We start from the raw sequence: 72,089 nt of genomic DNA on the forward strand, positions 1-72,089 counted from the left end.
ACTATTCACTATTTTTTTCCAATCAACTGGAGAAAGAATTATTCACAAATAATTTTGTCACCACTATTCAACCAGTCCTAGAAACAAACCTTAGCTCAAAAATCTCTTTGGTTGCTTTCAAGAGTCTATTGGTACACTCAGGAAATGAATTAATACATACTGGTTTCCTGTTTGCTTAAGTAGTATAAAAATACATGCCAACTAGAAGTCATACTCTCTGTGCTTTAACTCTCCTTATAGAAAACAGAAGCAAAAACAAATCTATTAGGAGTCCTTTTCCCATCACAAATAATATGGATGAAGGTCATTAACTGGCTTAAAAATCACAATGTGAAGAGAAACACAGTCAGTGTAAGTTCATACCTGTAGGAAATACATCCATGGGAGTGTATTGGTTTGAATAAATCTGTGTTCTATTTTAATTAATTGGTGAAAGGTGAAGTTTAAAAAGATAGCAATTTTCAGCGTGGGAATTTCCAAAATGAATATTTTTGCTATAAATGTTAACAAAATCATAGGTTGTTTATATCAGCATCTTATTAATTTAATTATACCCTGTGGCCAGCATTTTTGAATGTATTGATTTCAAAGGCTGAAAGCGCCCATAAAATTAAATGGAATTTGTGGAGTGCTAGGCATTTCTGTAAGCCAGGCCATTTTTATTTAGGTCCTTAAATATGGGTTAAGGAGCTAAACTTCATGTACCTAGCTATGGAAACATTAGCCTATATGCACATGTCCTTTGAAATACTAAGGACAGGCACGAAATGCTATTATAAATAACTGTAATAAATAAAAACAACGAGGAGTCCTTGTGGCACTTTAGAGACTAGCAAATGTATTTGGGCATAAGCTTTCGTGGGCTACAACCCACTTCATCAGATGCATGGAGTGGAACATAGAGTAGGGAGGTATAAATACACAGCATATGAAAAGATAGGAGTTGCCTTACCAAGTGGGGTCAGTGCTAATGAGCCAATTCAATTTAAGTTGGAAGTAGGCAATTCTCAACAGTTGACAAGAAGGAGTGGAAATCACTACAGAAACTAAATCAAGAACTCCTCGTTGTTTTTACAAACACTAATTTCCCATTGCTAAATACTCACACCTTCTTGTCAACTGTTTGAAATGGGCCACCTTGTTTACATTGGCCTCATTAACACTGCAAAAGTGATTTCCACCCCTTCTTGTCAACAGTTGAGAATTGCCTACTTCCCACTTAAATTGAATTGGCTTGTTAGCACTGACCCCCCCCCCACTTGGTAAGGCAACTCCCATCATTTCATATGCTGTGTATTTATACCTCCCTACTGTATGTTCCACTCCATGCATCTGTTGAAGTGGGTTTTAGCCCACGAAAGTTTATGCCCAAATACATTTGTTAGTCTCTAAAGTGCCACAAGGACTCCTCGTTGTTTTTGCTGATACAGATTAACACGGCTATCACTCTGAAACCTGTAATAAATAACTAAACACATGAGTCACTTTGGGGTGTTATAATATTGTACTGAGATGGTTGGTTTGAATTAACTGTTCTAACAAAAAACATGGCTTAAAAAAATGTCCCTGTGACGGGTTGGATCACAGAAACCCCCTTGGGAGCCGCCACCCAATGTGCAAAGACTACCCCTGCTTCTGTTTTCCCTGCCAGCTCAGGGCTCCAGCACCCCGTCTCGCTGAGCCAGACACTCCAGTCTGCTCTAACAAAGACTCAGGGTCTGAATCACTTGTCCCAAAGCTGCAAGTTTACCCAAAAACAGCATACAGTAGTGTGCTTGTCTTTAGCACTCAGATGCCCAACTCCCAATGGGGTCTAAACCCAGATAAATCCGTTTTACCCTGCATAAAGCTTATGCCAGGCAAACTCATAAATTGTTCGCCCTCTATAACACTGATAGAGAGATATGCACAGCTGTTTGCTCCCCCAGGTATTAATACATACTCTGAGTAAGTTACTAAATAAAAAGTGATTTTATTAAATACAGACAGTAGGATTTAAGTAGTTCCAAGTAGTAACAGACAGAACAAAATAAGTTACAAGCAAAATAAAATAAAATGCGCAAATCTATGCCTAATCAAACTAAATACAGATAATCTCACCCTCAGAGATGCTTCAGTAAGCTTTTCTCAGACTGGACACCTTCCAGGCCTGGGCACAATTCTTTCCCCTGGTACAGCTTTTGTTCCAGCTTAGGTGTTATCTAGGGGATTCTCCATGATGGCTCCTCTCCCCTTCCCTTCTGTTCCACCCCTTTATATATCTTTTGCATAAGGCGGGAACCCTTTGTCCCTCTGGGTTTCCACCCCCCCTCACTGGAAAAGCACCAGGTTAAAGATGGATTCCAGTTCAGGTGACATGATCACATGTCACTGCAAGACTTCATTACTCACTTGCCAGCACACACATATACAGGGAGACTCACAGGTAAACAGCCATCTGCAGACAATGGTCCTGGTTAATGGGAGTCATCAAGATTCCAAACCATCATTAATGGCCCACACTTTACATAATTACAATAGGCCCTCAGAGTTACATTTTATATTTCTAGTTTTAGATACAAGAGTGGTACATTTATACAAATCAGATGATCATACTCAGTAGATTATAAGCTTTGTAATGATACCTTACAAGAGACCTTTTGCATGAAGCATATCCCAGTTACGTTACATTCACTTATTGTCAAATTTTTCTAAAACTATCCCAGTTACATTATATTGACTTATTATCAAGTTTTTATAAAACCATATAGACTGCACAACGTCACAGTCCCAATATCATTGGAAATAACTACTGGGACTCATTGTTTGTAAAGAAACTCAAACATGAACTGTGAAGTCACGCATTGATGTCATAGCCTACTAATCTACTCTCTCTTCCTCCATGAAGAGGATTTTGAACACAATACTTTAGAACACATGCTATGTAGCTGTATTCTTTTCTGGAGTCTTGTATAGCATATTAGACATGAGGGGAATTAGAGTTTGTATCATGCAATGCCTCCTACCTACTCCTCTTCTGACTTACGCCAGAAGAATGAACATTGAAACCTCATATACCTTGCATTATCCATCGATACATAAATGCTCATTTTAAACAGGAGATAACTAACACTTATCTAGGACTCTGGGGTAGGTTTTATCCTTTGAGGAACAAAACATTTTGCAAGCAGAGCCTCTAGTGTTTTATTTTGCATAACCCAAATTAACCACAACCTGCAGAAACTGTTACTTGGTTCATGGTGTTCTATTTGCAATTCAATGTACTTCCATGTTATGACAGAGAATTATGTTCTAATACAAACTGGTAAGAGGGGAAATAGAGAAACAAGCCATGTCATAAATTTCAGATCTGATCATCCACAGAATTCAGGAGATTGAGTGATGTCATATACTTTGTTCCATTTAGGCAGTTTGAGTCCATCTCTAAGGCACATAAATTAGTTTTTGGTCTGATTCCTTCAAGGGCTGGAAACTTGTTCAGACCTCCAACACTACAGAGCAGAAAGTTCTAATACCTTCCTCAGAAAGAAAGTTGATGCTGCTTATGATTGTAAAAGTAGAGTGCCCTGTTACTCTTCTTTATGTGAGGCATTTTACAGCCAACACACACAGAACTCTGCTCCACTTGCCTGAAGGCCGAGGCAACTTCATTTCCAGGGAGGGAAAATCCCTTCTTAACCAGCAGGAACTTCTGAGGAGGATTCTAGAAGGGCCTTCAAGAAGAGTCAACTCATTGTCCCAACCTGATGTTGTACTGGATCTAAGAAATAAACCCAATCTTCCCAACCTCTTTATTATTTATATTCCTTTATTGTTAATTAGTATTCTCATAGCACCCACAATGGTAATAAATATAGAGAAACAGGGCCTGCCCTGAAGAACTGACAATCTAAGAAAATAATTGACTCCCATTTTTGTTAAATAGACATATATTGTTCATATCTAACTAACAGTTATAGCAATAAAAGTCTTCCTAACAAACGGAATTTGACTCAAAACTGCCTCTCCAACCTTTATTGTGAATGCTGAGCAGTACTTCATTTTTCACAAATTATGGCCCTGACCCTACAAACACCTATGCCCATGTTTAACTTTACTCATATGAACAGTCCCATTGACTTCAATGTGGATTGAGATCAGACCCTAAGTTAAGAGATGGAAAGAAATTCCCAATCTTACCATTCCAGGCTAGGGGATTTCTTCTGTTTCAGATGGCTAGGAGTGAGTAGAACATATGTCAATCTAGTAAAAAAAATAAATAAGCAACTTTTTTCTTTTTCTAAAAGATGAAGCGATAACATTTTAGAAACAAATTCTAGTGTGCAGCAAATGGCCTTGCATGTCAGTTAGCCCCATTCTGCAATATAATGTGTCCCCTCAGCTCCCATTGAAAGGAGTTGAGGTTACTTTTTTTTTTCTTATGTGATCAAACACCTTAGCCTTTCCCATTTATAAATTAAGATCCTGAATACAGCCCTGGCAGTGCTGTTGAAAGCAGAGAATGATTTGATTGTGACAATGTATAACTGTGAATGTGTAGCCTTCACATCCTTCATGCCATGTGAAAAATAAGCAGAAAAAATATATATATGTGATGCTTTGGGGTTCAACCCAGACCAGTAAGGGGCTGTGTCACCACCTGCCTTGCAACTCTGGGTGCCTTAAATGCTATGCTACTGTGGCTTATAGCTCTGACACCAAAAGCCAGCCTACAAGTATGCAGGTCACACCCTGGCTTCCACTACCCAGTTACTTTTTGCAGGATGACTCCAACATCCCCCAGTCCTGAATTTCTCCAAGACCATCTGACTTGTGTTCAGCCCTCTCCCTGAACACGTACAGAAGTAATTAAGTTTGCTGCTCCCTTAAACCGGCAGCACCCCGCAGCTTATTACCTTCACTGGGGTTAATTTTAATCAAAGCACTGAACCAATTTATTAAAAATAGTGATAGGTTTAAGTGCTATCAAGTATAAGGAATAAAGATAGAAAGGGTTACAAGCAAACACAAGTAAAAATATGTTTTTGAGACTCTCGAGGTCCCTTCCAGTCCTAGAATCTATGAATCTATGAAAAAAAAAAAAACCTGACTTAAACTAGAGTCTCTTGTTCAAAGAAGTGTTTCTCACCAAGTCTCTTTTCCAGCATGGCTGACCAGGCTCTCTGGCCAGGACCCTTCACAGAATATAAAGTGCTTGGTTCCTGTGTCTGTTCAGAAGGATGACAAAATGGCCTTTTCTGTCTCTCTCTCTCTCTCTCTCTCTTCTCAAAGTTCATTGACCCTGTTTCAAGAGGAAGGAAGGCTTCCTGAGGGTGCAGTCTCCATTCCCCACTGAGATTAAGTATTCATCTGTCCCCACTTGCTCTCCTGATGGCTTTGGTTACCTTGCATGTAAATGTGCTTTTCTTTGTCTTTGGCCACGCCTTGTTTAATGTGCATCAAAGACACTTTCAGGCAGACAGACCCACATTTATTTTTCTGGAACGGGCATGGCTTAGGCTTAGGCATTCCCAGCAAATATCTATACAGTCCTTTGTGGGTTTACTGGACATACATCGCTCAAGAATATAAATGTTCAGTGAGTTATCAGTTTTCCAATTATATATTACATGCTATCTTTTGGGTATATGTACCAATAACAGTGTGCCAACTGGCACGGGGGGGGGGGTCAAAATACAATATGAATGTTATGTGCACATATCAGAAACCTATGCAGTAAGAAAGCAAATATTAATTAAAACTGCATCAAAAGATCAGCTATTTGAAAATTACATTGTTTTATTCATAATTCATTTATTTACAGAGAAGTTTGAAACAAATTTAAGCTTGGAGAACAGTGGATGAAAATAATGTACAAGAAAGGTGAATTGATATTATTCTTCCACCCGAGAGGAATCTTATTGTATGTCCAACTGTGACAGTTTCTTCTGCAGACAACAGCATAATTGTTCTGCCTAAAGGACATCAGCTGTTTGTTTAGTTCCTTTTCACTGAGTCTCATTTTAGAGGATGAGACAACTAAATTTCTTTCTCAGAACAAGTTTCTGACTTGATAATGAACTAAAGAACAATTCTGATTCACATCCTTCCCTGTCTACTAAACATTTACCAACATCCACATTATAGGAAAACAATGAAAAAATAATCACAGGAAACAAATGTTTTCATCCGAAAAGTGCAGAAGAGGATAAGGAAGTAAAGATGCCACATTGGAGAGGGAGGGGATCAATATTTCAAGAATGATTGCCAATTAAAATGTGCATGAAAACACACTAAAAAGATCAATTCATAGTGACACTTCATCTCTTTGCTTTGTTTACATTTGAGCTGAAAGCAGCTATGCCAAAAATACAGATGTGTTTAACTGAAATTGATCCTCTTGAATTCTAGACACTGTCACTATTTGAACATGTCCCCTTTTTCTATTTACAAAGACCCAGCCATTCAGATAATAAAAAGAACCATCACGTGGGCCCATCTTTCTTTAAAATAAAGGCAAAATAAGGAATTAAACAACTTATATAACACATCAGTGGACACAAGTTGAAAATTAAATAAATAATTTTCAAACATCTTAAGGAATTTACCCTAAGCTTGAATTTCTTAGAATGGCAGTAACCTGATGAGGAAAACACACCCTATCCGAAATGTTTAGCTCCTTTTTACTTCTATTACTAGGGCTGAGAGATAAAAAGAGCATCTTTTTGTGGGTCCACATTCTGTTCTCTTTGCTGATTCTATAGCAACTGTTAAATATGATTCTGTGCTGACATCAATTAGTGATGCTGCTGCACATTAGCAAACAGATGTTTTGGCATGATAGACTGTAGAAACTGAAGCCGTTGACAGTCAAAAACTGCCATGTTAATTTCAAACTCATTCAAAACTCATATACACAATCAATATTTGCCAAATGGAAATGGTATTAGTACTCTTAAACAAATGAATGATTTTGGGGGTCTTTTTTTAACCCAAGAATATATAGCAGAGCAGCTGTAGAGCTTCAGCAGATACTGTTTAAAAAAAAAAAAAAAAACACTAAATATTCTAACTAAAAATAACCATCAACACCAGAGCCAAAACCTATGTGTAAAACCACAAAATTAACCCACAAGGATCTAGTGTTAATTTTCACATACCTGTTCCTTTCTTTTTACTTTGACTTTGCTATCCTCAGTCTTTCAATTAAAAGCTTTCATTGTAAATTTCACTGAGCAGTATGATAACATAACAGAACAATTTAATCTGTAAGACCCATTAGTATACTAAGCACCAGTGCATAGGAAAAGCTATCTTGAAATGTCCCCTTTTTTATTGGATAAAAGGGTGTTCCAATACATATAACAACAAAACCACCTGTTTCATTTGGCAACTGATTATTAATGCAGTTTCTCTAGCAAAAATATCAATTTTGTAAATCTCTAGTAGCCACTGATCTCTGGTCCAAATTCATCCCTGGTATAACTCCATTGTGCATGACTTCACCCTTAAATTCACATCTATCTGCAGCTCAGGTGGTTTTCCTTGTTCCTTTGGCAGTAGCATTCCTTTGATTATGACAGCAATTGATTAATTGATATGACTCCTGCCAGCATTAGTTTACCAGCTTGGATTTGCTTTGCAATTAGCTTCAGTACAATTTATTATTATTTATTTGAATTATTGCACCTAGGAGCCCTGTCACAGACAAGGCCCTCATTGTGCTACGCACTGTACAAAACACAGAACAAAAATATGGTATTGCTGTTCCTGAATTTGGGTGGGGTATTCTGCAAGTTCCATATACCTTTGCTTGGACTGCTGATTTGACCTTAATATTAGACTGACCTATGACCATACTAAATTGAGTTTATATGCTGGGGAAAACTCCAGAATGATTAAACTCATCACATGTGGGTTGTGGACTGTTACCAGTCACCACTATATTGGGTGACTACACTATTTTTGTAAAAAACTGTAATTATAGCAGTGGCTGTTAAATGGATTGGCCTCCTAGAAATCAGTGCTAATAATCTCCTGTTAAATGGTTTTGCCTTTTCTTTAGAAATAAGTGCATACCAGAGTGGGGGACCGGACTACGTGGGTAGTCAGCACGTAAAGCAGCTCCTTTAATTGGTTGCAAAAACATTCAATCACTTGGCTAGCATGTCTAAAGCACCTCCTTGTACATGGTAGAGCTGCTGAAATTTTTCAACCAAAACTTTTTGGGGGGAGGACGGGAGGGGGGAAGGAAATGCATATTCTGGCCCTCTAAAACACTTTGTAAATTTGAGTTGATATGCTGAAATTATTAGAAATTAGAAATTCTATTATTAGAAAAAGTTTTAAATGTCATCAAAATATTTCTTTTGAGGTCAAACAAAATGTTTTGTTTGCCCTGAAATTATTGGGGCTTTTTTACTTTCTGATTTGCTGAAAAATTGAACACATTTTGGTTTTGGAACAAGCTGAAAGAAAATCACCCAGAAGAATGAAACAAGTATTTTAATACAAAATTCTGCAGAAAATCTGTCATTAGTTTCACATATCTCTAGTAGATGGCTAGATTACATGCAAAACCACTGCTCATTTGGCATAGTGCTTGTCACTTTCAGATGCAGTATTAAGAAGCATTGTTTTATCATGATTTTCACTGCCGCTACATGATGCATAATACCGAATGAATGTAGATTCACTGGATATACTTAGCTGTGTGACTTCAGATTTAAAATAACTCATTTTGCTGTTTTTTCTTCCTCTAGGCTTATGCAAAAAGAATGTTTAAAACATCTTTATTTTCTACAAACTATTCCTAGACATTCTGTCTATAGCATGCCTAATACCATGCTAATGGTCCACTTTAGTCTGTGCTGGACTGCCTTTGTGCCACATATTCTCTCTCTTCTATTCTTTACTCCAAATAACTTCCTGTTCCTTCCTCTGAATTATCAACACTTACCCTTCACAGTTGCATTTCTGCAATTTCACCATCTCTGACACGACTGTAACATAGCAAATCTGCTTCGGGTTTTCTCAGCATCCTCATCTGGAACCTGCATCTTAGTGAATAACTTTGCCAACAAAGTTGGGGGAGAGGGTTACCCCCATAATACCACCACTACCAGGCATAAGTTGCCTCCTACTCTGCCAATAAAACTCTAAACAACTGCCAGCCGCAAATATTCTCCCCTTCCAGATTTCTAGTTTGTCCTCCCTCTCCCATCAACCACACGTCATTTCCCCCTCACCAAGGCTCCCACAAGCATATATCCCTCCCAAGGCACTCTCTCTCTCTCTCTCTCCTTGACCTTGTTTCCCATCACCACACATGAATCTACTTGCTGTGGAGCAGAAAGGTGATTTCTCCTCTGGACCCTGCTCAGCAGCCTCTATCCACTCCTTTGCATTCCACCTATTCTCCAAAGAGTGCAGTGAGGTACCTGAGCAGACTCCGGAGAGCTGCCTCCTGCCTGTGCAGTAGTGAGACAGTGATCCCTAGTGGCAGGAAATTGCAATGCAGCCGCCTCCTCCTTGCCCAACCAATCAACCCAACAGCTGATCAGCATTGGAAGGGCCTTAGTGCTATTGCACTAAAGAGCTTTATTTTGCTCCCTATGTCCTTCACTTTGCTTTACGTGTGGGGAGAGGAGAACATTGTCTCATGGGCTGAAAGTTAGGGGTAAATGTCTACCTTAAAATTATACCCATGCCCATGTGCTTCTTGTGCCCTGAATTTTTCAGGCACTTATTTAATACTTCAGAGTCCCAAATTCACAGGTGGCATCGAATGCTTTCATTTAATGCAAAAGTGATCCATGGGAATCTGACTGTCCTTGGTCTACAGTGATAAACACATATAGAAATAAATTGTTCCTACAACACTCGGGGATGGCTGGAAGTGTTTAGCAGTGTAGTCTGTGTGTCCTCCTGCTTTTCTGCATCTGATTGTATGAGATGCTGATTTATGCATGAGCTGGCTTTTTCTGGTATGAACATGCAGAAACAATACTCACATCAGGATATTTCTGTTTCACTTTGTAGTCTTCCAGTGAGACCATAGGTAAGAGTTTTATCAGTAGTGAATCACCCATGTCTTTATTCAGGGAATGAGATAGAAAGTTGGTAGCAAGATTTTTTTTTCTTTTTTTAAACAATCAAGTTTTCCTCTTTTTGTACAAGTGTCATTTGCATTTCTCTTTGATGTTTCTTTGAAATTCTAGCTTGAAATTGATTAATTTTATAATTGTTATATTTATTCTCTTAAAAGTACTTTGCATTTTTACAGTTCTAAAGAGAGGATCTTCAAGCACTTTCCAAATAATGAATGAAGGCTGTCAAACTTCATGAAATGGATATTGTTCTCATCTTTCATGATGGGGAAAATTGAGGCATAGGGAGGCTGTCATTTGCCCAAAGTTGAGCAGTGAGTCACTGATGGAGTCAAATGCAGAACCCACAGATCTTTCAACATCAAGTTTTGTGCTTTAACTGCTATGATGCTTGTCCCTTAAAAAAGAAATCAAAAATTCACTGAGTAGTTCTAAAACCATGGCTTAACAGTCTATGGAACAAAAAATATCTTGAGTCATGCAGTAACAACACTAATCTCACGTATCACTGCAATAGAGATACAATGCTGAAGCCTAAATCAAAATCTTGCACCAAAACACCCCTCAGTTCAGACTTAGATCAAATTTTGCAGTTTGGGATTCATCTCTAAGTTTAAAGGGAGTGGATATGCATGATGTTCAATTCTGTTCAATTAATAAATGTAAGGCAGCAATACAGGGCCTTCTTAGGGACATCGCTAGCTGTTTGAAATTTACGTACACCAGCTGATCATTGTTCTTTCCCTTCCTCATTCTGTAGTCTATTCCTAATCTCCCCAAGCAGACCAAACATTACACACAAGATAATTGCCAACATAAAGGTTGCTGATAGAGATATCTAGTAAAATGTTAACACAAGAGCTGGTGAGGAGGGGAGGAAGCTGATATATCCTGAATACAAAATATTGCCTCCATTGCATTAAAAATAACAAACAAAAGTCAGGCTGGTGTAAACAGATGCCAGTCTGACTGAAGTCAGTGGGAATTGGGCTGCATGTTGATGAGAGGGCCTAATGTGCCCCTATCACTGCAGCTCTTTTCTCAGATGATTCAGACGGTATAAAAGGCACAGAGTTCAGGTGACCCATGAGTATTTCTTGTAGGTCACTTTCTAGTGGTAGGGCAGTTTAAAAAAAAAGGATGTTTCGATTTGAGCCCTCATCTAGAGAACCTGATTTACTGAGCTCAGACCCTAACTGGTACTTTCCAGCTCAGTTAGGACAGAGTCAAACGTGGCTTTGTAGTTTTACAAAGAAAACAATCAGAGGAGTTCACTTTTCTTCAAAACTGTAATGAAACTGAAAAAGCAGAACTGTTACTAAAACCAGTAAGGAATAGTGCACCCAAATATCCAGAATAAAAAAGCAGGAGAACTTACATTTAACAGTGCCCTTGTGGTGAAGAAGAGAGAGAGCCCACCAGCACAGAAGGGGTTAAAGAGAGCTTTTTGGCCCAGCTTGTCCCGCCCTGTTAAACCTGCAAACAATGCCAGGCCTGGAAGGGAGAGAAAAGGAGGGAGCCTAGTTCAGTTCGGGCCTGACTACCAAAGAGGCAGGAGTTAGCTGCTTCCCTACCTGAGGGGAAGGATCAGTAGTCTGCCAGCTGAGACAGCCAGCAGGAGCCAAGCATTGTCTCCCTGGCCAAAGGAGATTGAGAAAAAGGCCTGGAAGCACCCAGCCCAGGAGGAGCCTGGGGGCCCAAAGCACAGGGACCTTGTGGGGTACCAACTCCACCAAACTCATGGCTGGTCTGCCTGGAGGAACCTGGGGCTGCAACAGGATGTTGCCCAGAGTCCTCAAGGGGGCACTATTCAAGACAAGATGCCACAGCATCTATAGGGGCCATGCTCCAAACTGAAGGGAGAGCAGTAGATAATAGCCCAGTGCAGTAGATGTAGACTCATTGCTAGGAGGTGACCTACACAGGAGGTGACTTACACAGGCCCCTGGGCTGGGGCACAGTGAAGTGGGAGGGCCTGGGTCCCTCACTGCCCCCTCTATCTTAAAGACTGAAGCACCTCAATCAGAGAAGAAGGGGGCCGGAAGTCAAATACTCCAATCACTAGGCCGCCTGGCCCTCAAAGCCCCCATTACAGTTTTGGTGGAGAATGCTGACAGATGCCCTACTCCCTGCCTAAGGGAATAAAAAACAAAACAAAAAAATCCCTCAAGCAACCACCACACCTAACCCTCCCCTCTCACTGAATTGAAATGGAACAGCGGCGAACATAGATGGCCGAACTAAACCCTCATCAACAGCAGCAGCAACTACTTCAGCAGATGGCCAATCAGCAGCAGCAGTTGATCTGCAAGCTAGCAGCCTAGCAGCAGCAGGTCCAGCAAGTGGCCACAATACTACAGCTACGTGCTCCAGCAGAGCCAGCAAACCCACCCCAGCTGTAATAAAAGGGCTCACCTGTGGGAGCTCCAGCCCAGTGAGTAGTTTCTCTTCTTATGACCATGTCTTAGTCGAAGCTCCTAGACCACTGGTAGAGGCCATATGAAATGATCCAATGGGTGGGGCACGTGAATGACAAAATCTGACAATCAGACAAGTGAAAGTGTGACAAATCTACCACGTGGTTCTTTTAAAACCATAGAAAACCCAGGAAAGCCAGTTTCCTACCCTCTGGCACCTGAACTGGGCCTGCAGACTGCAAAGGCCTCAGATCAGGGGATGGTCAAGATTGGGAACAACCTTACCCCAGAACAGAAAGTCAAGGCTCAGCAACTGATCATCACCTACTCCTCAGTATTTTCTATCCAAGGTGGGTGGACCCATCTAATGACTCATAACATTCAGATGGAACCAGGAGTTAAGGTCAAAGAAAACCCTCTACCCCTTCCCAGAATTTGAGGGAAACTACGACGCAAGAACTACATCAATTAATGCTAGAGCTGGGAGTGATTGAAGAATCATTTAGTGACTGCAAAAGCCACTCTAGTGGCTGGGACCACTCAATTTTGCCTCAATTTCCAAAAGGTCAGTGCAGTATTAAAATGTGATGTGTACCCAATGCCTTGTGTTGATGAACTATTTGGCCAGCTACAGGAGGCTGAGTACATTAGCACTCTGGATCTAACAAAGGGATATTGGCAGATCCCCACACACCAGAATCCAGACAAAAGACAGCTTTCTCCTTTGTGCTCTTCCAGTTCCGAACAATGCCCTTCAGATTGCATGGAGCCCCACCCACATTCCAGTGACTAATGGACATGGCCCTGCAACCCCATAGACAGCATGACACCACGTAGACAAAGTTGTGGTCTACAGTCAAGACTTGGCAGGACCACCGAAAACATGTGATGGCTGTGTTACAATCCCTCAAGGAGGCTGGCCTAACAGTGAACGCTGCTAAGTGTCACCTGGGCAAGGATGAGACAACCCACCTTGGGTCCACTTTAGGAAAAGGCACAGTGCGACCACTGGTCAATAAGGTCCAGGCCCTCCAGTCATGCCACACACTTTCCTACAGGAAACAGGTACGCCAGTGTTTAGGACTGGCTAGGTACTACTGTCGATTTATTCCAGGGTTCTCAAACATTGTGGCCCCTCTTACTGATCTTCTGCAGAATGGTAGCCCAAAGAGGATCCAGTGGAATCCTGTTAGGAGGTTTTTCAAATCTTGAAATCCCAGCCCTGCCGAGAACCTGCCTTATACAGCTCCAACTTCATGAAAGAGTTCCTGCTACAGACCAATGCTTTGGATGCGGGCATAGGAACCATTTTATCCCAGGTAGTGGGAAGTGATGAGCACTCCATCCTGAGAGAGGGCTTACTCTGTGATTGAATAAGAAGCGTTGTCAGTAAAATGGGCTATGGACTCACTCCACTACTACCTCAGGGCGCTCACTTTGTATTAGTCACCGACGATGCCCCTCTTCAATGGCTACATGCCATGCCTGAACCCCAAATTATGAGGTGGCACCTCTTCCTCCAGCCCTTCTCTTTCTGCATCCAATACTGGGTTGGAAGACCCCAACCGAATGCTGACTTCTTTTTATAGGATGGAGGAGAGCAGATTTGGGGAGGGGGCGGGAGGGTCTGAATAATGATGGAGGGATGTGTAACGAAGCAGAGAAATCATCCACCAGTACAGAAGGGGTTAAAGAGAGCCTTTAGACCTAACTAGCCCCCGCCCCCACCCCTGTTATACCCACTGCCAATGCCACGCCTGGAAGGGAGAGAAAAAGAGGGACCCTGGTTCAGTTCAAGCGTGACTGGAAAAGAGCAGGAGCTAGTTACTTCCCAACCTGGTGGGAAGGATCACAAGCCTGCCAGTGAGGTAACCAGCAGGAACCCGGGCCAAAGGAGACTGAGAAAAAAGCCTAGGAGCTCCCAGCCTGGGAGGAATGCAGGGGACCAAAGCATGGAAACCTTGTGGCATTCCAACCCTGCCAAAATCATGTGTCTGCCTCACCTGGAGGAACCAGGGACCGCAACAGTATGCCCAGGTTCCACAAGGGGCACTACTAAAGACAGGCTACCACAGCACCGTGGGCTATAGGGGCCACACCCCAAACTGAACAGACAGCAGTAGTACATAGCTCAGGGCAGTGGACATAGACTCTCCAGCTGGGAGGTCCCCTACTCCGGGGTTGACTTACACAGGGCCCTGGGATGGGACCCAGTGGAGTGGGAAGGCCTGCCCCCCCCCCCACACACACACACCTTAAAGACAAAGGCCAGACAAGCAGGGGGCCAGAAGTCAAGTACTCCAATCACTAGGCCACCTGGGCCTCCAAGCCCCCTGTTACAGCCCACAAACCAGATATGTATTTTAGATGGTCTGTGTAATGGGATTGTCAGATTCTAGGGCTATGGATAAAGATGTAGAAAATTTCTTCTCACCCTCACTGGTGTCATGTGCTAAAACCCTATGCAAAGATGCAGAGCTATATCTCTGACTCACCTTAGCAGCCAGAATAGTGGTGTCCTGTTATTTTCCACCAACTGCAGGCAGAAATAGAGGAGTGCTGCAGGGATAAACCCCAAGAACAGAAAAACTAAAAAGAACGTCTAGGCCAGGGGTCGGCAACCTTTCAGAAGTGGTGTGCCGAGTCTTAATTTATTCACTCTAATTTAAGGTTTCGCGTGCCAGTAATACATTTTAACGTTTTTAGAAGGTCTCTCTCTATAAGTCTATAAACTATTGTTGTATGTAAAGTAAAGAAGTTTTTTAAAATGTTTAAGAACCTTCATTTAAAATTAAATTAAAATGCAGATCTTATCAGTTTAGTGCACTGGTTCTTAAGCTGGGGTGCACGCATACCCTGGGGCAGGGCCGGTGCAAGGATATTTTGCGCCCTAGGCGAAACTTCCACCTCCCCTCCCCCCTTGCACGTCGATTCATTGAGGGGCAAATCCCAACAAGCCTTTACAGACCCCAGGGGCCAGCCGTGCCCAGGTGCTGCTCCCCAGACCAGATTCCCCCCCTCCCCGCCCCCTGAACTCCCCTCGAGGGTGCACAGCACCCCCGCAAGCCCTCCCCACCCGACCCCGGCGGCCCCCGCCCCGAGTCCACTCACTGGCTTTGCCGGGCTTGGGCCGCTGCAGCAGCTCGGCAGGGAGAAGCCGCCTTCCGGAGGCACCGGAGAGTCAGAGCGTCCCGCTTGCAGCGGCAGTGAGCCCCAGCCATGGAGGAGCCGGTGCAGTGCAGAGGGACAGCAGCCCTGCAAAGGCAGCGGCGCCGCTAGCGGGGAGCAGCCGCCCCCCCGCCCTTCCTGCCCAGGCTGCGCTGGGGGGCGTGCCTGCCGCCAGTCTGGGGTCCCGGCCACCAGCCCCGCTCAGCCTCCTGCTGGCCTGGGCTGAGCGGGGCTGGCAGCCGGGACCCTGGCTGGCAGCCACGTGCCAGGCAAAATCGGCTTGCGTGCCATCTTTGGCAAGCATGCCGTAGGTTGCCGACCCCTGGTCTAGGCTGAGGTATTATATTTTGTTTAACAAAATAAGAAGCCAAATTTTTCAAGAGTGACTAGTTATTCTGTGTGATCAATGTGACACCAGAAAAGTGCCTGTTTTTCAGAAAATGTGGGTTCCTCCACTCTGCATTCAAAAATCACCTTTTGAAAATCTTTGCCTAAAGGCAAACCCCAAGAATGGGGTAAGTTTGGACCCTGTTCACTGTGTCTGTGTTGGTGGGGAGAGGCTCTCCCACTGCTTACAGGCTGCTTCCTGGAAACAAGGAAAATAGCATTAGCAGTGTAAGTGGCAATGCACTGTTTCCTTTACCTATGTTATGAATAACACTGCTCTACAGCCAAAATGCTTCTGAAATAAATGTAGTCAAACTTTACTAACTCTGGGTCACTGAGAACGAAAATGATGCTTAAAATTGTTGATTGGCTCTAGTTTTCAAGATATGCTATTGGGTCAGTATATACGACCCTTGACTTGGGAATGGTGGAGGATAAGTGAGTTATAAAGGGAAGGGATCTCAATTTAAACCAGAAATGACTAAAATACATCTTTGACTGGATCTATGAATAAATCTATGACTGGGTTTGGACAGTACTTGCTTTTTAGGCAAAACAATGAATGATACAATCTGAAGCTGGTATTGCGTCATACATGATATGAATTGCATCATGTTATTCCTAGAAGTCATGGATGATGCAATCCTAACGAAGCTTACATCACTCTGCTGAACAAATTGCCCTATATCAGCTCTAGAAATCATACAGTGTCGTGCTCTCTTATTTGTCAGTGTTTGATTTTGCAAAGGGACACATTTCTGTTTAGCCAAAGTGAGCAGAGATGCCTCATACTTGTGTGAGCAATGCAGCTAACTTCTGCTATGTTTGTGGTGAAGTGACTTTTGCATCACAAAAGCGCAGTATAACCACTATGGTTAAGAAAGCCTATCACCTTTATTTTGGCTGCAAAATTGGAGATCAGGACAAGAGGTGGGCCCCACACATATGCTGCAACACTTGTGCAACAAATCTTCGCCAGTGGTTGAACAGGAAAAGGAAATCTATGCCTTTTGCAGTGCCAATGATTTGGAGAGAGCCAACAGATCATACCAGCAATTGTTACTTCTGCATGGTGCCTCCAGTTGGGAAAGGTGTGTCAAAGAAGAAAAAGTGGACTGTGCATTATCCAAACATTCCATCAGCTATACGTCCAGTACCCCATGGAGAAGGACTGCCGGTTCCTGATGCACCAGAATCATTCTCACTTGAGTCAGACGAGGAAGAGGAAGATGATGAAACTTCTGGTCCTGAACCATCAATGTCACAGGACCCACATTTTCTCCCATCCTCCTCCTCTGAACCACACCTCATAACACAAGGTGAACTGAATGACCTTGTCAGGGATTTGGAACTACCCAAGAGTAAGGCAGAGCTGTTGGGCTCCAGACTACAGCAGTGGAATCTCCTGGCAGGTGATGTTAGGGTTTCCATGTTCCGTGACCGTCAAAAGGATCTTGTCCCATTCTTCTTCATGGAAGGTGATCTTGTAGCCTGCAACAACATCGATGGTGTGATGGCAGCCCTCAACATCGTTCACGATCCAGATGAGTGGAGACTGTTCATTGATTCATCCAAGACGAGTCTTAAAGCTGTTTTACTGCCTAATGGCAATGTTTTGCCATCAATTGCAGTCCATATGAAGGAAACCTATGACAACATGAAACAACTTTTGAGGTGCATAAACTATGACCAACATCAGTGGCAGCTTTGTGGTGATTTGAAGGTTGTTGCTCTCTTGCTTGGTCTGCAGACTGGATACACAAAGTACTGCTGTTTTCTCTGTGAATGGGATAGTCATGCAAGAGATTCCCACTACATCAAGAAAGATTGGCCACTCCAACAGTCATTGGAGCCTGGGAGGAAAAGTGTTCAGCATCCACCACTTGTTGAATCAAGGAAGATTTTGTTACCACCCTTACACATCAAGCTGGGTCTGATGAAGAACTTTGTCAAGGCCATTGACAAAACACAAGCAGCTTCCAAGTACCTCTGTGGAAAATTTCCAAGGTTAAGTGAAACTAAGATAAAGGAAGGTGTCTTTGTTGGTCCTCAGATTCGTGACCTTCTTCAAGATGATGCATTTGACCATGCACTGCATGGCAAGGAAAAGACGGCCTGGAAAGCCTTCCAGTTAGTGGCAATAAATTTTCTCGGAAACAACAAGGCAGACAACTACAGGTTGTTGGTGGAAAACCTCCTCAAGGCATACAAAAGCCTTGGTTGCAACATGTCACTAAAGATACATTTTTTGCACTCTCATCTAGATTTTTTTCCACCGAACTGCGGAGCAGTGAGTGACGAGCACGGCGAGCGATTTCACCAGGACATTGCAACAATGGAGAAACGCTATCAGGGCAAATGGAGCCCATCAATGCTTGCAGACTATTGCTGGACAGTGACAAGAGATGCTCCATTTAATGAATACAAGAGACAAGCCAAGAAGCGCCGAGTAGACACTGAATAGGACTAAACTATGTACAGAATAGTTTTTTGCCTTTTGTTTCATAATAAATTTTATTTATAGAACCCTTTTGCTGATTTTTAAAGTGTTACATAAACAGGACAGGTGAAATATTATCATGTAAAGCAACCATAAACACATGAAAAGACCTAGGTTTACAATTTATGATTAAAACTCTACTATCTACACAATATACATAGACATAAAATGTAAAAACTTAAATCTTAGAAACAGTAGCCAATCAGTTGTTTTAATTGTCATATTTGAATTCAGCACATCAAAATACATAATAAATAGCACATTTTATCTCTGAAGCAGACGACTTCTCAAAAATTGTAGACCAGTGTAATAAAGCAACTTCACTGCTAGTGAGTCATTCTATGTGGTACAAGGAAAGTAGTTCAGTTTGCAGATGGATCAAGTCTTATGTCAAGTTAATTTGAACTCAGTGGTCTGGATTACAGTGGTAGCACTAGTCCACATGGAGTTACCGTAACTAAACCTAGCCTATAATTTTGATATTATAGTGGTGGCTGTTGCATCATGTGGCAGTGTATGCACGTCCCGTCCCTTGTCGGGGTGGGCAGGAGGCGTGATGATACCACAGTTACAGCCTATCAGACTGTCTTGGGTCTCGCCACAATGAGCTTCAAGGTCCAGGGTGTAAGCCGCAGCCCTCAGGTACAGGACAGCGTGGCCTAGCAGCCAGAGTCAGTGCCTCAGCCCTTGTATTCAGGGCAGCCTGGGACTTCCTCCGCCCATAGTGTGGGGTTAACCCCTTCCAGCCCAGTGCAGGGTATGTGTGCCCCATCCAGGTAGTAAAGTGTAGCAAATATGCTGTATGGGTTTCAATTCCTTTTATTCATCAAGAAGATGACTCACAGATTCAATCTGTCCTGTTTGTAGTCAATACCAATTAGTTTCCTTTATAAATGACAAACTGTGGAATATAAACAGTTAGCACACACAGTCCTGATTTCTACAAGAGCTCCAAATAAGCACCCAAAAAAACAAACAAACCCCCTTTATTAAGAAAAGCAAAATATAAAGAATGTATTTTGTTTCTTAAGATTATTTAGAAACAGTTTCATTCTACTCTGGTATTGTTTACTGGCTGGTTCTAAGCAATCTGTACCAACTGCAATATTAAGGCATTTCACTCAATGCTTTTTCCCTTATGGAAAAAGCTACAAATGGGTAAACCAGTTTGAAATAAGACAATCCTACAATTCTCAAAGCATATCTGAACCTTTTTAAGGTTTAAAAGGGAGAATCCATACAGATCCTCCAACTTGCAACAGATTTCCATCCTGAAATGTCTCTGCAGGTCTAGTTGTCTTTCACTGGATTCACAGCTTCTATCTACTCTTGCAAATCCAAGGGATTTTTGAGGGCAGTGGGGAGAACTGAGTAAAAAATAATGCATTCTGGGTCCATCTTATCTTTTGAAAAAAGAACAGGAGTACTTGTGGCACCTTAGAGACTAACAAATTTATTAGAGCATAAGCTTTCGTGGGCTACAACCCACTTCTTCGGATGCATGTTCTTTTTGCTGATACAGACTAACACGGCTGCTACTCTGAAACTTATCTTTTGAGCAGGTGATATCTGATTACAGCAGCCAGCCAAGCCTGTACTGGGAGAAGACCAAACATTACCTTGCCTGCACTTGCACCGCTCAAGCCTCAAACGCCTAAACTATTCCAGGAGGGAGTGGAAGTCCCACAGAGCAGAAGTGTATCCAGAACTGACACAGAGTTAGGGGAATGGTGCAGGAGGCTATACATTTGAAGGGGTAAAATGCTCTGTGCTAGAGCACAATGCTGACACAAAACAAATGCAAATAACCAGACTAAAGAAAGTGAGCCATTTCCCCAGTTTAGTTAACCCTGAAGAACTCTGACAACAAGAAGCAGTTTGTACTTCACAACACACATCACTACAGTATAAGCATTAAACTCCTGCTGGCACTGGTGGGACCTGCTGCAACTGCAAGTTTAGCAGCATTGTCTTAACCAGCCATGCCCATAATCCTATTACTATTCCATTCTTTAACAAGATTTATGCAACTCTGAAAATGCACTCTTTAATGATAACAAAATATACTGCTTCATTATCTCATATGATTTGCCATAAACTGTTTTAATTTTTAATTGTGTTTATTAGCTATCAAGTTACAAGCAAAATTGTGTTTGGCCAAGGGAGTGCAGTGTAAATATATGAGAAAAAACCCCAGGACACGAACAGATTTAAGTGATAGAAATCAATCAACAACAGTTAAATGACAGTGCTTTCTGGAGGAACACAGCCGCATGAGTTGTGAAAGAACTGTATGAAATACAAGTATTTTTATTCTGTAAGAATCAAAGGGTTTCTGTTGTCATAATTAAATGGTCTACCTCTGAAACAAAGATTATTGACTGGGGATTTTTTTTTCTTTCAATAGCCAGTGCAAAAGGTGCATCTAAATAAATAAGTAGGTGGAACAATATATTCTTGACATGGAGCAACTTTTTTTAAATTGTTTATTTCAAAAACAGGTGAAATTATAATTGTGAATTATAATTATACTAGTATGGTGAAGTTCCTGCTAGTTTATGGGTACTAAAATTGCATTCAGAGCCCAGGGCAAACTCCTACATTCTACAAAAAGCTTGCCCTACATAAACTGAAGTAAAGGCAACTTAGAGAGAAATATATTACAAAACAAATACAATCAACCAGACCAAAAAAAGGAAGTGAGTTCAGAGCCCAGTTTTGTCTCTATACTATATTTTACAGTACCTACATGCTATGGTGATTTAGTACTGTGTATATATAAATGCTATGGATGGATTGATTGGAGCAATTATTTCTAATCAGCCTGGAGTGTTCCAAGAGACTTTTATTGCTAGACCATGAAAAATCTTTTTGAACAATCTTTTTGAACAATCTTTTCCATACCAGGACTAAAGCTCAGAATTTTTTTTTCAAAAATGTATTTTTTCAACAGAAAATGCTGTTTTCATCAATGTCTAAACATTTGAAAAAAAAACTTTTCCACGAACATTCCAAAGGAAAGAAAGAAAATATTTTGATTATTAAAAAAAAAAAAAAAAAAAAAAACCACTTTGGAAATTTTGCTTTGAGGAATTCCAGAACTTTGTTTTGATAACTCAACACTAAAACTTTACAAAACTGATTTTTTTTTAAAAAAAATTCAATTTGTGGGAAATTTTAAAAATACTTGTTTTGATTCAGACCAAAAACAAATTTTGAAATGTCAAAATTTCCCATGAACTGGAAATTCTGAGTTTCTACCAGCTCTAACCAGGACTAAAAAGATTGGGTCCCCCACCAAATTATCAATCTGAGAATGACAAAGTGTTACAATCCCCATAATAATTGTTCATAATCTCACCCTCCCATCACCCATTACATAAGAACACAAGAAGTAATTCTTCTGCTCTACTCCACGTGTATTAGGTCTCAACTGGAGTATTGTGTCCAGTTCTGGGCACCACATTTCAGGAAAGATGTGGACAAATTAGAGAAAGTCCAGAGAAGAGCATCAAAAATGATTAAAGGTCTAGAAAACATGACCTATGAGGGAAGATTGAAAAAACTGGGTTTATTTAGTCTGGAGAAGAGAAGACTGAGAGGGGACATGATAACAGTTTTCAAGTACATAAAAGATTGTTATAAGGGGGAGGAAGAAAAATGGTTCTTCTTAACCTCTTAGGATAGGACAAGAAGCAATAGGCTTAAATTGCAGCAAGGGCAGTTTAGGTTGGACATTAGGAAAAACTTCCTAACTGTAAGAGTGGTTAAGCACTGGAATAAATTGACTAGGGAGGTTGTGGGATCTCCATCATTGGGGATTTTTAAGAGCAGGTTAAACAAACACCTGTCAGGGATGGTCTAGATCGGGGTGGGCAAACTATAGGCCGGGGGCCGCATCTGACCCTTCAGATGTTTTAATCCAGCCCTCGAGCTCCTGCCAGGGAGTGGGGTTGGGGGCTTGCCCCATTCCAGTGCTCCAGCTGGGGAGCAGGGTCGGGGGTTTGTGCCGCTCCAGCCATGCCATGGCTCCACACGGCTCCCGGAAGTGGCGGCATGTCCCCGCTCTGGCTCCTACACGTAGGGGCACCCAGGGGCCCCACACGCAGCCCCCACCCCAATCGTGGCCCCCACAGATTCCATTGGCTGGGAACCACGGCCAATGGGAGCTGCAGGGGCGGCACCTGTGGACGGGGCGGCACACAGAGCCAACTGGCTGTGCCTCCGCATAGGAGCTGAAGTGGGGGACATGCCACTCCTTCAGGGAGCTGCTTGAGGTAAGCGCTGCCCAGACCCTGGACCCCTGACCCCCTCCCACACCCCAACCCCCTGTCCCAGCCCTGATCCCCCTCCCGCCCTCTGAATCCCCAACCCCTCATCCCCAGCCCAACCCCAGAGCCTGCAACCCCAGCCAGAGCCCTCACCCCCCACACACCCCAACCCCAAGCCTCCTCCCACACCCTGAACTCCTCATTTCTGGCTCCACCCCAGAGCCCATACCCCCAGCCAGAGCCCACATCCCCTCCCTCACCCCAACCCTCAATTTCATGACCATTCATGGCCCGCCATACAATTTCCATACCCAGATGTGTCCCTTGGGCCAAAAAGTTTGCCCGCCCCTGGTCTAGATAATACTTAGTCCTGCCTTGAGTGCAGGGGACTGGACTAGATGACCTCCTGAGGTCCCTTCCAGTTCTATGATACCATAAGACTGTCCATACTGGTCTTATAGAACCCAGTATCGTATCTTCTGACAGTGGCCGATGCCAGGTGCTTCAGAGGGAATGAACAGAACAGAGCAATTATTGAGTGATCAACCACTGCTCTTGGTAATTAAGCTAGCTAAATTAAAGCTACCCTAACCTGTCATCAGAGGTTAAGGGACACACAGAAAGTGGGGCTGTGTCTCTAACCATTTTGGTTAATAGCCATTGATGGACCTATCCTCCATGAATGTATCTATTTTTTTAACCCATTTTTGGCCTTATATTTTTGGCCTTCACAACATCCTCTGGTAACAAGTTCCACAGGTTGACAGCATGTTGTGTGAAGAAGTAGTTCCTTTTGGTTGTTTTAAACCTATTGACTATTAATTTAAAAGAACCCCTAGTTCTTGTGTCATATTATTCACTTTCTCCACACCATTCATGATTTTAGAGACCTCTATCATATCCCCCCTTTGTCATCTCTTTTCTATGCTGAATGGTTGCAGTCTTTTGAATAGGAAGCTGTTCCTCATACGGAAGCTGTTCCATACCCCAAATCATTTTTGTTGCCCTTCTCTGTACTTTTTCCAATTCTAGTATATCTTTTATGAGATGATGTGACCAGAACTGCACATAGTATTCCAGGTGTGGGTGTACCATGGATTTATATAGTGGTATTATGGTAGTTATATTATCTAGCCCTTTCCTAGTTGTTCCTAGCATTCTTGATAGCTTTCTTGATTTCTGCTGCACATTGAGCAGGTGTTTTCAGAGAAATACTCACAATGACTCCAACATCTTTTCTTTCTAACAGCTAACCCCATCACTTGGTATGTATAGCTGGTGTTATGTTTTCTACTGAAACACCAAATCTCCTCTGTGCTGCTGGTAGACCAAGTGCCAGCTCCTGTCAAGGCTGTAGGTATGAGCTGAGCCTTGACAAGTTCATAGCTGGAAACCAGACCAGCTCACCTGTATGTTAGTATTGTTCAAGATAGGTGTTAGACTTGTATGGATGTGTTTAGACTCTATAAAATGCTTGTAAATTGCTGCATGCATTAATCTTACTTGTAATGTCTATATCCCATGCTATAAGGTAATGTGTAAGTTTTGCAGTATAACTGTAAGAATGCCAGCTCTGAACTTGTGAACCCAGGCAGAAGGAGTGGTTCCTCTGCCCATCAAAAAGGACTATCACAATTAAATGGGCCATTGTGAAATATCATGATACAAAGTCTGGGTTAATGGCCCTCTTACACCCATACATGCAAGAAAGCTTATCCCATCAGCCTGAATTCTGGAAGAAGGAAATGAAGATACCTGCCATGAAAATTTTTCATCTCTTTGCTACTGGGGCTTGGGCTAGGAAACAAAAGCAGAGCTCCCGAAGGTCAACCTTGGTTAGCCCTACTCTGTTACCTTTTGTAACCATAGACAGTAATTCATTCATGTATATATTTTGCCTGCTTTAACCTGTAAATAATTCTCTCATTTTTTCCCCCTAGTTAATTAATCCTTAGTTGGCTACACGCATTGTCTTTGGTGTGAAATCTGAGATACAAACTGATCTGGGGTAAGTGACTAGTCTCTTGGGAATATTTTGTGATCTTTGGTGTAAGTGACCATTTATCATTAAGTCCAACTTGCCTGGGTGGCAAGATACATTGGAGTGCCCAAGGGGACTGTCTGTGACTCCACGGTAAGACTGTTACAGTGCTTTGGGAGTTCACATTTGTTACTGGGTTGGTGAAATCTAATTATAGAACATACCATTAGTTTGCAGTATCTGCCCAATTTTTGACAGGCTGGCCTGAGATTAGCATTCAGGGTTCTGAAGCCACTCCAGACAACATGACACCCTTCTCCATCTTTGGACGTACAAATACAAATAGGTCCATGGAAATGTAGTTAGCAATGGTCCAGTTATTAGGTGATAGCCTAGGATTAAGGAAACCCATGTGCAATTTCATTCTTTGTCACAGAATTATGTATGATCTTCAGCAAGTCTCTCTTTGTACCTCAATTCCCCATCTGTAAAATGAAGTATTAGTATTTCCCTGTCTCACAGGGAGAATCAATACATGAAAGACTGTGAGGCACTCACATATTATGGTGATGGGGACTATGTAAGTATCTAACATGGAAGCAAGTTAAAACAAGGAGCAACTCTCCTTTCTCCTTTTATTTAGGATGTAAAATTGTTCCTCACTCCTTTCTGCTACATTCCACACTTGCTTAAGGTAACCACTGTGGATTTGGCAAGGTCCTGTGCCTCACGTCAGTGAAACAAGTTACACCCCTCATGGTCTAATCTATATATTGTCTGTCTGATACATATTAGAGGCATTGGTTACATGCAGCACCACCACAGTAAGGTCTTCCCTACCCACCCCCAGCACTGATTTTGAATGAGTGATTGTAAGGGAGTAATGTATAGCAATCCTGACTTGTTTGAATGACTCAAACTTCAAAAAATGTATAGCATTCATGTGGGTCTAGTTGAGAGCATATTGGATTGGAAGACAGCAGACCTGGGTTCTATTCCCAGCTTTGCCACTGATCTGCTACGTGGCCTGGGACATGTCATTTCACTACTCCATACCTTTATGCCCTCTCCCACCTTTTCTCTTTCTTGTTGATTTACATTACCTCTTTGGACCAGGGATCGTCTCTCAATGTGTTTGTACAGTGCCAAGGAGAATGGGGGCCTGGTCTGGATTGGGGCCTCTAGATGCTACTGTAATAAAAATAATAGGAAAACCTTTACTGACCACTTCCATCCATCTCTCTGCTGTCCAGAAAACTATCTCTGCTTCTCTTCTTGTTCTCCAGATCCCTTCCTCAGCTCACTCAGATGCCTAAAATAGAATATTGGCTTCTCTGTGGCAGCTGGAGGATAGGACTGGGGGTTATTGAAGGATAGCAACTCAGTTGGCACTTCACTACTGAGAAATGTTTGTGTATATTTGTTTTGTATTGGAAAAATGAGGCACCTGTAAGGCACAGGCACTACTGGAAATATGAGTCAAGGGATAAAATCCCCTCAGGCTTGTTGTAAACGTGGGAACATTAAGCAGTATTGAGCCCAGTCAAAAGCCTGTGGCATCAGAGAGGGAGCATATGTTGGTATACTTATAGCGTTTATATAAAAAATCTCATTAAAAAGTCATCTACATTGAATAATAAAAAACAACATGGAGCTGGTTTGTACGTGCCAGACAAGGCCTCTACCTGCAGAAGCAATCCAAGCCAAACCGATTATGTCAAATCAATTCAAAATTCGATGGTGGAAAGATGGGAAAAAAAAATCAAAGGTCTTTTAGCAGTAAAAATAACAACACCTTGTTGCTTAAAAATAAATGGCTGACAACTAAAACCTTCTATCTGAACCCCTTGACTTTCCAGGGAAGGAGGATTTGGGTTTGAATCCACAGATCTGCATCTAGTTCTACGTGTTTTGTTTGTCAGAACTGGCCCTAATTTCTAGATCTAATGCAGGCAGGATGGCAGAGAGATTGTTACATTGATTGAAATCTTGTGAGAGCAAATTGAAGTTTTCAGTGCTGTTGAACCCAAAACCTAGGCCCAATTATACTCAAACCAAATCATCAGTCCTCCCTCAGGTCTAATCCAATCTGAGCACAGCCTTCTTGACCCATTTCTAATTAAAACTAGGTGAAATATTAGATATAGAGGTTCATACATTTTGGGGGAAGTTGATCTTGTTGAGGAATCTCTCTCTTTTATTAGAGTCCACTCACTCACCATGTATGACATATTCCCTCTCTCCTTGGTTCTCTGAGTGAAAACCAGGCTCAGACCCCACTGTCATGGCTCTAATCTGAACCTAAGACCCTAGCTGATAGGTATAAAACAGATAAAGGTAGATGGTATTTCATTCAGCAGTGAAACAGTTGCCTTATTTTTAGCCCGCCAGAGCCCAAGTTCAGCAATTTTCATGACACAGTGTAATACTCACATCTTCATTCTGGTTTTGAGTTCATTAACCAAGCATCACTACAGCAAGAAGTTTGTGTTGAATTCAAATAGATGAGTCAGAAAAATTAGTCATTCGTTTGAATGTGTTACATTTCCTTCCAAAGGCTATGGCAGTGCATGCTGTTCTGGACCTAGAAAAACAAAAACAGGCTTTGAACTAGCAATCTACTGGTTTAAAAAGATTTTAAAAGGTTTAGCTCTCTCTCTCCATGCTATTGTTTCACATAATATGGCAGCAGAGTAGTAGTGCTTTGATATGCAGTCAGATACCAGGAGAACTTGAAACATAAGGACAAATTCTGCTCTCAGTTATACCACTGTAAATTGTTTCAGTTGAATTACTCTAGATTTACACTGAAATAACTGGAAACAGAAGTTGGCTCAATTATTTTCAGTGAAAAGTTATGATCATGTCTGAAGTATTCAGCAAATTCCACAGGATTGTTATAAAGATCAATCCAGCTAATCTATGTTTTGTCTAGAAATTTAAGTATGTCACTAGAAATGTAAATATGTCACATGTTCTTGGGTCAATAGACAGCTGTTTATTTAAAGTCTGACTCAAATCCCATTGAAATCAATGGGAGTCCTCTCATCAATTTCAGTGGGCTTCATATCAGGCCTTTAATGTAAAATAAGGTCTTCATATCAGTCTCATGGGCAGGTACCATAATGGCAAACTCCTCCACCGCTGGCACCTTTCTTGTCAGTTTCAATGACATGGCAGAATCTTGGCGAGGCACAGAGACCGCACTACTCTGACCCTTTACCAAAGGTGTATTTAAAAAAAATACTTAATTTGGAACAATCAACTTCTAAACATTCAAACCACTCCTGCTTTTCCTATTGAATTCAGTGGGAGCAGGATTGGATCCTAATCCTGTGAAAGTCACATTTTTCTGCACTGTGGATCTGGTCTAAGCTGATGTTTGAAGACTGCTCAGCATACTGTTCTGCAAAGGAATGACCAATAAAACAGAGTCAAAATAAAGTAGCAACTCTCTGAATGTAGAGCATTCAACAGTGCTTTTATCACATATGACAACAATTTTGATGGAGAGCAGGCAGAGAGGAAGAAATAAATACCCATCCATTAAATGTAACTGATAAGGGTTTTTTTTAGAACTCTTTCTCCAGATAAGCATCATGGTATTGGAGTTATGGATAAATCAAAATATGTCTTAGATTTTAAGACTGATACATCTCTATCTTCCTACCAGATGGAAAAGCACCCGAATCCCCATTTACTTATTTTCTTCAAGCATTACTAATGTTGTTTCACCCAACAATGCTCAAGTCCCCAAGACATAAATAATTCACTGAAGACTGGTAACACTGAAAAGTTTTTTCCCAACTGTAGGCTCAATCCTGCACCCACTGAGTCAATGGCAAAACTCCTTTTGACCTCAATAGGAACAGGTCCAGAGCCACTATCTTCCAAACAATGAAAGCTACTATTGTCCAAACAAATTCTTTTCACTTATGTCTTGAACCAAATGCCACTGAAGTCAATGGAAAAACTCCCAATTGATTTCAGTGGGCTGTGCATCTGGTGTTTTGTTCTTGGGATAGAAAAAGAGGTGAGTGAGACAGTCTGTACCCTCATGTTCACCCTTTTTACAAAACTATGATAAATCTTGTAGAAAGTATGCCTTGTGAGATATCATTTGAAAACTCATAATTTTCTGATCATTACTGTCTTGGTAAAATGTGTGTGGCAACACTGTATGTAAAGTTATAAAATTCTACTGTATGACATTGCTGAGACATGCGCCAAGTTTAGAAAAGTAGGCACAGAACAGTTCCTAAGGGAGAAAAGGAAAACTGACACCTCAGCCAGGTATCAACAAAATCAAATGGACTAAATGGTTAACTGACCATTCTTTGGCCAAGAAGAAGGATATGAGTGAGAAATTTACATCTTGGCAAAGAGACATGCTGTGACCTGAACCCCAGCTGGAGATGATTCTCAAAGAAGAGAAATGATATAAGAAGGGAGAACAGAGGACACAAATCACCTCCACACATTTCTACTCTGGCATCAAGAAGGTTTGAAAGACAAAGGAAACTGGGGGACAGGTCCTCGCTGAAGGAATCCAGCATGACTGCGAAAGCATGTGGTAAGAGAAATCTTTTTGAATTAAATTCACTTAGCTTGTTATGTTAGGTATTAGTTTGCATGTTACTTATTTCTTTGTAACCAATTCTGACTTTTATGACTCATTACTTCTTATCACTTAAAATCTATATTTCTGTAATTAATAAACTTGTTTTATTGATTTATCTAAACCAGTGTTTGTTTGGATTGAAGTGTTTGGGAAACTCCATTTGAGATAACAGGGTTTGTGCATACCATTTTCTATTAGTGAAATGACAGACTTTCCATGAGCTTGTATTGTCCAGGAGGGTGCTGGGCAGTACAAGACACACATTTCCAGGGACAAGTCTAGGACTGAGAATTTGGTGGTGACACTCTTCCATATAATTCAGGAGTGACTGGCTAGAGCACTCATATCATTCAGATGGGAGTGATTTTGCATGCTAGAAGCAGTGTGTGAACAGGCCAGGAGTGGTTGTTCTCACAGCAAAGCTGTGTGAAAGGCACCCCAGTTTGGAGGTTTGAGAGGACACAGCTGTTCAGCCATCCAGATTATACCCCGGGGAATGTCAAGGAGAGCAAGAAGAAATCTGCATCTGAAGGTTGGAAGAGATAAGGATTGAGCTCTAGTTCCACTCAACTTACAATGATTAATAGAGGAAACAGCATAAAAATGACACTGACCTCTGTGATGGGGCGTCTGCCCCACACTGGCCTATAAGGGGTTAGAGCCCTAGGGAGGCCCATATAAGAAGAGCTGCAGGGCAGAGCAGATGGAGTTGCTCCCTGGAGCTCAAGGAGGGCTGCCTTGAAAGTGGAAGGAAGCTAACACCCTGGACAGAGCAGTGTTGGGCAGGAGCAGGGGAGTGAAAGAGAGCTCCTGGATGGCTGCTAAGACTGGCATGCTGAGGCCCTGAGCTAAGGGGAAGTGGCCCAGGGAAATGTACTGAGAGGTTGGAAGGGACGCAGCACATGGCTGCCATCTACAGGGTCCCTGGGCTGGGACCCAGAGTAATGGGTGGTCCTGGTTCCCCCACTCTCCACTGAGGAAATGGCTGGACAGGTGGACTGCAGTACCAGCCCCCAGAAGGGGAGGAGCACACATCGGGGCACGGCCAGAGTGACGTGGGTCCAGGCCGGGGTGAAAGTAACTTAAAGGACTTACTGGTACGCCGGAGTTCTGAGCGGGGGCGTGGCCTCAACCAGAAGAGGCGGGGCCTCAACTGGAAGAGGCAGGGCCTTTCAAGATTTAAAGGCCCTGGGGCTCCGGCTGTGACTGGGAGTCCCAAGGCCTTTAAATCACCCCGGAGCTATCAGCTGCAGAGGGCTCAGGGGCGAATTAAAGGGCCCAGGGCTCTAGCCGCCGCGGAGCTCTGGGCCCTTTAAATCACTGTGGGAGTCTGGCAGCCGGAGCTCCGGCGGGGATTTAAAGGGCCCGGGGATCCCCGCAGCGGCAGGAGCACCGGGCCCTTTAAATCCCCGCCCAAGCCCGGCTGCCGGAGCTCCGGCGGCGCTTTAAAGGGCCTGGGGCTCCCCACAGCAGCTGGAGCCCTGGGCCCTTTAAATCACTGCCGCAGAAGTCGGTCCATGCCGGCACGGCGTACTGGCTCTTACCGGTACACCGGACCGGACCAGCTTACTTTCACCTCTGGGTCCAGGAGTAGAAATGATAGTGGGCGAGACACCACCAGAAGTGGGCATACCGACCTGCAGAGCTGATCCCCAAGACGACCAGTGGGAGGCGCTAGCGTGGTGAGTGGAGCCCTGTCACAACCTCACTGAAGGACAAAGCTATTATTAAATATAAAAGCATGAACTTGAAATAATGGGAAATAGTTTGTTGTTGTTTTGTTTAGTTTATTTCATAATATCACTGTTATAATCGGCTTCTACAAAAAATTGTTACCTTTTGATTCCCTTGATTGTTTGCTAAATTATTTTCAAAAATAGTTTCTTCTCACAACCTCCTAATGTCAAAACAAGTTACATGAATTAATAAGACCACTGCAGGTTGAAGATAAGACTCTGAAATACCTTTTAAACATAGGAAGTCAGAAAACGTAATAGACTGCATCAGCAACTGCTGTGAAGTGAAAAAATACATTCTCTTGGGAGTTGATTTTTAGATGTTTGCTAGCGCTAGTTGTAGGTTCAGTTTAAGTCACAGGTGAATTCTTGAAAGCACTAGGTCAGTTTAAAGAGATTGGGTTGACTGACATCGTTCACAAGTGCACTTCTTTAGCCAACTATAAATATGTTTGATATTTGCTGTGGTCACTGACTTCAAAGCTAGGCTGCTTTGTTAGCATCTGAAGTTTACTGTAGCTCAAAAGGGAGTCTGATTTTAAAGGGCATATTATCATTCCTTTCAGAAATACATGCATTGACTGATTGTAAAATCATTTTCATTAACATAACAAGACCTTCAATAACCGCACTTAAAGAAGAAAAACATTCACAGTATTTGGAAGGTTACCCTGGTTCTGTAACTTAAACATTTTACCTTCTTTTGTTTTCTATTCTTCCAGAAGCCTGTACGGAATTGTGAGAATAAAGGGTTACATTTGACTCAGAAAAACATGAATTTTTTAAAAGAACAGCTGCTTTAAGGCAAATGTCAACACTATTGTATTCAGACTAAAAGATGTGGTAATTCTATTAAAAAAAACATGAAATAAGAGCTGTAAAATCGGTAAATGAAAAATCAGTATAGTAATAGCACATGAAAAATTAAGTCTCCATGTGTAAAGTAGTGGTAATATGATCTAGTTTCCAAGTTTACACATCTTTAATGTATAATATTTTCCAAATAAGGCCTATTCTTTAATATATCGTCCCCTACTCACATATCTTCACTGACCTCCACTTACTTTTCATGTTAAGTTCAAGCCCTGCTGTCCTGACCTTAAAGTGTCACTTTGGGACATTATTTTGCACTTTTTACTACTACAACATTAAACAGTTTATCCTTGGGCTTATTTGTTATGCAAAGTGGTTTTTCACTAATCTAAGCAAGTGAACAAGAAAACTATATTCAGGTTTATTAAACTAAAGAAAATGTAATTGAAGAAAGTAAAACCATTCAAAAACAACACTCAAATTCCTTTTCCCCACCCCCCCTAGAGTCCTTCCTACCATTTACAAGGGCTTGCTGTAAAGTCCCACTGAGGAAAAGATGAATTAAAATGAAAACATTAGCTTCAAAGTCCAGTTAAATAAAAATCTTGCTCTAAGGACAGGTAATAGACATATATAATAATGAAAAGGAAAAATAAACTTCTCTCTAATCTAGTATCAAAGGGGTAGCATGTTAGTCTGGATCTGTGAAAAGCGACAAAGAGTCCTATGGCACCTTATAGACTAACAGACGTTTTGGAGCATAAGCTTTCGTGGGTGAATACTGACAAAGTGGGTATTCACCCACGAAAGCTTATGCTCCAAAACGTCTGTTAGTCTATAAGATGCCACAGGACTCTTTGTCGCTCTCTAATCTAGTTTCATTCACTGGAGCACTATAGAGTAGGACAGGATACCCCACAGGCTGCTCTTTGGTTTTCCATTTCTAGGTTGGCAAAAGCATCTGACTTTGGTTTACCTTGATTTTTACCACCAGTTTCAGAAACAAAGCGGCTCGCACGCCTTCGATTTACAGCTCTTGTTATAGTAGCAGTATAATAACTATGAATCAGTTCTAGTTTGTCCAAATTTGAGATCAAACAGATAGAACCTAAGAAGAGGATGACAAATACGTAAAGAAATACCTATGAGGTAGGATGGAAGCTCCAGCCTAAACCACAATGTTTACGTGTATTACTAATTATTATTATTATTTATTGGCAAAATTACAATAAAATGATAACACACTACATCAAATACATTACTTATTGAGGATGAGGTTAATATTCAAAGAACCTGGCTAAAGATTCTGGCTTGTTGGCTAGGGAACCTCCTTCTCTGGGTACGCTAAAAAGAATCACCAAATTTCTCAATAGCTATCCTCTTTTTGGCACTTCTCTTGCATATGAACTTGGTGCGGAAGCTTTTCCATTACAAGGACATTCCATATTTTACTATACCACAATTCCATAGAAGGAGAAGTCACATTTTTTCCAGTAATGTGCAATACAATGTCTTGCTGCTAATGATAAATAAATTAATGTGTTGTTCTGTGTAAAATGTAGGCCCTTTACTGGAGCATTAAGTAAGCAGGTCAGGGGACCTCTAGGAAGCCAGCATTTTGTCATAAAATGAATCTCTTCAATAATCTCCTCCCCAAACCTAATTCCCAGGCGCAACTGTCACATGTGCAAGTATGTTCCTCTTTCCCTGTAACCCCTCCAACAGAGCACCTTCTTAGTAGTCAAATGCCATCTATAAAGTAACTTATACTTTTTTTTCCTTTAAGAGCTTGTGAGGGTTTACGCCCCTCGTTACAGGGCAACACAGCCTAGTGGCCAGAGTCCATAGCATTGCCCCTGGTTGCAGGGCAGCACGGCCTAATGGCCAGAGTCCCTATAACCGCCCCTGGTTACAGGGCAGCACGGCCTAATGGCCAGAGTCCCTATAACCGCCCCTGGTTACAGGGCAGCACGGCCTAATGGCCAGAGTCCCTATAACCGCCCCTGGTTACAGGGCAGCACGGCCTAATGGCCAGAGTCCATGGAACAAGCCCTCGTTACAGGGCCGTTGGACCTCACTACTGGCTCAGCAGGGGGGTCCTACTGAAACACGTTGAGGCTTATCGGGCAAGGTACCAGTCCGTCACCTCCCCCGGGTCACTTCCTACCGGCTTGGGAGTTGGGGTCTCCCACGAATCCCAGGGTTCTCCGTGGGTCTCCGGGTCCATTGCCTCCCCTGGTTCCTCCCGCAGTAGGGGTTCGTGCCGGTCTGTAGAAGCCTCTGTTCCCGGCAGCTTCAAGAGCGTCGGCTGGTCCTCTGCAGGAGCTTCCCAGTTAGGTCTTTCTCCTGCGGCCACCAGCCCAGACAGAGCTGAATTCCCGCCCTTTATACTCCCTGAGCACTTGGAGCATGCCCAGTACGCACGGGGCGTGACTTCCTCCATCAGAGCTACTGGTCTGACGTCGCTGGGTCCAGTGCGGGGCGGGACTGCCCCGTTACAGAGCTACACAAATTGAAGATGTACATCTCCTTTTCCATATAAAGACCCATTCATCCAGATCAATTTCTTTGTCCAAATCCCTCTCCCATCTTTTCATCTGGGTTGTTTTTTTAACATCTTTTTCAGTCAAAATTGTATACATTTTAGAAATTAAATCTTTTGTTCAGCTATTTTTAGTGCACTAGCTTGAGCTTCAATAGTGCAAATCTGTCTACCGGGGCTGGGAAGCTAGCTCCCAGCTGCAGTGTAGGCATACCCTAAAAAGGCCTTGTGAGTTTGTTTACCATTCTAGCTGTTCTGTTTTCAGCCAAAACAATGGAATTACAACCATTTCTGACTCCATTTTGTGCATATTTAAATTTAACATATTATATTGACAGATCATTGTAAACTCATTTCCCTTCCCCTGCTTAACTGTAATTATCCCTGGAAACAGTTGAATTTCAAGATTACAGCTCTCTGCTCCCTCACCATCAAAACTCAGTAAAACTCTGTCCAGGGTGCAACTCTGCCTTCTAAATCTGATCACCTTCCCTCCTAATCTCAATACGTACGCTTCCTTTAGTCCTCTTTTTGAATCCTTACACTCTCTTCTTTGTGCATTCTTCCCTATCAACCCCAATGCTTGAAAGATCCTTGGAGGTTTGAGCTTATTGAATTCTGCCCCAAACAAACAAGCCCATCGGGACTGGTTTGTTTCAGGTCCTGCAAATCACACTTCCGGGTTCAGCTCATGACCAGAACCTTCAGGGTTCGCACAGTTCTGCTGATTCATTACACAATGTGACAAAATCAGGCACACAACAATAGCAAGGTACAAACTACCACCAACCTCCCCCCTGAAAGAACTGAAGAGAATTCCTTTTGGGCTTTTCAACACATTTCTAGTTTCTTCGGCACCAAAACCATCACACAGATGCTTTTCTTGTTTCATTGCTTTAATGATGATAGATTGGATATAAATTGAAGATAAAGAGGTTTTTTCCACTTTCTCTGTCATTCTGAGCTACCATTTGTGTGACCCTTTAGTCTTTGTCTCCACACCCCTCAGTGTTCAGACGAGGAATTCATTAACCCTCTGGCTAGAAAAATGAAGAAAAAATTACATTTGATCAGATATATTGGGCATGCTAAAAGAGGATCTGAACCTCCCCTAATAAAGGGTCATCACTTTCAGTGGGCTCCAAGCACTTGTCAGAGGAGCAAAAATTCCAGCTGCAGAGCTGTATGTCCTGAAACTGAGGGAAGGGTGCTCTTGTGGTCAAAGCACTGGACTAGGACTTGGGAAGTGAACCCAAATCTTCTGTGTGATCTTCAGCAAGTGACTCAATTCTTGCTGCCTCACTTCCCCACCCGTAAAAAGAGATAATAATATTTCCTTTCCCTCCACTCTTTATCTTGTTTGTTTAGAGAGTAAGGTCTTTGTGGGTGGGACTGATTTATTGTGTCTAAGTCCTGAGAAGAGGAAGACCCCTCTTCAGATGCTTTCTCCCCCTCTGCCAGAGTGGGGACTTGAACCTGGGTCTCTCAAAGCAAGTGGTCTAACCACTGCTACTTTTAAATCAACAGGACTAGATAACTTGTACCAAAGAGTATCAAAAGATAGCCAAGGAGTTCTCTAAACCATTAATATTGATTAAAAAAAAACCTTGGATCTTGGAACACTGGAGAAGCTCCAGATAACTAGGAAAAAAGTTAAAGTCAATATAATATACTTAGACTCCTCTGTGGTGTTTGACTTAACCCTGCAAGATATTCTGATGATTAAAAAAATAGACAAAAGTCAATGTAGCACATATTGCATAAATAAAAAACTTAACTGATGGATTACAAAATGGAAATGGAAATCATCATCCTATGAGGGTGCTTCTGGTGGGAGCCTGAAAGGATTATTTTCTTGGCCTAATGTTATTCAATATCTATCAACAATCTCAAAGAAAATCCACCTGTATCGCTTGTTAGATGAGCCCATTTGAACAATACCTGTTTTAATGCAGCCAAATATAAGGTCATACTTTTAGAAACAAAGAATACAGGTCAAACTTACAGGATGGGAGACAGTCTCCCAGGGGAGCTAGAACAATTTTATAGTGGTGGTGCTGAGAGCCATTGAACTGCAAACCCTGCATATAATGGAAACCACTTCAAGGCAGTGGGGTGCAGCAACACCCCCAGAACCCGTAGTTCCAACATCTATGCAGTCTCCTGGAATGCAGTGACACTGAAAAGGATTTAGGGGTAATGATAGATAAGCAACTGAACCTGAGCTCTCAGAACATCTGTACACAGTGGATATGTATACAGCATTAGCAAGACCATTACTGGAATACTATTCCCAGTTCCGATGGGAACACTTCTAAAAAGGATGTTGAAAAATTGGAAAGGGTTCAGAAAAGGGCTACAGGAAATATTCAAGGGCAAGAAAATATGATGAATAATGAAAGATTTCAGAACCTCAATCTAGTTAGTCTATCCAAAAACAGTTAAGAGGTGACTTCATTATAAAGGTGCCACAGGACCCTCTGTTGCTTTTTACATGGGGAAGAGATTTCTAACAAAAGATGGATCTTAAATCTAGCACAAAAAGGTAACATGATCCACTGGTTGGAAGCTGAAGCTGGACAAATTCAGACCAAAAATAAGGTGCAAATGATTAACATCAAGGGTAGTTAATCAGTGGAACAGCTTGCCTAGGGATGTGGTGGATCCTCCATCACTTGTAGTATTTAAATCAAGACTGGATGTCTTTCTCAAAGACAAACTACAGCTCAAACAGAAACTTGGGCTTCAGACAAAATGTATTGGGTGAAGTTCTATGGCCTGTGTTATGCAGGAGGTCAGACTAATGGCCCCTTCTGGCCTTAAAATCTATGGATCTATGAAACACTGAGAAATCCATGACAATAATGAAACTGGCTGTTATACATGACATTGGACATTACTTTGAGAATGTGAGGACTTCATCTTTCTGAGTCCCCTATTATAAGTATTTTGTTGTGATGGTGGGCTTTTCTTTAAACATTCTGCTAGGACCAACTCATCCTCTAGTAATCAGCCAACATCCTCCTGCCCAGAACAAAATTAGCATTATTTTGCACAGTCCCATGTTATCTGTGCCCATCTGGATCTAGAAATGTATAATAGGGCCAATGAATTATTTGCTGCTCAGCTAAAGAGCCGTGTTTCTGGATAAAAACTAAAGCTGGATGTACAATGGACTTCTTTGTTTGCTGGCAATCCCAAGAAAAAAAAATGAAGAAAACTGAGGAAAAAAATTAAAAATTTCAAAATTTCCAGCAAATTGAAAAGTAACAAAAATTATAGTTTTGGGTCAAATGAAAAGATTTACTTGACCTGAAATGAAAAATTTCATTTCAATTAATCATTTTAAAATCTGTTTATTTTAAAATCTTAAAGGAAAGTTGGAAACAAAGTCATTTCAAATCAGAAAAATGCAATATTTTATTTAAAAAAACATCAGAGCAAAATTTTTAATTTCTTTGGTATTGTTTTGTTTTTTGTTTTTTAGATTTTTTTTAACCAATACAATTTGGCAAATTCAACAGCTGATTAAAAGACAGGCCCACTCGACTGTTAACAAGTGTGCTTTTTTCCCTTCTTTGACCAGTGATCTTTTATATAACAATTGTTGCTAAAAATTAGGTACATATTGGAATATGTAATCAGATCAGGTACCAAGGAACACAATCAAATGTAAAATGTGTCAGGTCACAAAATTAATCATACAGATTCTTGTATTGTTCCCTTGGTGGTAAATAAGTGCAAAGAGTGAGCAATTTCATAAGAAAAATATCTTTTTATAAAAGCAATATGTATTTTGAGGGAAGAAAATTAGTAATGTCTCTTATTTATATAATACCCTTCATCGTGAAGGATCTGCTAAAACTTCAATAGGGAGTACTGCTGGAGATTGTGGTGATTGAACCCCTTCACAATTGGTAGAGAACATGGGCATCTCATCCCAACTCTGCTAAAAGGGTGTGACTGAAAAAAAAGAGGTGAAGTCCATTCTCCCTGCCTCCCCCCAACCAGGTGACCAGCCTTTGGGCAAACAATGCCTATCCAGAAAGATGGACAAGGAGAAGTTGTTAGAATGGATGATGGGTAAGCAACAGCATCAAGCCAAGAACACCACCAATAGCTGCTGCAACAAATGGCTACCCAACAGCAGCAACAAGCAGCTCTCCCACTACAACACTGGAAGCAGCTCATAAAAGAACTGACTTCACAGCAACAGGAGCAACAGAAGGGCCTTCTCCAACAGATGTTGATACTCATACAGTCGTCGGGGGCTGCAACAAACCCTCCCACAGAAACCCTGAGCTCATCTTCTGTCCCCCATGGTCCCACTAGAATTCACAAAGATGGGAGCAAAGCACAACCCCATGGCCTTTCTAGCTATGTTTGAACAAGTGGCAAAACCTGGACCGTGCCCTCTCCCCCGACACACTGAGACATATTGCTGGACCCATATTTGATGGGACTGGCTCAGGCTGCCTACAGGGGACTAGACCCTAAGGCCACGCAGGACTATTTCTGAGTCAAGACCACCATTTTGGATTACTTGGATATTACAGAAGAAACCTACCATTGCTGCTTTTGGGAAGAAAAGTTCCATGTGGGGCCCAGCCTTGGGTGGTGGCCCAGAAGCTAAGGGACCACTGTTGGTGCTGGCTACAGCCCAAAACATGATCCAGGGCTTAGGTAGCAGAGCTGATCTTAGTAGAACAATTCACCCAGATACTCCCCACCAGGGGACAAGACTCAGTATTGAAACATTGGCCTGAGACTCTGGTAAAAGCTGTACTCTTGATTAAAAATTACATGGCTGTGCACCTATGATCTGGGATGCCAGGGGATATTTGTGTTGGAGTTAGAGAACCAGTCTGCCCCGAAATGAGGGCCAACCAGCAAAATCGGCCTACATGGAGCCACAACCCAAACTCAACCCCATCACCCACCAGGGATCGCAGTGAGAGCCTGGGACCCTGGCCTGACCTGGATCAGGGGCACAGGGAATGCTCAAGTCCACCGAGGAAGCCAGCTATATCATGTTAACATTCTAAAGGCTTGGAATGACAGAGAAGGACTACTAACAACACCTTAACCTCCTGACCCTGAACTTGGTCCCCAGGAATCTATGATCCAAGTTCTGAGATCACACAGATGGGGTAAGATCTCCAACCTAAGCAAAAAGTCCAGATACAACACTGAGTCTTTCCCCTTGGTATTTTCAGCTCTACCTGGAAAATCCTATCTGATCTACCACCACATAGCCACAGACCCAGGATGACAGGTACAGGAAAACTCTCAGCCGCTTCCTCAGAAAATGTGGGAAACTGTCCAGGATGAATTACAAGCAATGCTAAAACTGGGAGTAGTAGAAGAATCACTCAGTGAGTGAAAGTGTCCCATTGTTCTGCAGCAAAACCAGATGGCATGACACGTTTCTGTATCAACTTTAGAAAGGTTAATGCAATATCAAAATTTGTTGCCTACCCTATGCCCAGTGTGAACAAGCAGCTGGAACACCTGGGAGCAGCCAGATATATCATCACTCTGGATACGACAAAAGGGTATTGGCAGATCCCTATGATATCTGAGTCCCGGGAAAAGAAGGCCTTTGTCACTCCATTTAGTCTTAACCAGTTCCGCACCATGCCATTCAGCCTCTGTGGGGAAGCAGCGACATTCCAATAATAGAGGGACCAAGTGCTTTGACCACACAGGCAGAACACAGTAGCATATTTTGATGACATTGTTATCTATAGCCAGAACTAGAGCAACCAGATGACAGGTCACTGCCCTACTGCAGTCCCTCGAAGATGTGGGACTTATGGCAAACCCAGTTAAATGCAAGAAGGAGAAACAAGAGGCCCTGTATCTTGACTATACAGTAGGGAAGAGCCAATTTCAGTCACTAATCACAAAGGTAGAAGTCTTAACATCATGCCCCATACTAACAACAAAAAAGCAGGTGTTGTGCATCTTGTATTTGGCATGGTATTATAGGCAATTTGCTTCAAATTTACCATGATTGCAGCATCCCTCAGACCTTGTGAAGGACAGTAGTCCCAAAAAGATCTGGTCTGAAACCTGTGATGCAGTGTTTAGAAAGTTAAAGGATCACCTGTGCCAAAAGCCAGTACTCATTCACCCTGAATGTTCCAAACCCCTTCTTTCTGCAGATTTGGGACTCAGAGCAGCAGGGCCGTCCCTCAGGGGGTGCGGGGCCTGGGGCGGAAGTGACGGATTCATCTCTTCCAGGACTGACCACACCGGCCCATCACACCAGCTCGTGGGGCTCCCCAAAGCATGGGGCCCAGAGTGGTCGCCCAAATTCATCCTACCCAAGAGATGGGTCTGCAGAGCAATCCTTTCCCAGGGAGTCGATGGAGAGGAACACCCAATCCTCTACATAAGTCGAAAGATGTTTCCTCAGAAAAAAGTTTACTTGGTCATTGAGAAGAAGTCTTTGACTGTGAAACAGGCCATGGACGCCCATAGATATTATTTACTGGGGAACCATTTCTCACTAGTGACTGACCATGCCTGTCTCTGCTGGTTGAACTCCATAAAAGAAACCAATACACAAATACTGCAGTAGTACTTATCTTTACAACCATACAACTTTGAGGTACTCCACTGAGCTGCAGCAACCCACCAAAACACAGACGTTTTTTCCCACTGAGAGGGCAGGGTACCATTTGTTAATGACAACACCCCGCACCAGTAAGGGAAGGGCTTACGCAGCTGCTCTGGGCCCAGGCAGCCCCATCCCACCACACCTGCAAAGCATGCATGACTTGGAGGAGAAGCTCAAAAGGGGAGCAGGCAGCAGACTGTGAAGGTGAGCTGACCTAAATTCTGAGCTCCTGACACCTGACTATAGTATGGCCCAAAACCCAAAGAAAAAAAGATTTGGAATTTATAGAAGATCTGAGACTTTATCTTTGATTTTTCACTTATTGGATGTCTTTATCCAAGTGAAAGAGGAGATGGGTAGGAAGGAGTCCAGAAAGGCAGCAGTATAGCACTTCGGTAATGCAGGATGTAGCTGCCTACACTGGGTTCTGGATTGGTAGCTGATGAAGAGGGTGTCCTGGGTTCCCCTCTTACCCGTAAGGAGTGCCACATGCAGAAGTGGACCCCTGATACGGAGAGTCTAGGGAAAAGAAGGCCCTAAAGCCTGAAGGACAAACCTGAAACTTGACCAAGTGAGAGTGAGATCTATAGACCCTAAGCCAGGGGGCTACCCTGTTGTTGGACTCTTTATATACCCTGAAAGGGGCGGACATGAAACATGACCTGGCCAGGGGGCTGAGGGCCAGATCACTTCAGGACCAGAGTGGCTCTCAACAGGGGCACCAGGAGAAAAGAGGACCTTCCATGCCCTGTCTGACCACTGGGAGGCACCAGTGGTGAATAACTCCCTTCCTTAGCACCCTTAACATTATATTATTAAATTTAATGCAGCATTATGACATAACTGAAAAGGATCTATTCTGGGGTAATGTGCAAAAGCAAAAAAAAAGACAGCTCCCTGCTAAGTAGTGAAGGGAGAGTAAGTTATTTTGGCCACTTACAACAGCCCAAATTCCTATTCTTACAGGAAGTGTCATAGGCAAATCACTGTACAAAAAGTGGACAGGACCTCAGGTTTTTATGATCTCATTCTAAACATCATGGAACTCAATTTATTTCCCTTAAAAGGAGGAAGAGCTTGAGTTGACTATGCCAGGATTTGAACATATAGATTCTTATTCAATAAAGGACGTGGGCACATGCTTAAGGGTTTTGCTAAAAAGCAGGATGGACTTAAAGTGTGGCCATAAGTGCTTTGCTGAATCAGAGCCATAGTTCCATGAAAGCTTGGTACGACAAACCTCATTCAGAACATTGAACTATGCCATTGACCAAAAAAGGTGGCGGTGTTTTTTTTATCAAAGAAAGTGGGAGAGAAGTCTTAAATTTCTTCTTGATCCCACCAATCTCATGAGGCAGGTCATTCTAAACGGCACACTCAGTTTAGACTTTGTAAATGCTCTTATAAATGAAATTTTACAGGCTTATTAAAATGCTAAATTAAATCTCTACTAAAAATTCAATCATCTGACAACTCTGTAGTGGCCAAGGGAATACTTAATAATGTAACAGGTGAAGTTGATTCAGTTTATCAGCATAATGGAGTGTGGAAAAGAAGCATCCTCATAAATGTAGCAAACTAGCACTATTGAAAGTTGATATGTATATTATGTGAACTATTTTTTGTAAAAACAAAATAAATAAATAAATAAATAAATACGACAGTTTGCTTAACCTGCATAAGTCATGTGCATGTAACTTCTGGCATACAAAAAAAAACACCCCCTCTAGTTTCTAAAACAATACTTGGAAAGGAGTTTTGAGGATCTTATTGTTTGTAAGATGTACATCAAAGGATGTATGTGGGGGTGGTAGGATTTCTAACCAGCAGGAGTCCCCAAACACAATCTGGCTCTTTTACCCAGTAACTAGAATGCTGGCCTATTGGATAGAGGGGAAGCAGTGGATGTGATTTATCTTGATTTTTAGTAATGCTTTTGACAGTCCCACATGACATTCTAAAACTAGGGAAATGCAGTTTAGATGAAATTACTATAAGGTATATGCACAACTGGTTGAAAGACTGTACTCAAAGAGTAGTTATCAACGGTTTGCTGTTAAATTCAGGGGCGTATCTAGTGGGGTCCCAGAGAGGTCAGCCCTGGGTCTGGTACTATTCAATATTTTCATTAATGACTTGGATAATGGAGTGGAGAGTATGCTTATAAATGTTGCAGATGACAGCAAGCTTGGAGAGATTGGAAGCACTTTGGAGGACAGGATTAGAATTCAAAATGACCTTGACAACTGGAATATGAGTCAACAATATGATGCAGTTGCAAAAAAAGGCTAATATAATTCTTGGATATATTAACTGGAGTGTCACATGTAAGATGTGGGAGGTAATTGTCCCACTCTACTCACCACTAGTGAGGACTCATCTGCAGTACTGTGTTCAATTCTGGAATCACACTTTTAGAAAGGATGTGGACAAATTGGAGAGAATCCAGAAGGAAGCAACAAAAAATGATAAAAGGTTTAGAAAACCTGACTTACAGAGGAAAGTTTAAAAAAACCAAACTGGGTATGTTTCATTTTGAGAAAAGGAGAGTAAGGGGGCACCTGATAGTCTTCAAATATGTTATAAAGGGGACGGTGATCAATTGTTCTCCATGCCACTGAAGTGAGGACAAGAAGGAATGGGCTTAATCTGCAGCAAGGGAGATTTTGGTTAGATATTAGGAAAATCTTTCCAACTATAAAAGTAGTATTTAAGCTCTGGAATAGGCTTCCAAGGAAGGTGGTGGAATCCTGGTCATTGGAGGTTTTTAAGAACAGGTTGGACAAATACCTGTCGGGGGGGTCTAAGTTTACTTGATCCTGCCTCAGCACCCCGGGACTTGATGACCTCTGAAGGTCCCTTCCACCCCTACATTTCTATGATTCTATGATCTAGAATTGCTCCAAGGGTACTAGGCAGTCCATGGTATAAGGGGCATGTGACACCCTTTTGCAATATGTACTCACCCCCTACACACACACACACACACACACACACACACACAGTTTTTTTTTCCTGGTCTAGCAAGGGGTGGGGCCAGGAATACTTTTGGATGTCTGGTGCCACTAGGAGCACAAGGCTCTCTAGGTCTATTCAATGTGCACAAGGATTGGGTTTGCAACCAGCCCATCTACACTTCCTTCTGCCATCTACACCACTTTGTATGCATGTGCCGAGTGAGGTGCAGCCTTTGAAAAATGGGTGCCATATGGGCAAGATTATTACTGCATTATTTATGTTTGGCTTCTGATATGGAAATCATTAGCCCACTTAAATGCTCCCTTCAGTAGTGTTTTATGGCAAGTTCTCAATACAGTGGCTGCCATTAAAATATTTACAATTGTCTCTTGCAAATAATTTAACATTATCACAGTACTCCTTGATACTGATTGCGGCTGCTCTGTGCTACTTATAATACAAATAGTAAATAATAATTGCTCCTATAAAACAAAGGCCACTTTGAGACCCCATTTTAGGTATTTGGCTCCTGGTATCTATTACTAGAATTTCTTCTTCCCCGCTCTACAATTAAGATTTATTGTTTTTTTTTTCCTTTTCCCTCAGTGTCTCTCTTAAGCAAAAACTCAAGGTTCAAATGGAAATTTTAAACCTTCAGTATTCAAGTAGTTCAAAATTAGTTTGAAATCGGTTTGCGGATTTCTAGTTAAAAAACAGTTCTCAGCCAATGCAAGGAAGCAATGTAGCCTTGCAGCCTAGCTTTGAATGAGATGCTATTTGATTATTAGCAACTGGGAAACCGAGGGGCACAAAATAATCATAATGCAATCTACTGTGTGTGAAAGAGAGGCACAAAGCCGTGTCAACTCTGAGCATCAGCATGAAAACATCTGTAAAGCTTAGAGGACCTATTGGATCCTGCTTGTTCTAAGCTTAATTTTTTTCAGTTGCAGATACTGTATCGATAGACCAGAGTTAAATATATTATGAGATTCTCAACTGTAGACATTAGTGGAAATAGACACTAAAATCCAGGAGGGGGTATCATTTCCTAAACGAGGATAAGAGCTAATCAATCCATGTCTTTCTAAAATCTAATTATAATGTCTAAGTGCTTTATGGCTAAGAGATTCAGATAATGCCCAAGCTGTTTAGCAATTGGAAACATACCTCAGGTGATAGTTTTACTAATGGGTTTTTGGCTGCACACAGTCCAATTGTGGCTATAAAGTTCTAGAACAACTTAATAACTACTTATTCAAGGATGGCAGTAGTGGCTTTCATCTACAGGCTTTAATCCTTTAAAACCTTCTGATAATAAAGGGCCAGAATTTTCCCAACGTCTGCATGTTTGTGCAAGGAGGACCTCCCCACCTTTGCCACTTATGGTCTACTAATTTCTGGGGTGGGGGAGTAACCATTCCTTTTCCATCCACCTCCTGCCTCCAAACCCATCCCCACCCTTTCCCTCAGTTGCCTCCACTCACTTCCCTTCAATATGGTGCTACTCATATATTCTCTTCCCTCTCCCTCCACCCATTCACCTGACCTTCAGTCTCTCTCCCTTCCTTCCAGATTCTCCTGTTCTGACCCCACCCCATTCATTTGATTGCAACAGTAACCTCCCTCTGACTCCTTACAGAATAGAGGATGCTTCACCCAAAGCAGCCTGGCTTCCGTCCTATTGGAATAATAAAACATGGTGGGCAACCTCACTCCCAGCTGCAAAGACGGTAGGGAAGTGGTCGATACCTTGCCATTTATCTTAAACATTCACAAGAGGAGTCTTGCTGTTCTAGAAATCATGAACAGCTTTTTAAAAAAAACAAGCTAATGATATAAAACTTGGCAACTCCAACTCCAGAGGGATTATCCTTATGCACTCCTCCCACTCTTGTAAACTTATTTTCACTATGAGTGTCATGCCAGGGTTCAGCACTAGGGGCCTCCTCAAACACTCCTGGTACTAAGAAAAGAGAAATTTGGCACCAAATGACATGGATTTTCAGAATTCTTATAATCAGTTCTCAGAGCATGCCTATTGAATAGGGACCTGCAGTTGAGATGGGTAAAACATCTGGTTTGAGGATGCTATTGGGGCTACATATGAGCTGGATGCCATGTGGAAGGACTGATGTGGCTTTCCACATGCCTACCAGCAGAAATTTAGGAACCAAGGGGACTTTACCAGTAGCAACTTAGGTACCTACAGGGTGAGACAGCAGCTGAGCAGGGGTTTTAAGGATCTAAATTTTGAATTTAGGCAGCTAGAGTGGCAGTTAGGCACCTAAATCCCTTCATGAATCTAGCCCTAAGTTTTGAGAGGAAAAACCATACAAGACAAAGTAAACATTGAGGTAATTGCCAGGTATCACTTGAACTAGAATGCACTTCTCATGCTTACTGTTCTGTCTATCTGAGGAGTTCAAAAAAAGTTAAATCACAGTTTTTCATTATTTTAATGAAAAAAGAGAAAGGTATGGACTGAGTGGGAGGGAGGTGGAGGTGTTTTTCTTGGCTTGTACAGAGAAATGAATACATCTGAACCTTGAACAATAAGGAAATAATAAAGGCAGGAGTGTATGACTGAAAGGTAGCACTTAATTCACAAATATTGTAGAGTTAGGTAACAAAAGGGTGTTAACAGTATACCAAAACCAAGAGCAACTTTACCATTAGAAAAAGGTGGGTTGGATCAATGATGGGTCTAGATTATAATTAACTTTTCTTTACCTTGAGGAATACTTGCTTTAAAAATGAATTAGAACAGCCATCAGAAATATCTCTACTGAGAAACGAGAAGTAATACTCATACAAGATGATTGTGTTAAATTATGATATTGAGGCATGAAGAAATAATGTTTATTATAAGTTTTTAAAGCCACATATTTTTTTAAAAAAATATAATTTAACTCATCTTTGGAAGATGTTAGATGGATGGCCATCCTCACTTTGGGTTTGATCCAAAGCCCACTGAAGTCACTGTCAAGTCTTCCATTATCTTCAATGGGATTTGAATCAGGTTCTTTATTCACAGGTCAGCAGCTGTACAAGGTTCTCCACATGGCCTTGAAATATGCCTTGGTGCTGTTTTTGGAGGGCTATCCTCTAAGGTTGAGAAGGTAGTTCTGGATCCAGACCCAGTACTCATTCAACTCTTGGCCTCTCAGCTGAGACTGACATTTTTATTTCATTAGTGTCCTGGCATCTGTCCACCAGGAATTGGACTGAGAAACTTTTTCACACAGGTCACTGAACAACCATCAATCATAAAGTAATAACCAAGCTGGGCAGGATTTAAAAGTGAGCTGGAACCATCTGTTCTCATCTCATGTGAGAAGCCTTTATTGATCAGGGAGGAAAATGGCCATTTTAATATTTAAGATAACAAAGGCCTGATCCAAACCTCAAGACAATGGAAGTATTTCCATTGATATAATGGCCAAATTAAGCTACCTTTGACCCCTGACCAATTGGGATCAGTGCTGAAAGTAAGGTGGGGAAGATCTTTCCCAAGGGGGACTGCATTTTTGTGCACCACATAATTCTTCTACTTGAAGGCTCCATGAAGATTTGGACAACCTTGAAAACCGGAGTGATAAAAATGGGATGAAATTTAATGGTGTAAAGTGCAAGGTCGTACACTTAGTGACTAAGAACAAGAATTTTTGTTTTAAGATTGGGATTTATCAACTAGAAATTACAAAGGAGGAGAAAAACCTGGGTGTATTGGTAAATCACAAGATTACTATGAGCTGCCAATGTGATGCAGCCATGAAAAAGGCTAATGCAATCCTAGGATGCATCAAACGAGGTATTTCCAGCAGATATAGGGAAGTGTTGTTACTATTGTATGAGGCACTGGTGAGATCTCACCTAGAATACTGTGTGCAGTTCTGGTCTCCCATGTTTAAAAAAAAGATTAATTCAACCTGGAACAGCTGCAGAGAAAGGGGATTAGGATGATCAGAAGGATGAAGAACCTACCTTATGAGAGGAGACTTAGGCTAAACAAGCCAACCTCCTTATCAAAACAAAGGATGAGGCTGGATATGGTGGCTCTTTATAAGTACATCAGAGGGATAAACACTAGGGAGGGAGATGAGTTATTTAAGTTGGGGGCCAATGTATGCACAAGAGCAAATGGATATAAACTGACCAACAACAAATTTAGGCTTGAAATTAGATGACGGTTTCTAACCATCAGAGGAGTGAATGAACAGCCTTCCAAGGGGAGCAGTGGGGGCAAAAACCCTAACTTGTTGCTAGACTGAGCTTGATAAGTTTATGGAGGGGATGATGTGATGAGATTGCCGACAATAGCATATGGCCCATGACTACTAGTAGCAAATATCCACAATGGCCAGAGATGGGTCATTGAATGGGGAGGGCTTTGAGTTATTATAGAAAATTCTCTCATGTCTGGCTGGTGTGTCTCACCCACATGCCCAGGATGTAAATGACTGCCATATTTGGGGTTGGGAAGGAATTTTCCCCCACAGCAGATTGGCAGAGACCCTGGGGTTTTCTTGCCCCCATCTGCAGTCTGTGGAACAAGTCAGTGGTGCACATGGTTTGACTGAAGCAAATGGTAGATTCTCTGGAATGAAGTCTTTAAATCAAGGTTTGATGACTTCATTACAGACAGAGGTTATGGACCTATTTACAGGAGTGGGTGGGTGAGGTTCTGTGCAATGAGCAGGAGGTCAGACTAGATGATCATGATGGTCCCTTCTGGCATTAAAATCTACGAGTACCCATGGAGGTTGCCTGTACCCATCTTGCATGGGGATTAAGGAGGTAGTGGCCAGGGCCATTGTTCTCTGTGATAGAAGAGTGCAACAACCTGAGGCTGCAGTGATGCTACATAGTGACCACTGCTCACCATATAGTCCTGCCATTCAGGCTGCTTGCTGCTGCTAGGATTTGAACTTTCAATAAAAACAGTTGTTTGACAGATTTTTTCCCACTTAACCCTTTCTGGTGAAATCTGGCAAGCTAAGAAGCTTTTTGCTGAAAAAAATATTTCAAATATTCATGTTGTATCTAGGGATAACTGTCGCTCAGGTCAGTGCATGGGACTTTGTTTGGAAAAGCTTTTATATTTTCAGTTGTATTTGCTCTTTTACATGTTAAAATATAAAACTTACATAGTAAAACTTACATCCTCTGGTTCTATAAAGTGTATGTGCTGAGTGGGACCAAGACTACATGCTTAATTGAGACTTTCTAGCAGTCCAGTATTTGCTTTACAGAAATGATTGCAAGAATATACATTAGGGTTTTTTCACCCTCAACTTTTCGTAAAATTTAGGCACATCTGTTGATCACTATTACTCTGTAACTTAATGTCTATTTGTGTTCGAGATTTAGTTAAGTCATAAATCTGCCTCCTGAAGTTTAATATAACTACATTCATACTATAAACAAGGCATTTACTAAAACTTCAATTCTGAACATCCCACAAACTATGAGTGTTGTAATCCAGACTTAGATCAGGATTTTGTTAATCACTCCTATCTTTATAAGGGACTGAACCAAAGCACCAGCTCCAGATACCTTTCCCCCACAAAATAATTGTTGGAGGGGAACTTTCTTAAAAATAGAAATAAATAAAAATAAATTCAAGCTTAAGAGCAAAGATTTGCAGTTCATGGCCATTTCTAAATCATGCAGCAGATGAACCTGAGTTCCTATCTAAGTGTATAATATAACATGATTGTGCACATACAGATGTTGGAGACATAGGTCTTATTTGGATTTAGGCCTGAGGGACTTTAGTTGGCCAAGTGCTTAAGTAAGCATTACTAAGAAATTCTTGAAGCAGTTTTCTGGTTTGTAGGCAAAAGGTTATTAGGGTAAAGTCACTCAGTCACCCAGACTCTGCCCTCACCTTTTAGAGTTACTTTCCCAGTGTCATAATTAACGCACTGTCATGACAATGTGTGGGAATGAGCAAATATGTAATGCTGATTAGTCATTAATTATTTAAACAATTAAGACAATTATGTCTTGGGCCTATGTGGAAGTTTGCCTACAAGCTCCATATCACATGGCATTTTGAGTCCTGTTTTTGAAAGGTATTTGTTTGGGGTTATCAACAAAGTGGTCTAAGACACCTACATGTTAATTGGAATCTTCTACGCAAGTTCAAGATGCCAAGTCACTGGTCCATGTTGAACCATAGCCAATGTGCCAGAACCCCTAACTAAATAAGAATGTACCCAGGGTGGAGTAGATGAGTCACTGATTCCACATGGCTAGCATCTTTTGTAGGTAAGAAAGTTGGCCCTCTCTCGCAAAACAATGACACCCAAAGTTGTATCCCGCTCCCTTCCCTGGAATAGCCATCCAAAGGAGGAGAGGTGAAAAGCTGACCACTGACTGTGCCAAGCCTGAAGTACATCTGAGAGGAAAAAAAACTGAGCCCACTGTTTGCAAAAAACCTCCCAAGACACCAAAGGTACCAATAAATATTAACTTAGGTCCAAAGTAAGACCAATCATATGAGCTAAAGACACAAAGAAGAAAGTGTGAAAGATTCTTCTGCAGGACCTCAAATTGTTCCAGTGCCCATTAGAGTCTGTGTGTGATCCTTTGTATGTTACTAACTGTTCCTCAAAGTGGACAGTGAACTCTTCAGTCTATTATTGAAACAATAAGAGATCTCTGGGTTAAACTAGTGTCATTCTAAAGCTGCTGTAAGTATGGGATACTTGAAATCATTCTGGTTTTGAGACAGAAAGCCAGAATGATGCAGGCATTGTGTTAAAGTGGGCAGGGGAAATATATTAGGTAAACAAGCACTTGATGTACTTTTTTGAACAGTAGAGCTTAAAAAAAGCAGCCAGAAAGGAAGTTACCAGGACATTATTTTTAGAGCTGTACTGCTTCCTTAAACCCAGGGTAGGTGACAGTCTCCACTCTGTAACAGAGTCTTAGCTAAACATCTTAAATTAAAGGGACAGGCTTCTTTCCCCAATCTTCCTGTAAAGCCTGGAGCTGGGAAATTGGCTATTGTCTCCTGTTGTCCTTCAGTGGCTTAGGTAAAGCACTCAAGTGGCTCAGTTGGGTGTGTGGTGCCACCTGCTGTCATGTTGGGTGATAACAGGGCCTGGAGTGGCTGGCTGAATGACCAGCAGAGCAGTGTGAGAAGGGCCAACTCACGTGACTGGTCAAGAGGGCACAGCAGTTCCCACCGCTTCCAGACTGCAACCTGGGGGTGACAACCCATCACACCAGCCTTAATCAGAAAATTTACCTCCAACTTCTTCCCCAAACAAAAACAAGAGAATAGACACCCAGAAAACTCTTAGATATTATCTTTCCCAGACAGGACAACCAGATGCTTCTTTAGTCTATCTGAGGGCTCCTACAGAAGGGAGAAGGCCTTCAGCTATCTCCTCCCACTGAGTTAGTATATCTAATGTGTCAAGTTGTTAACAGGCTTCTTCAGCTCAGAAACCTGGACTGTGACTACCTTCTGGACTGGGAAAGGGAAAGACAGAGCTCTGGATGGCAACCATATGTCACACATTCTGTACCATTCCAAGATGCTATTGTTATCCTGTCAGTATTGGCCAACACACCTTTCAGCTGGAAGTTCTGAGGTCCTTCCTCAGGAACCCTAAGATTGAGGTGGGGAGGGAAGGACTCCTCAGATATTCATCCCCTGACTACTCCCTCCTCCCCCTTTCTTTCCACTGGAGTCCTTTCCCATCACTTGTTCTCCTCTAATCTCTCTTGTCCTATGCTGGCTATGGTCAGTTCTAATCCGACTCATTATACATACTGGTAGCAGCACCATCATGGAAATATCCTATACCTGATAATTATTTTCTATGGGGTGTAAGTAACACCAGTATGTATCCCTTAGAGTATATCCATTGGGTAAATGCCATCAGGAAAAGTAACTAGACAGGGAGAATGGGGCAAGCTATTTTTTTCTCCAGTACTGCAAGCTCGCGGCTGAAGGAAAGACTGCCTGCCTCCCGGATACAAGAGACTGCGCAAAAATACTAGTGCTAGATTGGTTGCCACCACATTGAGAAATGAGGAGACATATTCATCATTAGGGTGACCAGACAGCAAATGTGAAAAATCAGGACAGGGGGTGGGGGGGGGGGTAATAGGAGCCTATATAAGAAAGACCCAAAAATCGGGACTGTCCCTATAAAATCAGGACATCTGGTCACCCTATTCATCAGACACATCGCTACATCACAGTAAGCAATTAGCAGGTACAAAGAATTTGTGGGGGAGATGTTTCATGTACAGTGTTATCTATTTACTAGACAAAAATTGCAAACAGTCAAAAATTTACCCATAATGTGGATTTATACATTTGATGGATTTCATACTTTTCAAATGAGAAAATAAATTTATAGAAGATTCTTGTTGCCTCCTGCCCAGCTTTTGTGTGTTGATTTATGCAGCCTAAGGGGTCACAGCCATATTGGTTCTAAATTAGACTTAATTATTTTCTCTTTTCAATGGTTAACCCTTTTCTAATAGTACTGTTTTTTGTAGAGATCATGGTCTGAGTTTTCAAATTGTCTAAGGATTTGGGGGTTGGGAGCTCTGCCCACTTTAGTGTCTAAAATTAGCCACAGAAAATCACTAGTCACTTTTGAAAACATAGAGCTCTCTCTACGTGTGTGAATTCCCCTTTCCATTACTTTTGTTGTTTCTAAATAGGAAATTGGTTTTGATGTACAATTTTCAACACTTCTTTTCATCTAAATAGTTGAAGGTTATGGCCAGATTGTTGCTCTTTCCACGTGTTCCACAGACTTTAGCAAACTCAGGGAGTTGGCAGGTAAGATCCCATGGGAAGCAAGTCTAAGGGGAAAAACAACTGAAGACAGTTGGCAGTTTTTCAAAATGACATTATTAAGGGCACAAGAGCAAACTATCCCACTGCATAGAAAAGATAGAAAGTATGGCAAGAGACCACCCTGGTTTAACCAGGAGATCTTCAATGATGTAAAAATAATAAAAAAAAGAGTCCTACAAAAAGTGGAAACTAGGTCAAATAACTGAGGATGAATATAAACAAATAACACAAGTATGTAGGGACAAAATTAGAAAGGCCTAGGCACAAAAAAAGATCAAACTAGCTAGAGACATAAAGGGTAACAAGAAAACATTCTACAAATACATTAGAAGCAAGAGGAAGACCAAGGAGAGGGTAGGCCCATTACTCAATGCAGGCGGGGAACAATAACAGAAAATATCAAAATGGCAGAAGGGCTTAATGACTTCTTAGATTTGGTTTTCACCAAGAAGGTTGGTGGTGATTGGACGTCTAACATATTGAATGCCAATGAAAACGAGGTAGGATCAGAGGCTAAAATAGGGAAAGAACAAGTTAAAAATTACTTAGACAAATTAGATGTCTTCAAGTCACCAGGGCCTGATGAAATGCAACCTAGAATACTCAAGGAACTGACTGAGGAGATATCTGAGCCATTAGCGATTATCTTTAAAAAGTCATGGAAGACAGGAGAGATTCCAGAAGACTTGAAAAGGGCAAATATAGTACCAATCTATAAAAAGGGAAATAAGGACAACCCAGGGAATTACAGACCAGGCAGCTTAACTTCTATACATGGAAAGATAATGGAGCAAATAATAAAGCAATCAATTTGCAAACATTTTGAAGATAATAAGGTTATAAGTAACAGTCAGCATGGATTAGTCAAGAACAAATCCTGTCAAACCAACCTAATAGCTTTCTTTGACAAGGTAACAAGCCTTGTGGATAGAGGGGAAGTGGTAGATGTGGTATATCATGACTTTAGTAAAGCTTTTGATACTGTCTCGCATGACCTTCTCATAAACAAACTAGGGAAATGCAACCTGATGGAGCTACTATAAGGTGGGTGCAAAACTGGATGGAAAACTATTCCCAGAGATTCCATTCCTACAGCAAAAACTCTTCAGGACCAGACTTCAAAGAGAAACTGCTGAGCTTCAGTGTATTTGCAAAATTTGACACCATCAGCTCAGGATTAAACAAAGACTATGAATGGCTAGCCAACTACAAAAGCAGTTTCTCCTCCATTGATGTTCACACCTCAACTGCTAGAAGAGGGCCTCACCCTCCCTGATTGAACTAACCTCATTATCTCCAGACTGATTCTTGCCTGCATATTTAAACCTGCCTCTGGAAATTTCCATTACATGCATCTGACGAAGTGGGTATTCACCCACGAAAGCTTACGCTCCAATACATCTGTTAGTCTATAAGGTGCCACAGGACTCTTTGTTGCCCATTCCCAGAGAGTAGTTATCAGTGGGTTCATAGTCATGCTGGAAGGACATAATGAGTGGGGTCCCTCAGGGATCAGTTCTGGGTTCAGTTCTGTTCAATATCTTCATCAATGATTTAAATAATGGCAGAGAGTACACCTATAAAGTTTGTGGACAATACCAAGCTGGGATGGATTGCAAGTGCTTTGGAGGATAGGATTAAAATTCAAAATGATCTGGACAAACTCGAGAAATGGTCTGAAGTAAATAGGGTGAAATTAAATAAGGACAAATGCAAAGTACTCCATTTAGGAAGGAACAATCAGTTTCACACATACAAAATAGGAAATGACTGCCTAGGAAGGAGTACTGCAGAAAGGGATCTGGGGGTCATAGTGGACCACAAGCTAAATATGAGTCAGTGTAACGCTGTTGCAAAAAAAGCAAACATCATTCTGGGATGTATTATCAAAAGTGCTGTAGGCAAGACACGAGAAGTAATTCTTCCGCTCTAATTAGGCCTCAACTGGAGTATTGTGTCCAGTTCTGGGTGCCACATATCAGGAAGGATGTGGACAAATTGGAGAGAGTCCAGAGAAGAACAAAAAAAATTATTAAAGGACTAGAAAACATGCCCTATGAGGGAAGATTGAAAAAACTGGGTTTGTTTAGTCTGGAAAAGAGAAGGCTGTGAGGGGACATGATATCAGTTTTCAAGTACATAAAAGGTTGTTACAAGGAGATGGGGGAAAAAATTCTCTTCTTAACCTCTGAGGATAGGACAAGAAGCAATGGGCTTAAATTGCAGTAAGGGAGGTTTAGGTTGGACATTTGGAAAAGCTTCCTAACTGTCAGGGTGGTTAAACACTGGAATAAATTGCCTAGAGAGGCTGTGGAATCTCCATCATTGGAGATTTTTAAGAGCAGGTTAGACAAACACCTGTCAGGAATGGTATAGATAATACTTAGTCCTGCCATGAGCTCTGGGGACTGGATTAGATGACCTATCGAGGCCCCTTCCAGTCCTATGACTCTATGATTCTATATTGGTGCAGAGCAGTAAGGGATGGGAAGAAGTAGAGCCTTAACTTCAAAACCCAGATTTCATCTACAGGAACATTAGACAACACAAGTAGCCCCAAGTATATGCCTTTGTGGTGTGCTTTAGACCAGCAGAGGCTAGCTCCAGTAAACTCTTCCTTACAGACTGCTCCAGGACTAGTGCAACAGAATGCTGCCATTTACAATGAGCTATTAGATTGTAATGCTATGGTCTAGTCCTTAATTATTATAGCCTGAATGTTAATAAAGATGTTACTATTGATTCTAAGCAGAAGGATGTAACTTTTACTCTACATGCATTGCACAACCTCTCTTTTCCCCCATATAATGTCTACAAGATTGCTCTGTAAAGATTAATTTTCTACCTTAATAAACTTTTGCCTATTTCAATGACTGTCATTTTTCCCTTTTCACCTGCAGTATTTCTCTGACATGCAGAGGTGAAAAGTGTTATTTTATTTATTTATGATTTTAATAGAATAAGTGTGTGTACGCATGTGTGCATATGTGTGTGTGTATTTAAAGTGTAAAGCAAATGCAGGCTTTAACAGTGGAGGCTGGGAGTTGTTGTGCAGTGTTATGTTATTCTGTATTGGGAATGCTATTGGAAGAAAGGATGCTTTAAATTAACCTAAACCAATAAGGATTAAGGAGATTGTAAATTTTGCTTACTTTATATTAGTTACAGCAGAAGCCATTAGTCATTAAAGTGCATATCTGATATAAGTTAATCCTACACAATTAAAATCTATCTAAGATACATATATGGTCCCCATCACCATTGTATCTGAGCACCTCATAATCTTTAATTTGGGGAACTGAGGCCCTGACAGACTAATATGATTTGCCTAAAGTCACACAGGAAGTCTGTGGCTGAACAGGGAATTGAACCTTCAGCACTAACCACTGGACCTCCTTCTTCCTTTGAAACTGGGGTATGAGTGCAGGGGCATTCAGAGAAGTTTGTGTCACACTTCCCTTACAAAAATCATACAAACACACACTAGGCTTAGGGTTTCTATATAAACTAGAAACCCAGGCCAGGTTAATTGAAATTAGAGCTGTCCTCAGTTGATTATGTCAGATCTAGATCTCAAAACCACTGGAAGTTAGGGCTATTCAGAATCTGGCCTTTAATTTATCCCACTACAGAAACAGGAACAAAATCTATGGACACTGATCCAGATTTGATTGGAATATGAGGATGTTTGAATCCAGAGGTTTGATTCATGCCAATCTTTAGTTGTATAGTTTATAATTTCAAATCTAACATTATGTCAACAATTAAAGTGAAATTTAGGGATTTCCACCGAGTTTCTCTTTACTGTTTTCACTCACATGGGTTCTCATCTTCTCTTGATATGAGATTCAGGATCAAAGGACCCCCCATATTTTAAGGTATATACAAACCTATGAAAACTACAACCTCTGTTCTATGTACAATAATCTTAACCCTTTTGGGAACTAAAGGCGGTGCAGTTTGGGAGGAAAATCTCTCAGCTGTGAAACTCCTTAACACTGGAGACATTGTGCCCTTATCTGAGCACAATACCAGATACAAGGCTTCCTTGCCTTTGGAAATTGTTTCTCCCTATTGATCTATCAGAGCCTGTATTAGGTGTTCTTTAGGACATGCTGTAAGATTCATCTGTTTTCCCCGGAGTTTTGCAGAGCTAAGAATGAAACCTGTTAGAGGTTTGATTTTCTATTGGGAAAGTCATCTTTGGTAGTAGAGCTGATCAGCCTTTTCCAGCTTTCAAATCCCATGAAATTTTTTGTCAAACTCACTTTTGGATGGGGGGCTGGGAATATAAAAATGTGATATTTCTGACCATATGCAGATAAATTGACACTCTTGAAGCTTAAAGTATAATTGAAAAAAATAATAATTCCCGAGCAGTGAAATGATTTTACGGGTCTACAAAACAGCCGATAGAAGCTATGTATGAATATTAAATAATATAAAGCAGGATACAAAACAGCTGTCAAAATTCCTCCTCTCTAGAGAGTTGTCCGTTGAGATAAGACCTAACCAACAGAGGAGCAGAAAATATCAATATTCTGACATCAATCTCACTATTTTTAAATCTTCCATAGTGATGAGCACTACAACTCTGTAGGTAAATTAGATGTGGCAGTAAAAATGCTGCAGATATGAATTAATTAAAAGTCTTGATTAAAAATTCAGACATTTTAAACAAAGATTGTTGCTTATTTTGGCAAAACAAATCCAATAATATAGGCTCTGATCCATAATACTTCTCACAACCACCTATTTTGCTTTATACATGTTTTAGACTTTAAATGCAGTATGCTGCAACTGGCCACACCCTGTCTAAAATTATGACTATATAGCTCTTAGGTTCCAGCACAAACATTTACCTGAAAGGTAGACTGGTGACTGCAGTTATCCCCTCTGATCTTTTGCTACTTGTAAATTCTTCTGGGGGGGCTCCTATGCTATTTAAGCAGCTAACTATGAAATACTCAAACCAATTCATGCATTTTTGTCTATAGAACAGGATGTGTTTCAAATATTAATTCTCTGCACAAGAAACCTCGCTGAATTTGTAGAGAATTACAAAGAAAGCTAAATGTAGTAAGACTTTCATAAGACCTCAAAACCAGCTCTTCCTATCTTACTCACCACCTATGTCCAGTCCTCAACCATCAGTTCCAGAAGAGAGAGAAAATATGCAGATTATAATCAACTGCACTTTCAATAAAGTGGTGGCTGTTTGGATTACAATACTATCTAGAGGCCTCAACTGAGATCATTATGGTAGGTGGCATTCATACATATAATCAGAGACAGTCTCTGCTTTGCAATGTTTACAATCTAAGTAGGCAAGAGTAAAGTAGTATCCCATTTTACACCTGAGGAGCGGAGGAAGAGAGGGGTTAAGTGAGTTGCCCAAGAAGCTTTGGCAAAAAAAGGAATTGAATGTATATCTCCCAAGTTTTAGTTCAGTGCCTAATCATATAACAATCCTTCCTAGGAGGTAACTGCCTCTCTGCTTCAGCTACCATACCAACATAATGAGCCAATTCTTTATTTTATTTACCTACTAATTTAGATTTTTCAGTTGCCTACCTCATTTGTTCATCCTGTCCTATCTAAGTTCTTACACCATACCGAACACTGTGCTATGTGATATTTGAGCACTGGCCAATCTTATTAAAAAGAATGAAAGACCTAACATGCTGTAGGTAATTTAAGATTACAATCTCAAATTTATTCAATTCAATCAAATAAATATTACAAAAGCAGATCTTCTAAACACCTTCCTAACCCCTGTCTTGTTTGTAACACCAGCACCACCACTCAGAGTGAAACACCTTGGAACTCAGGTAAGTCTTTCAGAACACATTGAAGGTGAACAAATGGGTTCTTTTGGACCAGGAAGGAAAGCCAAGAATCCGTTTAAATAAGGAGATTGTTAGCTTAAGCACTTTAATACATCACAGCTGCCATGGCTAATATGTGGCTCCTCAAGTAGTCAGGACCCAAACCATTTAAGGAGTTATATCTCAAAACTAGTACCTCAGACTTCAAAAGATGCACTGCCTACCTGTTGATTTCTGGGTGAAGACTGAATATGCTCTGTGAAATAAATAATGCTTACAACACAGCCTGCTGTGCTCTGAACTTGCTGCAATTTTCAGATGATTTATAGAGGTAGTTCTTCTTAGTAATCCAGCCTCAAAGTGTCCATGCATGGATAACTGCGACATGTTCCTTCCATTGTGACATTTTTTGCTGGTTCCAGTGGAATTTTCTATTATAGGTGCAGGGGATCTTTTGAAAATGACTAGAGTTGCGGGGGGAGGACTTACAATTTAGCCATTGTACACACTACAGTCAGAAGTAGCTCGGGAGCCAATAAGATCACCAGGTTGTGAACCTTAGAAATGAAAGGTAGGCTAAACCCAGCCAGTCAGGTGGTACTGACGTAATTTCACCTATCCTAAATTTTAAGCAGCCTATCTTGATTCTACTACTACTGTCAGATTCAGATAGTCTTCCACCACAGTTGCTGCACCCATATGTCTTCCTACTCCATCGGTCACAGGATATCTGACATGGGAGGATGAAGGTGTTGAGAAGCTGCTATGCTGTTAGTTGAGCATAACCGATAATTATTTCCCACCCACCCATGGTTGGAGTGTTCTGTCAAAAAGAAGCATTGTTGAAGTATTCTTCCTCAGAGTCCTGGATTTAAGAAAGACCTATGATTGCAAATCTGGGGTCACAGACAACAGACGAACACCCTCAACCCAGGAGTACAGAGATAATCAGCATCGATTCTTTTCATTGCTTCTTTTTGCCCACCAACTTTAGTTTGGTCTTATCTGGATTAAGTTCCATTACAAAGAAATTAAATGGTACCACTTCAGAACAAGCCTACCCATCCCCATTAGCAACTGCAGATATCCTGAAAAAGCCTCAAGGGTCAGTGGTATTACAGGCAAGTTCTTTTTTTCAAGAATATGCATTTTTACAAAAGAAATTTAAAATATTCTTGATCCAGAAATCTGTCAGGTTTGAGGTTTCAGGAAGACACGGAAGGGACAGATCCAGTGACAAGTATCTAGGAGTTATTAGAAATAATATTATGCTACATTTCGTCTTCCTCTGTTAGTGTAGAAGATGAGTTTCATATTCTTTAGTAGGCTCTGCTCCTGGAAGAGTGGGAACTCCTGATTTAATATTGATCCTAGACTTGGAGCAGAACTTGGATTACTCTCAGCATCTGTTCATACTTTGATTATTTCATGACAAAAAGTGTGAAATGGCCATTAAGGAGAAAGAGAAAGTTGCACGTAGAAGAAAACACACATTTCCTCACTGATATCTGTTAAGCTCTTTTATGGGATTTACTACCTCTGTGCAATCAGCCAGCACCCACTGGCTAATGCATGGGCTGATGGTGCAGTAGCCCTGCTGCCCCTGTTATAGCCTCTTCTGCCCCTAGTGGTGCATGCAGCAGTAGGAGAAGCCCCTGCATTCCTTTGAGCACAGGCACTGCAGTTCTGCCTACCCACTGTGCTGGCCCCACAAGGGTTGGAGGTTTCTTGCCTGCATACGGGCCAGGAAAAAGCTGGACTTATGTGTTTGCAAAACTGGGCCCCAGCTTTTTAAAGGCTAAGGACTTGACCTTGTGATTACTCCCACACTCTAGTAGTTTTACTCAAACTCATAGCCCATTGGCTATGCAAATGAGTAAAGTTACATGAGCAAACATTTGCAAGATGAAGCCTTTATGTGCCAGTCCAACTCCAGTTCAGAAAAGCAACCCAATTCAGGACAGCACTTAAGCAGATATCATTGTGCATGTCTTGAAATGTTGTCCTGAACCAGGAAGGACTTAAGCATGTGCTTAAGTGATTTCTTGTATCAAGGCCAAAGTCAATAATACTGCCAGTGGTTTCAGTGGGAAATGGATCAGACCATTAGTTTGTAACTAATGGAGCATCATAGGCAGCTATGTGAGGCAGTCTTTGTTGTGAGCTATTTATTGTCAGTGATTTGTTTTATGATTGTGATGATTCAAATATAGTTTATATCAAAAGATGACAGCTACTCATTTCTCTGAAAATCCAAGAGGATCTTTCTGTGAAAAATGATGAGGCAGATTTTTCTGAGAACACCTACCTTCCTGAGTACTAAACTTATAAGTAGTTAAGTATGGCCATCTCTGCATCTTAATGGGTTGTTAAAAAATACTTCTTAAACTGGCCTGTTGAGGTTCTTGCAAAACAATTGTTAGGTTATTCTATTTAATATTAGATTAGTTGAATAATATTGATTGCCACTATAATAATTACGAATTGCATCTAATTGTGATTTTTTTTTAAATATAGATATTGCTGAGATTATTCCTTTTTTCTTTCTCCTCTTAAGTTGTTTTCCATCATTTACACTTGGAATAGATGTGAGATCACTATACTTGATGCATAATATTTTCTTGATTTTTTTTATGTTAACATGACCTTTAATTTTATGGACAAAATTAGTCTGAAATAATTCCTTAAGAAAAACCTTAAGTAGAAATTATTTCCTTGATTTTAACCAGTCTATACATATGACCTTTAATTAATATTGCACTTGTGGTGCTGGAAAAAAATCATTCTTCCAATGGATGGTTTTAGCTATATCTTTACCATGGGCCTGATCTAAAGCTCATTGAAGTTGATTTTTTTTTGGACCACATTAGCAACTATGTGATGATGTTCAGGTAAGTCTGTCTTCCTTACTGCTGCGTTAAACCTAGATAAACTTGTTCTAAGACTCCTTTTGTGAGACCTGTTATTGTATTCCCTAGCTACAAAATAGTGTCATAAAATTATAGAATATTTGAAGAAAAGGAAGAGGACAGCTGGTCCAACATGCTCACTCATTCTCTTACTTTTAAAGCAGTGACCTTTAATCTCACTAATTACTGCCTTGGTTATTTTCCCACATAAGAAGTATAACATTAAGTTATCAGAAAGAAATAAGCACATCCATTACCACTGTGTGTCATCAGGGCCGGCTCTGGCTTTCTGGCCGCCCCAAGCAAAAAAAAAAAATCCGCAGCGGCCAGAACAGCAAAGCAAAAAAAAAAAAAAAAATCTGCGTCACAGCCAGAGCCAGGGTGCAGGGGGACTCCCTGCCCTGCAGATGTGCCTCGGCTAGTGGGGGGAGGGGGAGGGAGCGGGGGGAGAAAGAGAAGGGGGGCGGCCAGGGCTTCAGCAGGGTGCTGCCACGCGGCCCCTCCCGCCATGCCCCCTGCCGGGAGGGCTCTGCACTGCTCCGGTCGGCTGGGAGGGAAGGACGCGGGCTGCCCTGCTGGGCTTGCTGCAGGGCGCTCCCGTCCTCCGCGCCGCTGCCCCCTACAGGGCGGCCGGAGCGGAACAACAACAAAAAAAAAGCGGCCGTGCCGCCCTAGGATTGGGGGGAATGCCGCCTCCAACAAGCTGCCGCCCCAAGCACCAGCTTGCTCGGCTGGTGTCTGGAGCCAGCCCTGTGTGTAATTTACAAGAGACCAAATAATCTCCAAACTAGGATTTTTTTTTAATTTTTAATTTTTTACTTTTTCCATGTTGTATTTCTTCCTATAGAAGCTACTACAGATGCTGAGAAAGCTAGTCAATTTCAAAGTAACACAGCATGCAAGTACAGTCTGAAATATCTGCCCAGCAGGCTCTATTTTAACATATTTGTTAAACTTTGCTCAATACACAGTTGTTACGTTAGCTGAATAACTCAGAGACCTCCTCTCCCCTCTCACCAGGAGGCAGCAGGTGCAAAGATCACGTGCCTTGCCTCATATGAAAACTTGGCAGTTGGCACAAGTGCCTCAAATCAAACAATAGCTGTCAAGAACAGCAGGTTCTGCATAGCAGCCTCGCAGTATATCAAGCCTGCATGCTCACTTTGATCATTTCAAATGGTGACTGGTAAATTGTGGGGCTGGTTTAAAAAGGCCACAGGTCCATTTTGGAAATACTGAGTCCAACAAGTTTTGCAGTGAGCAGACTCAAACAGGGGGGGGAAAGAAAGGGTTAACGGTCTCACTACATTATGTGGCAGCTGGTTTAAATCTGATGTATTGTGTTCATGCCAGTCTCAGTCCTAGGTAATTTATAATAGCATAAAGTTCCAATATAAAAAGCACATAGCTGCAGGGAGACATGTCAGCTTCCCTTACACAGCCTGTCATTTCCTTGGAAACATAATAATTAAGATGTCTGGTTTAACTGCTTCTGCCAGAAATATATTTAGATTTCAGCCCATTTCAAAAAACTCTAAATTCAAGGAGGAAATTATTAAATACTGCATGACAAACTAAGGAAAGTATTCTGACTAGTTTATTCTGTCAGGAGGAACAGATATTCAACCTAAATCTCTTGACAGTAACCAGAAAATTGTCTTGTGTTGGAATAAAAAAGGAATGTGTGTTAATTTGATAAAAAACAAGGACAATTGAAACGGAGTTAAAATATGCAGTATTAATATCAAGTGTTCTGTATGCTTCGGTATTGCCATAGCATTAGTACTGGCATGACCACTTACATGGCCTTACAATTATCTACCCATTGGCCAAAACACATCATTTATCTGAATAAAAAGGCATCTAAAGAACATGTTTTTTGGGGGTTTTTTTACTAGAGGAGCCGAGGGCCTTCAACTCTAAGAAGTGCAGATAATAGCACTTGCCTTATTATGATCGTACAAAATAAGAAAACAAATAATTAGTATATTGCTTGGCTTCAGAAAATTTTGAATTGTTGTTTTTCCATCCTTTTTCCATTTCTGTTCTCCACTAAGTACAATAAAATGAATAATATCCAGTTTCCCCCTCCCCATTTTTTTTTCTTTTTCCACTCAAACTTCTCCAACTTCAGAAGCTAGAGTGGCAGAAGGAAAAAATGAAACTAACTTTTCTAAAACTGGAAAAGCTTTGAAACAGAGTGAATAAAGGAAAGAAGGGAAAAAAGAAATAAGTCAGGGGGAAAAACTTCAACAACCTCCTCTCCTCTCCAGCTGTCTTTCATTTTATTGCATCCAGTGGCAAAAATGGAGACTCATGTGAAAACCAATAATTCAAAATTAAAATACATTTTTTTGTTTTTAGGTTCCTGAATCTAAAGGAAATTTCATTCCAAAATTAAAACAAAAAATATGCATTTGAAAATGCATACTTTTTTTTCAAACTGCTCTGCTCTGTTTCCCTACCTCTACTTAGGGAAAATTCCCTGGCTTCTGATTAGTTCAGTAAAGTCTCCGGCAAGCTCTCAGCCTCAATAGGCTAGTTTTCCGAAGAGATGAGCTCTCATTGCTATAGCAACTGGAGCTGAACCCAGAGCTCCAGTCAGAAAACTTTAGGAGACAGTTTGTCTGGAGTCACTGTAGTATATGGAATTGTCTTTACACAGCCCCCCATTTTTGGAATCAGTTGCAAGCAGAAATAGTATTTATATGAACCCTCCCCTCTATTGGCTCTTCACAAGCAAACCCATCAGGGTTATCATTTACAAGACAGCTATATAGACAGCACTGGAAGCAGCAGCACAGGCTTCCCTATGCTACCCCATCAATTTGCTTCAACCCAAACATGGAGGCAGCACCTCTAGGTGTGAGCAGTTCTTTAGACAATGTTGATAAGCACCAGTCGTGCTGTGATGTTGGGACATGGATTAGTCAACATGAAGGACTGGACTGATGAGACCATGAGCTCGTTTCTTCTAGGTCATCAAACAGCAATCTGAGACAAAGCATTTTAATGTCTGGAAAACTTTTTTTCCCCTCTATTGAAGATTAATACTTCAGAGAGAATCACCCCATTAAGAAGGAAATGTTGGTTTTGAAAATTGGTGGCTCCTTTTCTTTTACTATTTTGTGTCTTTATTCTCAGCACTAAGCTTTAAAAAAAACAATTTAGGGGAAGTTTATAACTAATGCTAAAACTGAGGATTATAAAAGAATATTCTGTTAAAAGTAAATATTTTCCTTTCAGGAAGATCTATTAGATTTTTGAATTGTCTCCCAAGGGAAGTGCTGACAACTCTGAGATAGTCATTTAAAACTTGACTGGAGAAAACTCTGGAGAACAGACTGTATACCAGGAGTAGTCAATAGGCGGACCACCAGACACTATTGAACAGACCTGAAAATTGTATTTATTTACTTATTATTGTTGTTGTTGTTGTAGTACGTTATTTTCTCTGGAGTCTGTACCTTGACTATACCTTGTCCAAGAAATGTGGGCCTTGACAAAATTGACTACCTTTGCATAGTACAGTCCTACATTGAAGGGGTGTGAATTAGATCCCGGGTAACACGAGGCGTAGCCAGAGATGATAGGGAAAATTATTTTATGGACGTGTGAAGAATGAATCAGAGGGAACTACAGAGATCTTGTAGCACAGGATGTTGCAGAGCACTAGGCTACTGAGGACTGTGTTAGCTTTTAAGGCAGTGATCCTGCAATCTAGGCAAACCCCTGAACTGCTATGGAGCCACATATATTTCAATGGGATTCCATGCAGGCATAAATGTCTGCCCAGATAGATCAGTTCATAGGACTGGGGCCCAAAACACTGCAATCATTTTTACATTTGGCCTGGCATTGATAAGAATAAGAACTTTCAGATGCCTACTGGAATACACAGAGTTTTCACCATCACTATAAAAACAAGTTTAGGCAAGGAGCCACCCAAAGTGCATAGGATTAGTGTACTTCTACCAACCCTTCTGAGTCAAAGATATCTCTTACTTACAATGATCCTGCTGGACAAGATAAATACACTCAATTTCCCTTTTCCCTGACAAAGTCCTCCATCACTACAGTCCTCAAGGCTGCTGTTCTTACTAACCTCCTGCACACCCATCCACCGTTAAAGGATTCTTCAAAAGAAAACTTTCCTCTTTTGAGCCATCCATAAATATGTGTTTTGTTGGACACGGACTACAACTGCTGTGAAGCAGTGAGCAACAATTAAACGGCCCAAAAAGCCAATCATGTAGCTACTGCAACTCCATCTTCAGCTGACTTGCACTAAGGTCATGCATTTTTAACTGCTGTAGCATGCCCACGAAGCAATGCAACACATTTAGCTTAAAAAATACTTTGTAAATTCAATCCAGCTGGACTACTAAGGATCATGTTGGTTGAAATTTGACCTTAGCTCATATATCCTGTGAGTCTGATTTCTTAAAATTCTTTAACTATTTGGGAGGTGATCTGACCTTAACAAACGCATGCCAATGCCCCAAAATGTAATAATTTCACTAGGAGTCTGTCTTATTTCCACAAATTCCTTAGCCACTTGGAGAGCCATTCACCAATTCCCAGTGCTACAAATAAACAAATGAATAATTCATGATTCAATCCTGCAAATTGTTGAGCACCCTCACTGAGTTCAGTGGGAGTTGAAGGCACGCAGCATCTCGTAGAAATGATCATTTGATCCCCAATTTCTTTACAGCTCAGCTCTAAGAGTCACTAAATAGAATTTATAAAAGAATAATTAAGAAAGGAAGCCCTGGGCATAAAGGTATAAATTGAACCCTCTTTCTCCTTAACCCCAACAGATTAAGACGGATTAAGGATGTTATTTCAAATTTGCAGCTTAACACAAAACCCAGCGAGTTTCACATTGTGGTAAATTTCATTGCAAATATTTCATCACGTCTATGGTAAAACAATAAGGTATGTGATAGCAGCATCTGTTATGCAAATACCATCTTCTGCTCAAGCCTGCCAGGAAACGAATATATCACTAACAAGGGTAGCTGTTTTTTTTTTAAACTACATAGTATTAATATTTTATAATTCTATAGCTGTATCTACAAACAATCTATTCAATACCTTCCAGGATAGAGGACTTCCTTTGTTCAGCTGTCTTGGTCATTAAGGCAAAGTGGTTTTTTGGTTGTTTGTTGGTTTTTTCCTGAAATGAAAAGCATAGTTTTTCATTAATATATCATTAAGAAGTAACCTTTCCAGGGTTCAAGTTACTCACAAATTCTCATTTTACTTCCCTTAATAAAGTATTCACAGAAAAGCTACAAGTGGCCAATGTATATCAATTAATATGCATAATGCTGGAGGTGAAGTTCACTTTTATCCAACATTGGTTGAAGTCTTTAATCAACTATATATTCATATTAAATGAAAATCTTTTTATTCCGGATCCCTGTCTAAAGGTTCTATATTTTGTATGCTACACAGGCCTGAGGCCAGACAAGCAAAAGTAGGGAGGCTAGAGGAAGCTGTGGGGGACTGTGGCGATCCTGGCACCACACCACCCCTTTCTGGCAGGGGTGGAATGGGGTGTCGGAACCTTGCCACTCACAAGTTCTCGCGCTCGCCTCTCTGAGGGTGACCTGATGCAGCCTAATGGCATGTCTCTCTGCAATCACCCCTTGGCCGAGGTAGTGGGCCCTAAGAGCTAGAGTCCCTGTAGGTCACTCCCAGCATTGGAGCAGTACATCCCAATGGTCAGAGTCCGTAACCTCCCCCCCCCCCACACACAGGCAGGGTAGTGCAGTCTAGCAGCCAGCGTCCATGTGTCTCGTTCCCAGAGTCAGGGTGGAGTGGCCCCCCCCGGCCAGGTCCATATAACTCCCCCTTCACAGGCGGGGTAGTGCAGCCTAGCAGCCAGAGTCCCAGTAACCCACCCCGAGTGTCAGGGAAATGGCCAGGGTCCATATAAATCACTCACCACATTGGAGCAGTGCGGCCTAATGGCCAGAGTCCGTGCAATCCCCCTCGCAAGCTGGGTCATGCGGCCAGAGTCCTTGCAACTCGCCCCAAGTATCAGGGCAGTGTGGCCCAATAGCCAGAATCCATCTAATCCTCCTTTCAGGCAGAGTAGCATGGCCTATTGGCCCAAGTCCGTAGGATTCCCGGGGTGTGTGCGGGGGAGGTGGTAGGGGGACCCAGGCCTGCCCTCTCCACCCGGTCCTGACCCAGGGCCCTGGTAGAGGCAAATTCCCCTTGCCACCAGCTCAGCGGGGATCCACCCGCAACACGCGGAGCGTAGGTGTGGCTTTAACGCCATCTGCCTCTAAAGTTCCCCTGGGTCACTTCCTACCATAAACGCCGGTTTCTCCACTTCAGGGGGGTCCTCCAGTCTGTTCCCCTCCTGCGACGTACTCCGTCTGGACATCAGGGTGCGTCCCGGCTTGGCTTGCCTCTGGTGCGCTATCTGTTCCTCCTCAGGAGCTGGTGGCAAACTCCTTCCCCTCCAGCAGTCAGCCCAGACTGAGCCGCTCTGCAGGCTTTTATACCTCTTCTCCGGTTGGAGCATGCCCAGCAGAGCTTCCGGGGCGTGGCTTCCTCTGCTAGGAAGGAAGGGTTAACCCCTGCGGTACCAATGCGGGGTCGATCAGCCCTGTCACAGCGACAAAAATAAACACATACACACGCCCTCCTAACATTTAGAAATAGTAGGTGCAATTTCCTGTACTTTTAGATAATGTAAACTCATTTCAAAACAAATCTTGAATGTAAAAAACTAAAACAAAACCCACCACATAAGCACCAGTGTTTGGTATTTATCTGGAATTATTTATGAGAAAAGCTTGCCAATAGCAAATTATATTTTGATAACATACCAATAAAAATGACTATGGTAATAGTAGTTCCAAGATAATGGCGCAGCTGCTGATTTCACAGATTTGTCAGCATTCGAATACACTGGCACTAAAGGACAGGAACAGTGAACCATACCATAGCACTGAGACTAGAGAACTGCAGCCTTTCTACTCTGACTGGGAAGGGGAAAAAAAAATACACCTTTCCACCTCCTTAGCTGAAACATTATGGATTATAACTTCTGATCCAGAAAAAGTTTCCCACACCCATTTAGTAGTATACTTTCATATCCTTCTCCTGACGTCTCCCAATATATAAAACCAAACTTAAAATGGGTGTTTGTTATTTTGACACGTTGCCATAAGCTTTGTATAAAACAACAAAATATATTGACTTGCAGTGTCTGCTTTTTGTTCTTTTCTTTAACTTCACTCAACCTTTATCTTTCCTTCTAGCTGTGTCTGTCTCATTACCCATAGTCACATTATTTCCTCATAGTTAACTTTCCTTTTCAACCTTCCTCCTTCTGACTTTCACTCTATCCACTCATCTTCTTCCTTTCCTATGCCTCTTCCAGCTGCAGCTTAGATGCCACAGTCTCTTATCTCTCTACCTACAGGAGAGTTTTTACACTCTTTTGGTCTCCTCTTCCCCATCCCCACAAAGTATAAATCTCTGTTTTGAGTTTCTTCCCTGTTATTTTCCTTCCTGCCCTCTCCACCCTCCCCAAGGTCTCCCTCCCCTATGTTGGGTCTCCTTACTGGGGTCATTTCCTAGAGTTCTTTGCCCACTACAGAAGTTTGTGTGTCCCTGTTTCCACTCCCACCTCTTCTCCAACCTCTCCTAGAGCTGTGGGACTCTGTGTCCTCCTCTCTTTACATCTGTTAGGTGGCCTTGTGTTTCTAGGTCTCTGATTCACATCCCTCTACATCCCTCCCTTCTCTGTGTGTCCCATGCAGCTTCCAACCATCCCCCCCTTCTTTCACAACCTTCTTGGCCACCAGATTCAGTGATTATGGGTAAATGACTTCATCTTCTTGTTTGTTAAAATCCAGAAGGTGCCCATTGACCCATCACTGCTGAGTGTGAACAGTGGAAACAATAGCCGGACTGTGGCTAGATCAGTTTCTAAACCAACAGAAGGGAAGTCAGCAAGATCATCAGCAGGAACAGATTTTGTTAGGTCATTCTTCACATGTCTTTTCCTCAAGAGAGCCAATGGGTCCCAGCTGTTCCTTGCTTTGATATACTGAATGAGGATTATATACATTGCTGAATCAAGGGCAGAGTGTACCTACCTGCCAGGAATTGTGTGCAGCTGTGTCTATTAGTAGAAGGACATTTCTCCTGCACTGTGCACCAATCTTTAGAAAAAGGAATGATACTACGTATGTGAAATAGGAATCCTCAAGAGGTAAAATTGAAGTGCGGTTTTCCAAGCACAGAAAGAGGGAGGACATTTAGGCGCCTGAATCTCTGCTTCAGCCTACTGATGCCAGAGACATGTCAAACCACAAGCAGGGAATTAAGGATGGCATGCTACCTAAGTTATCAGAGGTCTGAAGGAATAGCGTATGGCCCTATGCTGCTGCAAAGGTTACATATGCCTAAACCTGTCACTGTCTCCTCTGGAGACATTTGTATGCTCATCACCCTCTATACTGATCACTAAGGGTATGTCTACACTACAAAATTAGGTCGATTTAATAGAAGTCGATTTTTTAGAAAACGATTTGATACAGTCGATTGTGTGTGTCCCCACTAAGCACATTAAGTCGGCGGTGTGCGTCCACAGTACCGAGGCTAGCGTTGACTTTCGGAGCATTGCACTGTGGTAGCTATCCCACAGTTCCCGCAGTCTCCTCCACCCATTGGAATTCTGGGTTGAGCTCCCAATACCTGATGGGGAAAAAACATTGTCGCGGGTGGTTCTGGGTACATGTCGTCAGGCCTCCCTCCCTCCATGAAAGCAATGGCAAAAAATCGTTTCTTGCCTTTTTTTCTGGGTTACCCGTGCAGACGACATACCACAGCAAGCATGGAGCCTGCTCAGCTCCCTGTCACTATACATCTCCTGGGTGCTGCTGACAGACGAGGTACTGCAGTGCTACACAGCAGCAGCTCCTTGCCTTTGCAAGTTAGCAAAAACGGTTAGCAGCCGTATTGCACCATCTGCTGCCGTCTCCTGGTTGCTCCTGGCCGACCTCAGTGAGGTCGGTCGGGGGCACCTGGGCAGACATGGGTGGTCCTGGCTGGCCTTGGTGAGGTCGATCGGGGTCACCTGGGCAGACATGGGTGCTCCTGGCCAGCCTCGGTGAGGTCGGTCGGGGGCACCTGGACATAAATGGGACTGACTCCAGGTCATTCTCTTCTTTAAGTTTTGTCTAATGGAGATTCAGTCCTGCCTGGAATATCATGTGAGCTGGAGGCTTTTGCCTCAGGCTGCTTTCCTAGCCGGCAGCACGATGCAGTCATACCTACCCCAGCCTACCCCTTGCTCCCATGGCTCATGAAGCCTGGACAGTAGTAAGGAGCAGTTCAACTATAGGCTGAGCAAGTGCAGAATGGTGGTAGAATGTGCCTTTGGATGTTTAAAATCTCGCTGGTGCTGTTTGCTGACTAGGCTGTTTGCGATTAGAGGAGCACAGCAAGGCACACTGCACATCACAGAGGCTTTGAAAACCAGCTTCATGACTGGCCGGGCTTCGGTGTGACAGTTGTGTTTGTTTCTCCTTGATGCAAACCCGCCCCCTTTGTTGATTTTAATTCCCTGTAAGCCAAACCTGTAATCCATGTCGTCAGTCGCCCCTCCCTCCATGAGAGCAATGTCAGACAATCGTTTTGCGCCTTTTTTCAGCACAGATGCCATAACAAGGCAAGCTTGGAGCCCGCTCAGATCACCACAGCAGTTATGAGCACTGTAAACACCATGCACATTATCCTGCAGTATATGCGACACTGGAAACTTCAAAAGCAGGCGAGGAGGCGATGGCAGCGCGGTGACGAGAGTGATGATGACATGGACACAGACTTATCTCAAAGCATGGGCCCTGGCAATGTGGACATCATGGTGGTAATGGGGCAGGTTCATGCCATGGAATGCTGATTCTGGGCCGGGAAACAAGCACAGACTGGTGGGACCGCATAGTGTTTCAGGTCTGGGATGATTCCCAGTGGCTGCGAAACTTTCGCATGCAAAAGGGCACTTTCATGGAACTTTGTGACTTGCTTTCCCCTGCCCTGAATCACAAGAATACCAAGATGAGAGCAGCCCTCACAGTTCACAAGCGAGTGGCAATAGCCCTCTGGAAACTTGCAACACCAAACAGCTACCAATCAGTTGGGAATCAATTTGGAGTGGGCAAATCTACCGTGGGGGCTGCTGTGATCCAAATAGCCAACTCGATCACTGAGCTGCTGCTATCAAGGGTAGTGACACTGGGAAATGTGCGGGTCATAGTGGATGGCTTTGCTACAATGGGATTCCCTAACTGTGGTGGGACGATAGATGGAACCCATATCCCTATCTTGGGAATGGACCACCAAGGCAGCCAGTACATAAACCGAAAGGGGTACTT

Source organism: Emys orbicularis, chromosome 1 (assembly GCF_028017835.1).
Source record: "Emys orbicularis isolate rEmyOrb1 chromosome 1, rEmyOrb1.hap1, whole genome shotgun sequence".
NCBI lineage: Eukaryota > Metazoa > Chordata > Testudines > Emydidae > Emys > Emys orbicularis.